At 40.3% G+C, this 60,948-nt stretch overlaps 1 pseudogene; it reads right to left on the bottom strand.

The window, feature by feature from the left end:
• Positions 1-20,639: 20,639 nt before the first annotated feature.
• Positions 20,640-21,359, bottom strand: LOC134737746 (max-like protein X; annotated as a pseudogene).
• Between the last annotated feature and the right edge of the window lie 39,589 nt (positions 21,360-60,948).

Here is a 60,948-nt window from a genome sequence, read left to right as displayed (position 1 = left end):
CAGGAAGGAAGGCTTCTGTTTCTAGTTTTTTAGTTAACTTGACAGTGAAGTTCAAGTTTGACAGTTTAAACTTTCTTTGGTTTGAAATCATCATTGCCAGGTGGGGGAAGAGGAAGCAGGACCCACACAGGACTCAGGAGGGCATTTAGGTCATTCTACCCAGGCCATTGCCATTCTCTTCCTACTCCTCTGAAAGAAAGGGAGGCTTTGACGTCAGGCGTGGGTGAGTCATCTTTCCTCCCAGGGCCTCCGGCTGGAATTTGCAGGCTGTCTTTGCAGCAGCTATTCTGTTAGTCATTCACAAAAAAGCATCCTGGAAAAGCTGAAGGGAAATGCTTGGATGGACAAGTGATTAAATTTCTATTTTCATGGCAGAGAACCTGCTGGCTTGCTCACAAAAGCAGCTGCATCCAGTACCAGGCACCCCAAGGGCACCCGGTAAATACTTGTGGATTCATTGACAAAAAGATCTGCTGGGTTCTCTTAAATCTTGGTGTTGAAACTGAATTTTCAGATACGATTATGTGGCTGGTAGATAAGGTTTTGTGCCTATTTACTTCTCCGTGCTCAAATGTCAAATCAAATTTATTGGGTTTACATAAAGAGGTTAGTAACATCGCTGGCCCTACTATCATGAACATTGTGAAAGGAAAATGAATAAGTCCCTTTCTGAAGCTTTATCTGCAGGGGTACATGTGGGATTCAATGGAAGGAAAGTTGAACTGTGAGCTAAGAATGATTGTCTTTTTTGCTCCAGGAAGCCCTCAGCAATCATTTGATCTTTTTTGAGAATCTGTTAGGGAAAAGAATAAAAATATCTCCTTACCTGCCAGAAATGCAGGGAAACAAGAATGAAGCAAAAGGAAGAGTATGAGTCCTACATCCTTCCAGCCTGAGACAGGATGTATCCTTATTGCTTTGCCTGCAGTGAATTGACAGGGAATCTGAGACGCACAGAGGCATGGTGAATTAGCCAGAGAAGTCTATCAACTGCGGCCTGAGCCCTCTTCTCTTTTTGCTCTCTTAGGCGATCTCCACAGCTTTATATACCATCTATGTCCATGACTCTTAGATTTCTATCTCTAGTCCTTCTTCACATATATAACTTTGTGCTTTACACTTTTATGTGAAGGTCCGATAGGTATTTCAAACTTCACATTCGAACTCAAACTCATGACTTTCACATCAAACATGCTCCTCCCTTGTCTCCCTTAGGAGGGACTACCGTTTACAGTTATCTAAGCCAAAAAGTCTAGGAGTCATCCTTGAATCCTCTGTTCTTTTCATCCCCTGTGAGATACAATTTGGTATTAAGACAAATTCTTTCTCTGTTTCCTTCTCTCTATTTCCACTGCGAATACCCTAGAATAAACCATGCTCCTTTCTCACTGGGTGGACAGCAGTCACTCTAGTCTCTCTTATTTTACTCTTGACTCCTATTGACATAGGAGTTAAGAAGAAATTACTTAGGCAGATAGTGAGGGTACTGGAGTCCTCGGTAAGATTTTCCTTTTTAATGAAAAACAGCCCCAAATCATTTTCTAACAAACAACAGCCTATAAAATCAAGCTGCAGACATAGACAGGCAAGCTGGAAGCTTGCAGCGATGAATCCCAGTAGGAAAGAACTATCTGGGACTAGGCATGTTCAAAATGGCAGCTTCATCTTCCCTTCCCTTTGCCAGCCACGTGTACAGTAAGGAGCAGACAAGATGGCACCAGCCAAGTTGGAAGCTAATTTGCATAATAAGATAGGCAGGATGGGGGGGGTGACCAGCCTTCTCCGCATGCCATGTAAACATCACACCTGATCGAACTAATCAGTGAACCCTATGTAAATCAGACACTGCCTTCTCAAGCCTGCCTATAAAATCCAGTGAACTCTGCTGCCGACCAGTCTTTCCTCTCGGCAGCACTTCTCTCACTAGAGAGAGAACTGTTCTTTCTCTTTCTTCTGCCTATTAAGCCTCTGCTCCTGAACTCCTCATGTGTGTCTGTGTCCTAAATTTTCCTGGCACGGCAGGACAAACCCCAGGTATTTACCGCAGACAACGAAACCGCTTCACTATGATGTATGCATGCTGCAAAGGAAAGTTCGTATAACGTTCTTCTTACAAAATTATTCAGGTGGCCGGGCGCGGTGGCTCACGCCTGTAATCCCAGCACTTTGGGAGGCCGAGGTGGGCGGATCACGAGGTCAGGAGATCGAGACCATCCTGGCTAACATGGTGAAACCCCGTCTCTACTAAAAATACAAAAAAATTAGCCGGGCGTGGTGGCGGGCGCCTGTAGTCCCAGCTACTGGGGAGGCTGAGGCAGGAGAATGGCGGGAACCCGGGAGGCGGAGCTTGCAGTGAGCCGAGATGGCGCCACTGCACTCCAGGCTGGGTGACAGAGCGAGACTCCATCTCAAAAAGAAAAAAAATTATTCAAGCAATTTGTTAAATATTACCTATAAAATGTTATGTATCTGTATTTTACATAAGAAAACAATGATTTGTTGGTCTTCATAACAACTGGTCCATGCAATAATACTAGTAGTCAACGCTAAGCTCAACTCTATTTTCAGACCAACCGTGCAACTTTAGATTAGAGGACATGTGGGATCTTGCATCCTAATTTCTAAATTTACAGTCCAAATGTTTTCAGAGATAAGTATTATGAAATCTATAAGAAGCTAAAATAAATTATTTATTTATTTATTTTGAGATGGAGTCTTGCTCTTGTCACCCAGGCTGGCATGCAATGGCGCTATCTCAGCTCACTGCAACCTCTGCCTTCAGGGTTAAGCGATTCTCCTGCCTCAGCCTTCCAAGTAGCTGTGATTAAGGCGTGTGCCATCACACTGAGCTAATTTTTGTATTTTTAGTAAAGCCAAGGTTTCACCATGTTGACCAGGCTGGTCTCAAACTCCTGACCTCAGGTAATCCACCCACCTTGGCCTTGCAAAGTGCTGGGATTACAGGCGTGAGCCACCGCAGCTGGCTCTACCTCTTCTGAAGTTGTCTCTTTTCTGCCTCTTAGATCTCAGCCCTAAGGTCCCTTCGCTGAGAAGGCATTTCTGGGTACCCTTTCTAAAGCAGTGGTCTCTGTAGCTCCCTCAGTCCTTGTGCATCGTATCATTGTTTAATTCTTTTGTAAAATTAACCACATACTGAAATTATCCAGCTTATTTATTTACTTGTTTATTATATCTCCACTATCTCTTGCTTCTTTCCAAGTAAGTTGTGACCTCCATGTGAATGAGGGCTTTGTCCTTCTTAAAAGAGGCAATTATGGAGCAGTGATTAAGCTCTCACACTCTGGAAACAGATTTCTTGGATTCATAGCCCAATTTTGCCACTTGCTAGGTATTTGACCTAAAATAATTGTTTGACCTCTCTGTTCCTCTCTCTTCTCATTAGTAAAATGATAGCAGTAAAAAGACCTGCCTCATGAAGTTGTTGTAAAAAGCTCACTCCCTGCTAGATATCCCTGGCGCAAGGCACATACTCAGCAAATGTTGGCTGCCACTGTTGATGACTGTACACTACCTGCTTAACACGTATTAGCAGCATGAACAGGCCGGGCGTGGTGGCTCATGCCTGTAATCCTAGCACTTTGGGAGGCTGAGGTGGGTGGATCAACTGAGGTTAGGATTTCGAGCCCAGCTTGGCCAACGTGGTGAAACCCCGTCTCTACTAAAAATGCAAAAATTAGCTGGGCGTGGTGGCACCCCTGGGCGTGGTGGCGGGTGCCTGTAACCCCAGCTACCCAGGAGGCTGAGGCGGGAGAATTGCTTGAACCCGGGAGGCGGAGGTTGCAGTAAGCCGAGGTTGCACCATTGCACTCCAGCCTGGGTGACAGAGCGAGACTCTGTCTCAAAAAATAAAAATAAATAAATAAATAAAAAATAAATAAAGTAGAGTGAACAATAAATTAGTTTTTTTAATTCAAGGAACACTTCTGCTCTGTTATGGAACGTTTTTGGGAATATGCATAGGGGCTAAGAGAACAGGCGAGCTGTCCTCGGAAACCTCTTTGGATGATAGCTGGGCAGAACTGCAGCTCTGCAGAGAGAGATGCGAGCCAGTGTGTGGAAATGGAAAATGATCATAATAGAAGCCAGAGTTTGTATTTTGTACCGATTCTGTGCTAAGTGCTGTGACCCATTTTTCTATTTTGCCTTTCAAAAATTACTAATCCATTTGTGTGAAGTTTGTTTTGAAACACTTCTTAGGGCTCCTGGTTATAGCAACCTTCCTGATACTACAGAAATGGCACACGACCCATTCCCTGCTGGAACACGCCTTGGCTTCTACTTCATGCCTGGTTAGGAACTGCCCATCTTCAGCTCCCAGCTGAAATGGCATTGCCTTAGTGAAGCCTCAGTTGACCCTGGCAGTATGTTCCAGATCTCCTTGGAATATTAGTTCTTCATGCCTTCTACCTTGCCTTTCTGGCACATATGACACCTTACATTAATTCGAATGACTAATTAGTCTCTCTCTCTTTTTTTTTGAGACAGTCTCACTCGCTCTGTCGCCCAGGCTGGAGTGTAGTGGTGGGATCTCTGCTCACTGCAACCTCTGCCTCCTGGGTTCAAGTGATTCTCCTGCTTCAGTCTCCGGAGTAGCTGGGATTAAAGGTGCATGCCACCATGCCTGGCTAATTTCTTGTATTTTTAGTAGAGGTGGGATTTCACCATGTTGGCCAGGCTGGTCTCGAGCTCCTGACCTCAAATGATCTGCCTGCCTCGGCCTCCCAAAGTGCTGGGATTACAGGCATGAGCCAGGGCGCCCATCCCATTGGCTTTATTTCTTCAGAGTCTGGTTCAACAACAACAACAAAAGCCAGGAAATTCGAGATAAAAGAAACATTAAGCAGAAGTATTTTAATGACCACTTGATGAAAAAAGTCATTCAACACTTCGTTATTCTCATTAAAATGAGAATGACTTTTTCATTTTATTTAATTTTTTAGAGACAGAATCTTGCTCTATCACCCAGCTGGAGTGCAGTGGCACCGTCACAGCTTACTGCAGCCTCAAACTCCTGGCTCAAGGGATCCTTCAGCTTCAGCCTCCTGGTTAGCTAGAACTATAGGTGAGCACCATCATGCCCTGCTAATTTCTAAATTGTTTGTAGAGATGGAGTTTTGGTATGTTGCCCAGGCTAAGAATAACTTTAATCCATCATGAGCTATACTACTGGTTTACAATTTTTGATTATTTATGCCAGTGTTTTCCAGTAGGCCTTCGTAGAAAATTAACTGGAAGTCTGATGAAATTCAGAGAGTAAAAAAAAGAAAAGAAAAAAATCACACTGATGATATCTTGGCAAAAGTAGGGAAATGACCAAAAGAAGCTATTGTTTTACCCACTCAATTTATGGTCTATGAAAAGCAGAACTGCTTCTGAAACCACCTTTGCAAAATTATGACTGAGACAGTGAAAGAGATCTAACTTAATTGACTCCATCTTTTTTCTAACCTCCAAGCTGTTCTTGTTCATTCTTGGGTGTAGGCTAAACTAACTTTGGGACAGACTCAGTTTATAGTTTAAAACAAAGATGACAACAGCCCTTTCCCAAAGCAGACCTCCTTCTTGCCTGGGGACTAGACTGCCTTTGTAGGACTAACAAATTAGCCACAAGATTAGAAATTAAGGTTTAGGAGTCATGCAACTGGAGGCTACAAGATTCTGACCCCCCACTAAACTGCTCCTAAGCTCAGTGCTTGAGATATTTTGCAGACCCTGCACTTGATGGATCAGCTGGCACCACCCAGATTGATTAACTGGCTCATCTGATCTTGTGGCCCCCACCCAGGAACTGACTCAGCACAGGAAGACAGCTTTGACTCCCTGTGATTTCATTGCTGACCTGACCAATCAGCACTCCTGGCTCACTGGGGTCCCCCACTCATCAAGTTGTCCTTAAATATCCTGCTTCCCAAATGTTAGGGAGACCGATTTGAGTAATAATAAAACTCCAAAGAAAAAAACAAAAACAAAAACAAAACGAAACAAACCACCACCAACAAAAAAACCCTCCAGTCTCCCGCACAGCTGGCTCTGCGTCAATTACTCTTTCTCTATCGCAATTCTCCTGTCTTGATAAATCGGCTCTGTGTAGGCAGCAGGCAAGGTGAATCCCTTGGGCAGTTACACTTCTGATGGGAGAGATCAGAATAATCAATGAGAAGTTTGAATTCAAGGACAAATTGTAAGACAATTATTAAGTCCGATTGTGAAGAGACCTATTTCAAATAGAATGTAAAGCCAAATCTCTTGTCTGGAATTTGATTTTTTCCTACCTTTAACAAATGAATATTTCAAGGAGGGATAAGATTTTTCATAAGTATGTATGAAAGGTATATTTACCATTTGAGATTAGATGTAAGAAGAATAAACTGAAATTACATTATTGATAAAGTTACTGCAAGATCTTTTAATATGAATCGAGTCATACAGAAAAGTTTGCAAAAGAAAAATCTTGTGAACCACTGTTCAGCTTGAAATATATGAGCTTATCTGAAGGGCTGAAAATGGAAGAACAGAGTAACAAACGAGAATAAAAATGAAACAAAAAAAGAACTCTAGAATAAAAGGGAATTGTATTTTAACATCTCCATCCTTTAAATTTTTTTTTTTTTTTTTGAGACTGAGTCTCACTCTGTCGCCCAGGCTGGAGTGCACTGGCATGATCTCAGCTCACTGCAACCTCCGCCTCCCAGGTTCAAGCAATTCTGGTGCCTCAGCCTCCCAAGTAGCTGGGATTACAGGCGCCCTCCCTTGCGCACGGCTAATTTTTGTATTTTTAGTAGAGATGGGGTTTCATCATATTGGCCAGGCTGGTCTCGAACTCCTGACCTCAGGTGATCCACCTGCCTCAGCCTCCCACAGTGTTGGGATTACAGGTATGAGACACCACATCTGGCCTCCATCCTTTAAATTTTTTTTAAAGTCTCCTCTTTTGTTCTTTTTATGTCTTTAACATTTTAATTTACATATGTAACTCAATAACTTTATTTCTTTTACAGAAAAGTATCTTTTTGAATTCTGTATCTAAAGCAGCCAGTTTTAGTAAACTATATTTTCCTAGAAAATTCTCCATTTCATCTAGTTTCTCAGATGTATTTGTACAGAGGTCTGAAAAGTAGTCTCATTAAAAATTTTTTCTATTTGAATTATTATTTCTGCTGTGTCATTAATTTTGTGTATTTGTACTTGGCTTTTTTTCCCTCTGTTAGATTAGCTAGTGCTGTAACCACCCAATGGATTCACCTTGCCTTCAGGTAGCCAATTTATCAAGACAGGGGAATTGCAATAGAGAAAAACTAATTCACGCAGAGCCGACTACATGGGAGACTGGAGTTTTATTATTACTCAAATCAATCTCCCTGAGCATTTGGGGATCAGAGCTTTTAAGGACATCTTGGTGGGTCAGGGGAAGCCAGTGAGCTGGGAATGCTGATTGGTCAGCTGAGTGATGAAATCATGGGAAGTTGAAGCTGTCCACTTGTGCTGAGTGAGTTCCTGTGTTAGGGCCTCAAGATCAGATGAGCCAGTTAATCAGTCTGGGTGGTGCCAGCTGATCCATCAAGTGCGGGGTCTGCAAAATACCTCAAGCACTGATCTTAGGAGCAGTTTGGGGGGCTCAGAATCTTGTAACCTCCAGCCGCGTGACTCCTAAACCATAATTTCTAATCTTGTGGCTAATTTGTTAGTCCTACAAAGGCAGTCTAGTCTCCAGGCAAGAAGGAGGTTTGTTTTGGGAAAGGGCTGTTATTGTCTTTGTTTTAAATTATAAGCTAAGTTCCTCCCGAAGTTTGTTCAGCCTACACCCAGGAAGGAACAAGGACAGCTTAAAAGTTAGAACCAAGATGGAGTTGGTGAGGTTAGATCTCTTTCACTGTCTCAGTCATAATTTTGCAAAGGTGGTTTCAGTGCTTTGTCTATTTTGTTGATACTTGAAACAATAAATATTTTGTTTTCCTAATTAGATCCACTGTTTTCTGTTGTCTCGCTCATTAATTTGTTTTCTTATTTATTATTTTTATGAAAGAAGTTAGAATTAAAATGAAGCCACTTATGTCAGACCCTGACAAAATGGAGCCAGGGAAGGCCACGAAGGGAGGGTTCTCATGCCTGATACGAAGACTATCACAAAAGACTGCAAAAACCACACTTTGCACAAAGGCCATTGAAACCTTACACAAAAAATATTTTTGTGAGAACATCTGCCCAGCAACTGCTTGTCCAACCTTGGACCGACACTTGGACCGATACTCTTCTTATCGATCCTTGTAGCCAAGGATAATTGTTTCAAAGACACAGATGTAAGTGTTTTTGATTTAAAAACCCTTCTCTTCCTTTACCTCTGTGAATACGTTCATAGTTTACTATGGCACAGTGTTCCACATTAAAATGCCTACTCCCAAATAAACTTACGCCTTTTTAAAAATAAAATAAAAAATAAATAAAATAAACACTAGGTCTCACTCTGTCACCCAGGCTGGAGTGCAGTGATGCGATCATGGCTCGCTGCAGCCTTGACCTCCCAGGCTCAGGTGATCCTCCCACCTCGGCCTCCCAAAGTGCTGGGATGACAGGCATGAGCCACTGTGTCCAGCCAAACTTATCTTTGGAGTATTGTAACTGAGCGAGTTATAGAGAAACACCACACTCTGAGACTAATTCAGGAGTCCTTTATTGCCGGCGACCGAGAGACAGCTAGAGCTCAAAATTCTTTTGGCCCCAAAGAAGGGGCTAGATTTTCTTTTATACCTTGGTCTAAAAAGGGAGGGGGGAGCCTAGCTGAAGCAATTTTTACCAAAGCAGAACAGGCAAAAAGTTAAAAAAAAAATTAATGGTTACAGAGATAGTTACAGAAAAATAAACAGTTCCAGGTGCAGGGGCTGTCACAAAGAGATAATGCAGGTGCTTTGGGTACCACTGAGCACATCCCCAGGAGCTGCTGGTACAGCTTGCCTCAATATCTTATCAGTAAGTGCATTCCTGGATGTGCTTGGAGTTAGCTTGCACTAGTTATGCCCTTAAGGGAGGGGGGTAGGGGGGGCTGCAAGGGACGAAACTAAAATGGAGTCTGTCCAGCTCTCTCAGCTAAGGGAGACAATCAGGTTAAAACAAGGTAGGGTATCACAGGAGAATCTCTGTAATTTAGGTTGATGTTTTTTATAAGTACTGTGTGCTAACCAATTGCACCCCTGGAGCCACAAGGTTGACATTTCTGACTTGTGCTATATTTTGGTTTACTTTGTTGTTGTTGCTGTTATTGTTTAGCTTTTATGAGTTGGGAATTTAGTTTTAAAACAAATTCTTTCCTTTATATTGATAAAGCATTTGAGGCTATGAATTTTCCTCTGATAACAGCTTTAAATATAGCCCATAGATTCTGAAATGCAGCATTTTCATTATTAATTTTCATTGTCATTAATTTCATTATCATAAATTATCATAAAATTTATAATTTTCATTATCAATAATAATGAAACATAATTATTTCAGTTGCAAATTTCCTTTTTAACTAATAGCTGTTTAGAAGTATTTTTCAGTTTAAAGCTTTTATTTTATTTTTTAAAAATTTTATTGTGATGTGACTTACAAATTAGAAATTGTATATATTTAAGTTATACAACATGGCATTTTCATATAAGTATACATTATGTAATGATTCCCACAATCAAGCTAATTAATATATTCGTCACCTCACATAGTTATTAATATTTGTGTGTATGTGTGGTAAGAACACTTAAAATCTACTCCCTTAATAAATTTCAAGTATTATATTTATTATTAACTATGTTTGCCATGTTATACTGTACTCTAGAACTTTTATTCATCTTATGACTGAAACTTGTATTCTTTGACCAACATATCTCCATTTATTTTGAAATTATTTTTATTTTTATAAAAAAGTTGCAATGACAGTACAGAGAGTTTTCATATACGCTTCAGCCAGTTTCTCCTATTGTTTATAGGAGACTATCTTATGTTATCATGGTACATCTGTCGAAACTAAGAATCAACATTGGTACATTACCGTGAACTATAATCAAGACTTTATTTGGATTTCTTTAATTTTCCCATTAATGTTCTCTTTCTGTTCTGGGATCTAATCCAGGGTGCCAAATCGCATTTAATTGTCAAGTATCTTTAGTCTCCTCTGGTCTGTGACAGTTAAATGGTTTTTTAATGTCCCCAAAGAAGAGCCTTTTAGCTTTTTTTTTTTTTTTTTGAGACAGAATTTTGCTCTTGTTGCTTAGGCTGGAGTGCAATGGCGCGATCTCGGCTCACTGCAGCTTCTGCCTCCCGGGTTCAAGTGATTCTCCTGCCTCAGCCTCCCGAGTAGCTGGGATTACAGGCTCCTGCCACCACGGCTGGCTAATTTTTGTATTTTTGTAGAGATGGGGTTTCACTATGTTGGCCAGACCGGTCTTGAACTCCTGAGCTCAAGCGATCCACCTGCCTCAGCCTCCCAAAGTGCTGGGATTACAAGTGTGAACCACCGTGCCTGGCTAACATTAAGTTGGAGCCATCAGTTTTACATAATTGTGGCTGGAGCTTGGAAATGCATTACTAACAACTTTTAGATTTTTCTGTACTTTCATCTTCTTCTAGTATCAATTTTCATGGAAATTCACCCATTCATACACCAATTAATTCTACCATTCATTTACCTACCCATACTATGATTATTAAATCTTATGCGGTACCTAAACACACCACACCCTTTTGTGTTATTTCTGTTCTTTTCTACACGCTCTTCCCACTGATTGGAGCACCCCTCTGCCTCACTGGCTAACTGCTACTTTTTGTTCAAAAATCAGCTGAGAGGGCAACTCATCTGTGAATTTTTTCTTGACTTCCCTCCTCCCAGGCTGGGTTAGGTGCCTCCCCATCTCTTTTTTTACTTAAAATTTATTTCTTTATTATTTCTTTATTTTTTTGAGATGGAGTTTCGCTTCTTGTCGCCCAGGCTGGAGTGCAATGGTGCGATCTAGGCTCACTGCAACCTCTGCCTCCTGGGTTTAAGCAATTCTCCTGTCTCAGCCTCCCATGTAGCTGGGATTACAGGAGTGCACCACGATGCCCAGCTAATTTTTTGTATTTTTAGTAGAGATGGGGGTTCACCATGTTGGCCAGGCTGGTCTCAATCTCCTGACCTCAGGTGATCCACCCACCTTGATCTTCCAAGGTGTTGGGATAACAGGCGTGAGCCACCAGGCATGGCCTTTTTTCTTATTTTCATTTTACATGCATAATCTTTTAAAGTGCCCTTCTTTATACCATCTCTTTGCATGACATTCAAAGCTTCCCAATAAATCTTATCACAAATTATTTTCCAGCGTAGTCTCTTAATATACTGGCATAGTAGTTGAGAATGGCATAGTAGTTGAGAGAGGGCTCTGATATCATACTGCTGGGACTAAAGTCTTGGTTCTACTATTCCTAGTTGTGTGACTGTGGGTGAACTACCTAACTCTGAGCCTACTTCCTGATCCACAGGCGATTATAATATCACCAACCTCTTGATAAAATCAGGCGCTATGATAAAACGAGGTAATCCACTTAGGAAGTTGTCCTACACATAGTAAATACTCTACAGATTAGCCATTGTTGTTGTTAGTAATAGTAATAGTGAATCTCTTGTTGGACTTTGCTTGTTTTTTCCTAAACTCTAATTGACAATTGGAAGCCCCAAATCTGAAGTACAAGAACTTACTACCATGTTAAAGTTCAACTTAGAGATGAGCACATTTGGCTCAGGATATCTGTGGATTCTGCATCTGTAGATTCAACTAATCATGGACTGAAAATATTAAGACTAAAAGAACAATACAACAATAAAAATAATATAAATTAAAAATTACAGTGTGATAATAGTATAAATTGAAAAATATAGTATGACAACTATAGGCATAGCATTTACATTGCATTACATATTATAAGTAATCTAGAGATGATTTAAAGTGTATGGGAGGATGTGTGTAAGTTATATGCAAATACTACATTTTTTATATAAGGTACTTGAGCATCCATGGATTTTAGTATCCTTGGGGGTCCTGGAACCAATCCCCTCCCATACTGAGGAAGGACTGTACACAGAAAAAGTCAAGATGTATATAGTGATATAGGGGAGGAGGCAGTGGACTCAAACCTGTAAAAAATGTCAAAAATGGGTTAGAGCTTAGAAAAACACTGAAGAATAAGAATAAGGTTTATTTTTATGTTTGCAGAGATCAATCAGGCCAGAAGAGACATTGGAATCAACATAGGATTAGTATAGATTAGAAAATTACATGAAGAACTATTTCAAGTCATCCTTAAACAAGGCACTAAATTAGATTATATTGAGATTTATTTTAAGGGACTAAAAGAAAGCATCAAAATGTATTGATTGCTTTATTTCATTTCATAAATCAAATTACGGATGTAGTATAGTACATATGTTTCAACTAAGGAAAAATCCTTAGGTAATTCACATATTCTGATATGAATTTTATTGCATTTTATTCACATGTTTTTTTCAGATGGAGTCTCGCTCTATTGCCCAGGCTGGAGAGCAGTGGCAGGATCTTGGCTCACTGCAACCTCTACCTCCCAGGTTCAAGCAATTCTCTAACCTCAGCCTCCCGAGTAGCTGGGATTACAGGCACATGACACCATGCCCAGCTAATTTTTGTATTTAGTAGAGGCGAGGATTCACCATGTTGGCCAGGCTGGTCTTGAACTCCTGTCCTCAAGTGATCCACCTGTCTTGGTCTTCTGAAGTGCTGGGATTACAGGTGTGAGCCATCACGCCCAGCCTATTCACATATTCTGATGTGAATTTTATTTCACAAATGCCAAGTATTTGTGAAATAAAATGATTGGATGGGCTGAGCTCCACAGCTGACTACGATCTTTGAGATTACCTCTACCTCTGATATTCTATGACATTAAAAAAAGCCTTCATTTCCCTAAGAAAATTTCTACGGTAGAGTAGGAATAGTAACACAGCAATATCCTTCTTAATGAGCTTTCCTCAGTGGAAAGTCACTTAGAGTTTAATGGGATTAATTTGGCTGACACGTTCAATTTTAAAAGGAATTTCTGTGCTTGTGCCAGCCAGCATGGATCTTGACAGGCAGAAGAGCTCAGATGCTGCCAATTTCACACAGGAGTACAGCTCCTTAAGTCATGACTCTGGCTGAGAAGTTGCCCACAAATGCCGGTTGCTGAGATGAAGAATCCACGGTGCATAGAGAGGTTCCTGAGCTCCCATGTTGAGCAAATCCTGCTTGTTCTTCAGGCTGTACCAGCCCTGACTCTGGGATCCTCTTCCCAATCTATAATGAAAGGGTAAACAGATTTAGGGGGCATCAGTGTCTCTCTACCTTGGAACTTATGCAGAGGTAAAAACAAATTTTGTTTTGTTCTGAGGCGGGGTTCACTCTGTCACCCAGACTTGAGTGCAGTGGTGTGATCTTGGCTCACCACAACCTCTGCCTCCCAGACTCAAGTGATTCTCCTGCCTCAGCCTCCTGTGTAGCTGGGACTACAGGCATATGCCACCACACCTGGCTAATTTTTGTATTTTTCATAGAGATGGGGTTTTGCCATGTTGGCCAGGCTGGTCTCGAACTCCTGGCCTCAGGTGATCTGCCCGCCTAGGCCTCCCCATGAGCCACTGTGGTGCCTGACCGGAAGACAGATTTTATACTAAATAGTTTCATTCCAAAAGGTAAAGCAAAATCTTTCTATCACAGATGCAGCCTTGGCAGCCCCATCATGTTCCCTCTCCTCTCTGACCCTTCCTGCATCTTCAGGATCAAGTGCGGATCAGCTTTCTGTTGGTGGTGCTTGTGTTCTCAGCAGCAACTGCTCTTTTATCTTCCCTCCTAAGAGGCAGGGCCATTCCTTTTTTAACTCCAGGAGCTTTTAAGTTTTTGCATTTTCTGCTCTTCCTACGAGCAAGAAATGGCCTTGAGGACTGAGGACAGGGAAACTACAAATAATTCGGGTCAACCCAGTAGAAGCAGATCCCACTGGGATTCCAAATAGCTTTTGCCCTTGCACTAGAAAATATCTCCAACTAGGTAGGTAGATTCCATTTTTATCTTTTCTCTAAAGCTGTGGGTGAAGGACAGCATACCAGAATAGACCAGGTATTGATTCACGGAACGCATTTCTGTAACTGCCATGTTTTTGAACATTGAACTTAATCGATTTGAAAAGGCCTTGGCAAGGAATAGAGGCATGGTGATGCCATCAAACTATCTACTGGCCTGGAAGTAGGTAGTACCTGGTTCTGGAAGGTAACATTGAACTGGTTAAGACTTAAGCTGTAGACTCAGACTCTGTTTTTATCGAGACCCCACTTATCATACATATATGTGTTACCTAGGACGGGTACTTAATTTCTCTATACCTTAGTCTTCCCACTGTATGTTCTCACTTGTAAGTGGGAGCTAAAAAATGTGTACACATGAACACAGACAGTGGAAAAATAGATATTGGAGACTTGGAAAAGTGGGAGGCGGGGTGAGGGATAAGAAATTCTCTAATGGGTACAGTGTACACTAGGCAGGTAATGTTTATGCTAAAAGCCCACACTTTATGACCATGCAATATATCCATGTAACCAAACTGCACTTGTACCCCTTAAATCTGTATTTTAAAAAACACCAAAAATCCCATCCCCAATAGTATCTACCTCACAGAGTTATGATAAGGATTATTTATTTATTTATTTTGAGACAGGGCCTCAGTCAGACGCCCAGGCTAGAGTGCAGTGGCACAATCTCAGCTCACTGCAACCTCTGCTTCCTGGGTTCAAGCGATTCTCCTGCCTCAGCCTCCCCAGTAGCTGGGATTACAGGTGCCCGCCACTACCTCTGGCTAATTTTTGTATTTTTAGTAGAGACAGGGATGTCATCATATTGGCCAGGCTGGTCTCGAACTGCTGACCTCAAGCGATCCCCCTGCTTTGGCCTCCCAAAGTGTTGGGATTACAGGCGTGAGCCACCGCAACTGGCAGATGAAGTAATTTAAATGTTCAGTACACATCAGTTATTATTAAGGCACAGACAAATCTTCTTTACCTCTGTACTCCTTATCCTTAAATCTAAGCTTCTTGGGGCTCCAAGTTAAATATTTTATAGCTTAAATTAGATTGGAGGAAGGGGTGAGGGAAAGAAAGAGCAAGCTCACAGAGACTTTGCAAAGAAAGAAACAGTCAGGGCAAGGTAAATCCTTTGATAAGGGGTGAGGGTGGAATCAAAGATAATTTTTAGGTTTGGAACTTCAGAGACAAAGAAGATGGTCATACTATAGAGTGCACAGTGCAGAGAGAAAAATGTTTTGAGATAAACGTACGGAGTTTAATTGCTGATATGTTGACATTGGTGCATTGATGGAGCATCTAGCTCAAAATAACAAGCAGGCAAATGCAGAAATTGGGAAAATACATTTTTTTGTTTACTTCTAGATAGAAATTACTAAAAGAACCTTAATATAATATAACTTCAGTGACTTTATTTTTAGATACTTTTCTCTGGATTTGGAATAGTATATAATTTCTTTAATTTTGTCCACCAGCATTTGAAGGCATTTTAAACTAAACTTTTAAATTATGATTTGGAGGAACTTTACATTATAATTTTGGCAGGGGACACATTTTGTTGTGTTCCCCTAAGAATTCTACCCTTATCTAAATATGTTTTGATCTTTATTTTAACTTAAATAGCAGAGTTTACATTTTCTTGGCACCTGGGCATTCTGACTACGAAGCAGTGTGTTCATTTGTTATTGCTTCATTGATTTGCAACTCAGAGATCTCCCAAAATGGAAGTCCATTAGGAAAATCTCTCCCTTTTAAAAAGGATGTTCTGAGAATAATCCTATTAGGCTAGAAGCCTGCTAAACTTATCAACTGTAAACACATTTTTCTACAAAGGAAAAAAATCCAAATAGAGTGAATGACAAGTAAATGTTGGTAGAAAATGTATATTTAACTTCAGGAAATAATAATCACATTCTATTCAAAAGTCAGTTTTATGCCAGCAAATATTTGATGACCTTTTAAGATCTAATCTTGACACATTTAGATAAAAAGTAAAAAAAAATCAGTCAACTTTAAATATTAGGATCAATGTGTTCTTTAAAATAGTCATATACTTTTTTAAAAAAGAGGAAAAATCATCTTTTATGTATTTGCATATATTTAGTAACTCTGATGCTCTTCATTATTTCCTAAATATTTAGATTTTCATCTGGTTTCATTTTCCTTCCAGCTAAAGAAATCCTTTTAGCATTTTTGACAGTGCAGGTCTGTAGGTTATGAAATCTTTTCTCTTATCTGAAAGACAATAGTTTCATCCAAAAGAGATATTTTTTCCCCTTATCTGAAAATGTCTTTATTTGACCTTGATTTTTTGAGGATATTTTTGCTGAAGATAAAATTTCACATTGAATTACAAAAATTGTTTCAGTATTTTAAACATACATTGTCCTCTGGCCTCCAGTGTTTCTGATGAGAAGTCAGTGGTTTCATTGTCGTTCCTTTGTATGCAGAGTGTGCTATTTTCTTCGTCTGCTGTTAAGATTTTCTCTTTTTGGCCGGGTGTGGTGGCTCACGCCTGTAATCTCAGCACTTTGGTAGGCGGAGGTCAGCGGATCACTTGAGATCGCTGAGTCAAAATGCCGTTCCACTTCATTTTTTTCCCCTGCTTTTCTCCCCCTCCAGTGCTCTCCGTTGTTTTTTTGTACCGTGTCCAGAGTTTATAGTTGTTAATTACTGGAGGGTTGGTCTCATAGGAGCTAGTCAATGATACTGAAAGATGAACTGTACTGCCCCTTTCCTCACTCCCCAGATAAAGTAATGGTTGTTCGCACTAAATCCATCGTCTTGAGCACTCTCACTCTTCTTTTATCTAATGTTCTCCCTTTTTTTCCGCTGTTGCTTTCCTGAAGTAGAGAGTGATTTTGTGTAAGTGTAGGATAAAATGTTTGAGCAGATGACAAGAAAGTCTCCATTCTGAGTCTCTGTTCTTTCCAAATTATTAAACTGTGGGGAATTTGCCCCTATCCCTGGGCAGGTAACACTACACAAGAGGGAGTGGGTTGAGCATATTATGTATATAGATGTGAAATACAGCTGGAGTTTGAATTGCAGAGATTCTTTGAAATCTGCTGCTTCCCCTTATGCCAGGAAGGCTAACATTAACTCTTTTATTGGACAACCAAAGGTGATGAGTATAAGAAAATAAATTTATAAAAAATATTAAATTAAATTGGTATATGTAGAGCATTTTCATTTTTTAAAATTTCTGCTTTTATTATAGATTAAAAGGTAAATGTGCAAGTTTGTTACATGGATAAATTGTGTGACGCTGAGGCTTGGGGTTCCAACGCTCTTGTTACCCAGGCAGTGAGCATAGTTAAATTGTGTTTAGATGAACATGTACTCTAAGAAATTTCTTAGAAAAAGGGACATGTGGCTGGGCATGGTTGTTCATGCCTGTAATCTCAGCACTTTGGGAGGCTGAGGCAGGAGGATCACTTGAGGCCAGGAGTTCGAGACCAGCCTGGCCAACATGGTGAAACCTCATCTCTACTAAAAGTACAAAAATTAGTTGAGCATGGAGGTGTGCACCTGTAATCCCAGCTATTTGGGAGGCTGAGGCATGAGAATCGCCTGAACCTGAGAGGTGGAGGCTGCAGTGAGCTGGGATGATGCCACTGCACTCCAGCCTGGGTGAGAGAGTGAGACTCTGTTTCCCCCCTAAAAAAAAAAAAAAGAAAAGAAAAGTAAAGAAAAAGTGCCATGTGGTTTAATAAATTTGAAAAGACGATTTGGGGAATAGAAATATAGATCATTGCTGCACACAAATTATAGATTTACCAAGATAAGAAAAACAATACAGTCCTGTTAGCACTGGTAAATTATGCTGAACATGCTTATTCTTTCTTGGATGATTCAGAAGTCACGTTGAGATCCTTTTGTGTCTTGGTTTCTCTTTCTACATTCTGTGGTTAGATATTTTCATCTATTTCCATGCTTTAAATGGCATCTATAAGCTGATGTCTCCCAAATTTATCTCTTTGGTGTAAACCTCTTCTCTGAGTGCAACAGTCTATAAGGCAGTTCTACTTTTTTTTTTTTTTGAGATGGAGTCTCACTCTGTTGCCCAGGCTGGGGTGCAGTGGTACGATCTTGGCTCACTGCAACCTCCGCCTCCTGGGTTCAAACAATTCTCCTCCCTCGTCCTCCCGAGTAGCTGGGATTATAGGCATGCACCATCATGCCCAGCTAATTTTTATATTTTCAGTAGAGACAGTGTTTCGCTATATTGGCCAGGCTGGTCTCAAACTCCTGACCTCAGGTGATCCACCTGCCTTGGCCTCCCAAAATGCTGGGATTACAGGCATGAGTCACCATGTCTGGCCAGGCAGTTCTACTTTTATGTTTCATAGACATTTCAAAAGTAACATTTCAATCCAGAATTTTTAATTCTATCTTTCATCAAATACATTCTTACCCAGTCTTTCTCATTGCAATAAGTGGCATCAGCATTTTCTCATGCTGGAAAACATGGAGTCAACACTGATTCTCCACTTACGTCTAATATATTAGTGAGTCCTGTTTGCTGTTACTTCTCTTTCAAGACATATCTTGAACTCATCTATCAGTCCAAGATATTAATATCAATTATAAAGATGGAGGGAAAATGTTCATCATGTGGTTTTCTGAGAAATTAGAGTCTTACAAATTATTCTCATGCCTTAAGTTTGCTGTTTTATATTGTTCACTCCTTCATTATTACCTGCATTAATGAAGTATAGGAACTGTAAGATGCCTTGTGATAATTTAGATCAGAGTCTGGTCAGAAAGCTATGGCCGTAGTAAACAAAATTTTATTAGAGCACAGGCAAGCCTATTCTTTTACATGTGGTAACAGGTTGTTTTCCTGTTACAACAGCAGAGTTGGTGAGTTGTGACAGAGGCTATATCATCCACCCTGCCTGAAATACGTACTATTTGATTTTTCATAGAAAAGACCAATTTGCCAATTCCTGATTTGAATAAATGTGATAATGCTTTAAAAATATGAAGCTGTAGTGTAAAAATTAAATTAGTGAATGTTTGGGTCATTATCGTTTCTTTTTTCCACGCCAGATCAGGTTATATTTCTCAGGGGATATCAAGGCATGAGAATGATGAATGGAAAATAAGAGATGAACATCTATTTTCTCTTTTTTTGTTGGTGTCTCGCTCTGTCGCCCAGGCTGGAGTGCAGAGGCATGATCTCGGCTCACTGCAACCTCTGCCTCAAGCGATTCCCCTACCTCAGCCTCCCAAGTAGCTGGGACTACAGGTGTGCACTGTAAAAACAGCAAGCTAATTTTTGTATTTTTAGTAGAGAGGAAGTTTCACCATGCTGGCCAGGTTGGTCTTGAACTCCTGACCTCAGGTGATCTGCCCACCTCAGCCTCCCAAAGTGCTAGGATTACAGGAGTGAGCTACCATGCCCAGCTGTCTTTTCTTTTTTTAAAGGAAAGCATTTGACAATATTATTATAATTTTATTGGATATAAAATATTTAATTTCCTCTGGATGGCCAAACTTCCCAGATATGAAACCTGCGGAAGGCAGAAGTGAGCTTGGAGGACTAGGATGGAGAGAGGTTACTATCCACCAGCATCTGGGGAGCCCAAGGCTTCCCCCAGGACTTTCCTGAGCCTGTGTATCCCTGGAGACCTTTTGAGTATCTTCTGCACCCTTTAACCCCACCCCTAAGTCCTGGGAGAAATACAGGCCACATGGAGACATGGGACAGGACCAGATATGCTTGACAGAAAGGCTTTGAGGCCCGGTTAATATTCCAAAGTGATAACTTCAGCAAAATTGTATTGGTGTTGACAAAAATAAAACATTTCAAATATGTGGTGCTGTGGCACACCTGCCTCTGCCATGCAGCACCACAGCCTGTGGGAACTGAGAAGGCAGGAATTGAGAGGGAGGCTGCTTTCCCAACACCAACAGAGCAGAGGAGGAAGGAGGTGATGGAATATGAGGCTAGGAAAAGAACTTGGTAGCCTTGCCCTGAGATGGCCAGAAAACCCTTGGCCTCACCTTGGACTGACCAGGCAGCCCTAGTTTAAGCACAAGGTAGTCAGTCTTTCACTCTTCATGGCTGTGGCAATATTTCTTCTTACTCTTTTTCTCCAGCTACTGCCAAAATGGCCAAACTTAGGCCAAATGTTGCCCAAGAGACCAAAACAGAGGCAAACAGTCTCCAAATGTATATATGTAGACATGAGCAGAAATCTGAGGCTTGGAGAAAGGGCTGAGAAGCCATGAGCTCTTTGGGGTGTCAAGGGCAGACTCCCGTCCCAAGGACTTCCATGGGTGGGGGGAAGGACTGGGTAAGTTCGAGTTTTATGGTCAATATAGTAAATTAATCAAAAGCTTTCACAAAACAAACACCCCAGCCCTGCTGAAGATACAAGGGGCTGAAAAAACACAAACACCAAGTGAAACAATCTGACCAAGGTGAGCTGTTGCAGTTCAGTCTCATGAGTCCAGCTGCTCAGTGGCCAAATATAGACTCAAGTGCCTCTTGTTTGCTGTTCTGCAGGTTTACAAGAACTGGTCAGTAAAGCTGGTTTTTCAGTTGGTGCTGGATACCAATCACGATCTCCCATGGCTTGTGGCTTGCAGTGCTCCTCAATCTAGCTGAAGACACAGGCTGACAGCTCCTGGAAGTTGGTCACAGAGATGAAGGCATTGAAGGACTGGAACAGCGAGTCCATGATACCTCGAAACACACTGACCTTGACTTGGTCAGAGGCCTGGTCCTCCCCTCATGGGGGTTTTCCTGGTGTGCCTTCACAGTCTGCTCATAGTTCCCTCTCATGATCTTTAGGGCTGTGAGGTCCTTCCATAGTGTGGACACCTCCTCCTCCTGCATTTTCTTCTCCTTGTGCAAAAACTGAGTGTAGTCAATGATCTTTTGTAGAATGATGGCTTTGCTGAGCTTTCAGGAGCCAATACAGGAGTCCTGCTGCTGGCATGTGGGGATGATGGTCTGAAGGTCATCACAGCCTCTCTTGATGACATCCTTCCTCTTCTGCTCAGCCTCAGTGTGTGCTCACCGCTACTGGTCCTTGTAGGACTCTTGGTGGTAATCACTGTCCTTCTCATCTGTGTTGGGGATGGAAGAGGCACTGGTGGAACCGATGCTATTAGCTCTAGACACTACCGTCCCATTGTGGGTGCTTTCTATAAAATACTTGAGGTCTGAGCTTTTGTAGCTATAGACGTACTCCACTTTTACCCAGGGGTCTTTGGGACAGGCACCTAGCTCCATCATCTTGGACCTACTGGACCAGAAACAAGCCCTATTTTATTTTCTACTTGCTGAAAAGAACTATACATTTTGCTAACACCTCCAGGTGATGATGGTTGATCAAATATTGTAAATAAACATAAATATATTCAATGTTTGATCTTGCATATTGAAACTAATTCTTCTCTCTTTTTCTAATTATACTTTGGACCACATAAGACAATAGTTGATGGTAGAAAGTATGAGTGACATGGGTCAAAAGATCTATGTACCAGGTTCAAATATATCTCTCATTAAATTTATGACCTGAATCAAGTTGCTTAAACTCTCTGATCCTCAATTTCTCCATCAGTGAGATTGAGATTAAAAGACATTGAATCGTAGTTTGTACAAAGAAGTGCTGGGTAAGATGGTATGTTTGTGGAATCTTTTTTATTTTATTTATTTATTTATTTAGTTTTTCTTTTAGAGACGGTCTTGCTCTAGCCCCCTGGAGTGCAGTGGCACGATCTCAGTTCACTGCAACCTCCGCCTCCCGAGTTCAAGTGATTTTCATGCCTCGGCCTCCCCAGTAGCTGGGACTGCAGGCGCCTGTCACCATGCATAGCTAATTTTTGTATTTTTAGTAGAGACAGGATTTCGCCATGTTGGCCAGGCTGGTCTCGAACTCCTGACCTCAAGTGATCTGCCTGCTTTGGCCTCCCAAAGTGTTGGGATTACAGGCATGAGCCACTGCACCCAGCCTGTTTGTAGAATCTTATACAGATTTTGGCTCCTAGTATTATTTCTGGGATTACATATAACATTTTTTATTGTAATAAAAAGAAGAACTCTAAAATTTGACCAGTGTTAATAGGTACGAATGGAGAGCCACAAAATTAAAAACGCAGAGCTTTATCTCACAGGCACATACACATCCACTCCAGATATATTAAACAATTGTATTAATATGCTAAAATAATAAAACAGTAGGGAAATATCTTTATAAATATTGAAATGGGGAAGACCTTCCCAGGAAAAGCCTCAAACACAGAAACCATAAAGGGAAATATTGATGTATTTGAATACATACAATTTTTAAATTTTAGAATCATAAAATATACCATGAACATAGTTAAAAGACTTTGAGAAAACTGGAGAAACTATTTGCAGATGGAGACAGAGAATGAACACCCATGAAATAGAAGGTGCTATTAAAAATCAGTGAGATAAGAAAAATAACCCAATATAAAAAATGAAGAAAGGATCTGAACAGAATCCCACTGCATCAAATGTCTAATAATAATGATCATAAAAAGATGCTTAATTCACTCACAAATAGAAATGTAAATTAAACTGAATTATCATGTTTCACCCAAACTAGTGAAAACATAAGCATTGATAGTATTTAGTATTTAGATGTGGGGAAAGATCTTTTACTGTGTGGGAATGTAAATTGGTATGGGAAATTGATAAATTTCCCAAATGGTAAATTGAGGGAACTTTGTCAGTTACTGGTAAAATTTAAAATGTGCATGCTCTCTAAGGAACAATTTTCTATTTCTTTGAGACGGAGTCTTGCTCTGTCGTCCAGGGTGGAGTGCAGTGGTGCCATCTCGGCTCACTGCAAGCTCGGCCTCCTGGGTTCACGCCATTCTCCTGCCTCAGCCTCCTGAGTAGCTGGGACTACAGGTGCCTGCCACCACGCCCGGCTAATTATTTTGTGTTTTTTAGTAGAGACAGGGTTTCACTGTTAACCAGGATGGTCTGAATCTCCTGACCTCATGATCTGCCTGCCTCGGCCTCCCAAAGTGCTGAGATTACAGGCGTGAGCCACTGTGCCCCGCCTAAGGAACAATTTTGCTTTTAGAAATCTTCCCTTCAGAAATACTCACATAAAATAAAAATAGTAGTCACTACCTTAATAATAGCTTCCGTTTGTTGAACACTTGATGCGAGTCCCTGTACTGCGTACTTTGCATGCTATCTCATTCAAATCTCATGACAATCTTGAGAGACACTGAGAGGGAGATAGAAGACAAACCAAAGCATAAGTATTGTGATAAAATGATTTTTGTGTGTGCATACTTTATTTCTTAAATTGCTATCAAGAATGCATATTGTTATTAGCCGGGTGTGGTGGCAGGCACTTGTAATCCCAGTTACTTGGGAGGCTGAGGCAGGAGAATAGCTTGAACCTAGGAGGCGGAGGTTGCACTGAGCCAAGGTCACGCCCCTGTACTCTAGCCTGGGTGACAGAGCGAGCCTCTGTCTCAAAAAAATAAAAAAAATGCATCTTGCTTTTGTGATTATGTATATTAATTGTTATATAATAAAAGAATATTATGGAAAACGAAATTCATAAACAACAAATGTGTTAAATACCATTTTGATTTTAACAATGGATAGAATATGTTGGGAGATACCCAAGGACAATACAAGTTCAAACTTTGGATAAGTTACTATGTTACTGGGAAGAGAAGATGAAATATTTTGAACAACCTGAGACAATTTATACCAATTGCTAAATCATCTGGTGTAGATAGCTTGTTGCCATAGCAATCCAGAGTAGGGAGCCTAGTACATAGTTATTTCTGTGACAGGCAGTCTCTAATTCTTGCTGCCCTGAATTTCTCTGGTTGATATATCTGATGCTGCCCATATAGTCTCATTCCATTTGTCTGCTTGAGCAGCTGACTCGTCAGTTTCTTCTGGTTTAAATTTAAGTCTGTATTGTTCCTTTCTAATTAAGATCACCACCTAGAGTAACTGCTGACTACAGGGAAATTATAGAAAAAGGTGGTGCTTCTAACTGCAAGGTTTTCTGACCCCGTTTCTAGAAATACACTTCATCAATAAGTTGAACTTTCCTTTATAGTCTATAAATGGCAGTACAACATACTGGCTAAGAGCACAGACTCTGAACTAGACTTGAAATACTGGCAGTGCCACTTTCCAGCTGTGTGACATTGGCAATTTACTTAACCTCTGAGTTTTAATCTCTTCATTCTTAATATGGAGATAATAATAATGGTATCCTCCGGCCGGGGGCAGTGGCTCATGCCTATAATCCCAGCACTTTGGGAGGTGGAGTGGGGAGGATCACCTGAGGTCAGGAGTTTGAGACCAGCCTGGCCAACATGGTGAAACCCCATCTCCACTAATAATACAAAAATTAGCTGGGCATGGTGGTGCACACCTGTAACCCTAGTTACTTGGGAGGCTGAGGCAGGAGAATTGCTTGGTGCCACTGCACTCCAGCCTGGGCGATAGAGTGAGACCCTGTCTCAGAATAAATAAATAAATAAATAAATAAATAAATAAATAAAATAGATATATAAATAAAATAATGGTACTCTTATGTGGTTGAAGATTGAGTCAATATATTAAGGTACCTTAAATGACAATGTATCTGGCACATGGTAAATGTTCCATAAGTACTTGCTACTAGAAATAGGCAATAGGCACCTTTATTAAATATTTCTACCTCTTTCTTTTTTTTTTTTTTTTGAGACAGAGTCTTGCTATGTTGCCCAGGCTGGAGTGCAGTGGCGTGATCTCAGCTCACTGCAACCTCCGCCTCCTAGGTTCAAACAATTCTCCTGCCTCAGCCTCCTGAGTAGCTGGGACTACAGGCGCCCACCATCACATCCGGCTAATTTCTGTATTTTTAGTAGAGATGAGGTTTTGCCACGTTGGCCAGGCTGGTCTTGAACTCCTGATTTCAGGTGATCCGCCCACCTCAGCCCCCCAAAGCGCTGGAATTACAGGTGTAAGCCACTGCGCCCGGCCAATATTTCTACCTTTTGGGGTTGCTTCCTCATCATGGAATGAATACTTGCTCATGGAGGCTGTTTCCTCTTTATAAACAGTACCCCTCACTTGTAGCTCCATTCTGAAAAATTCTGACAGATAATTCAGCAGACTAAACGATCAAATCATCCTGGCACATTCCCCTCAGCTGGGCTCTGCAGGGCAGCTGAGATTGGGCACTGATGTTCCTGGCTTCAGTCCTACCTGGGCTACGCAGCTACAGCTTCGTACATATACCAGTTGCACTAACTTGGGATGAAAATTGAGTTAAACCCAGTAGAAAATTTCATCCTATGTTTTGGTGGTAAAAGAAGCAAATGAACAAATGAACAGAGGCTGCTAAACAGTTGTCTCACCAACTGTTCCGACTAGCTAACAAGATTAGCTAGTTCATACCTAGTCGTAAAAGAATACCATAAGAACTCAGAAATTCGACATATTTCTATTACTTGCTTGTCATGTGGATAAACATGGAAAGAGCCATAAAAAAACAAAGAGAAAATAATAGTAGGATTAGAGAACATGTTATCATCTCATGGGCTCACGTGGCCTTAGAAAGAGGTGTTTATCCATCATGGATATGAATCCAAGGGTCTGAATGGATATAAGAGAACCAAATGTAACAGAAATTTAATATCGTTTTTTCCTCTGAGATGAAACATTTTACATTTTCCATTTTATTAGATAAAATTATTAAACATGTTCTAGACCCTGGAGTTGTAGATTTTATGATGTTGGCTGCTGTGGAGTGGCCATGATTGGTTTTTCAAATTGTTAATTTGATTTCTTTTTAATACATATGGATTTACATGACCCACGGCAAGAGACTATAGATTATTTCATTGTATTTATGAGTTTCCTGTAATTTTAACAAGTTCCATTGTCAATGCAGATGTTTACTCAAAAGAAGAAGAAGAAGAAGATAATCTAAAACCAAGAAAATCTCTTTGCTTTTGAGAATGAATTTCACTATAAGTTTGAATTCAAAGTCATGGAGTTGAGAAATGTATTTTATGTTGGAAAATAAAGATCTTAATAATAGAAATAGCATTCACTAACTTCACTTCTCGATTTTCAATAAACAATGTCAGATTGGCTGAGTGTGATGCTGAAGCTCAAACAGCTAAATACACCATCTTATGACTCATTTCCTTTAGTGAGTCACTGAGTCATAACACGTCTTTGTTCATCCAGTTCTACGCAAAAGGTCTCAATAAACTCCAAAGTACCTTATGTTCTTTGCGACTAGGTAGGGAGGTATATAATGACATTTCCATTTTCTTTATTCTTTTTTCTTTGTTTGTTTGTTTTGAGTTGGAGTGTCACTCTGTCTCCAGGTTGGAGTGCAGTGGCCTGATCTCGGCTCACTGCAACCTCCGCCTCACGGGTTCAAGTGATTCTCCTGCCTCAGTCTCCCGAGTAGCTGGGATTACAGGCATGTGCCACCATGCCCAGCTAATTTTTGTATTTTTAGTAGAGATGGGGTTTCACCATGCTGGCCAGGATGGTCTCGATCTCTTGAGCTCGCGATTCGCCCGCCTTGGCCTCCCAAAGTGTTGGGATTACAGGCGTGAGCCACAATGCCCAGCCCCCATTTTCTTTTAAATATATATTAAGTAACTTTGATGGGCAGCCCATAAAATACCATTAAATGTTGACTAGATAGTTTGGGTGGTACAACTTCTCTTTCTTCTCACTTTCCTTTCTTATAAACTCTTTCTCCTTCAAACTCTTTCTAGCCTTCACATTAACCTTTCTGCCTCCAGTATAACCCAAGTAAACAAATCTTGGTTGGAACCAGTTTTGCCTATGCCTGAGATCAAGTTTTAAAACGGGGTCAAAAATATACTGCCTCTCAATGGTTACTTTCCTTTAGCTACCTGACAATTACTTCACCTGCTTCCCGAATTCAGTTTCCAAATCAAAATAATAATTTTCTCCTCTGTGCTTGTGCTTGTTTGTCATGAGCAAAAACTGCCCCTTCATCAGAACGAATCCATTTGGAGGTAAGAAATAACCTCTGGGAAAGGATAAGCTCTGGGCCAAAATAGCTTCAGCCTTGGCTTGTTCCAAGAGTCTATACAAAGTCATTTTGGAGAATACATCCCAGAGTTTCTCCTTCTTTAGGACAGGGATGACATTATTTTGTGAACCTGTAAAATCCTTGAATGACAATCAGAAGCGTAGCCGGGGAAGATGAGGGAGGATACGCAGTTGTTTTCCTTAGCACATTGTGCAAATGTGGATTCATTTTCAACAACACATTTCTGAAGAGTAACGTGAATAGGTAAGGCCATGCTGAGAACATGTTAGAAAAAACAAGACTGTGGGATGGAGAGAAGGTAGTTATGGGGGTGAGGGGATATACTTATGTTGCCCTACCTACCAAGGACACAGATCCCTTGCCCTCAGCCCAGCCTGGCCCCAAGAATGGCTCCCCCTGAAGTTAGAATCTAGTTGTGCTTTAAATGACAACATGGTTGCACATGGTCATAGATGATCTACTGCTCGTATCAGACCAGTGGAAATCTCTGCTCCCAAGTGCAGGTGGTGAATCACCCCTGGAAGCTGCTATGTCAGAAAGAAAGACCCTCCAGGCCCCAGACCCAGGTGGGTGCTCTGCCTTGTTCTTTGTCGGACAGCTCCCATCGTCCTCCTGTGACTATTTTCTCTGCTTTTGTAAAACGCATTTTTGTGTGTGTGCTGGATAAAACCAGTCCCCCAGCTCCTCCTGAATGATTCCAATATTGATGAGAAAGTGGTTTATTTCTAAACCCCAGAGGTCAGATCATAGTGTTCTCAAGACTGAGTCATAAAATCAAAGTTAAATGCGTTACCTGTTCCTTAATGAAAAGCATGGGTATGAGACCTCCCAGTAGTTCACATGATTCATGAGAAATAAATGAAAAGGACAGCCTTATGGAATAGTACCAATTCAAATGATCTTCCCTTCTCCTGGTAATTACAAGGCCTCAGTCTCATTAAGGCCAACATATTCAATGAAGGAAGATCAGTTTCTATGGAGAGTCATTTCCTTTAAGTAGATGAGCTAATAACCGGTACTAATGATAAACATCTTTTAGCTATGGAAATTAGACTTCTCATTTAGTAGTTTTTTTCCAATGTGCTACACTCTCTAATGTATCCAGTGTCTCAAAGTGCTCGTGAGGTTAGCAGCCATGTGGATAGTCACCCTTGTTCTAGAGAGCAGAAGCCTGAGAAAAGGAAAAGTTGGAAAATATTATCTAGGGATGACATACATGGGATGGAAAGTGATAAAATATTAGGGTCTGTGACTTTATAATTAAAATTCACCAAATTGTTTCAGAGCCTTTAAAAATAACACATTCTCTCCATTTGACACGTTGCCATTACCTCATGATGGCATTCACCAATAATTTCATCTTGCATCTGGAGATCCTAAGAATAGTTCTAAAAGGTAAAGGAGTTTCGTTAATAATTAAATTTCATAATAAGAAACAGACTAAGGTATTTCTTTCTTTCTGTCTTGGAAACAGATCAGCTTACAATGCTAAGTAAAATGTGGTCCAAAGATACAATCAGAACTACTATGCATAATTATAGTGTCTATATGTTTGTCAAGTTCTGAAAATGTTTGAATGAGTCTGAAGAGTTTCAGTCTCTTTAAGAAGTATTTGTTCACTATATAAATTCAGTTTGACTGCTAGCCAGGGTCATTTATCAGAAGTAATTTGTGAATAAAGTAATATGATTTGATAGAGAAACACTAGAAGACTAGGCCATGCTTGCCTGGAGCTAAACTATTTATGTGAGAAAAATTCTAGGGGAACCAAGGATGGGATCCACATTTTCTGTCAAGTTGAAAGTTCTTTCTGATTAGGTAAACCAAAATCTCAGTGAACACAGGGATGAGTACTACCTTAGTCATGGTTTGAATGACTTTAAGTGGAGAGGAGAGGAAAGGACAAGATTTCCTTGTTTAATTGAGAGTTGCTGTTGACAATGGAGAGTTGTTTTTCCAGCTGTCGTCTACTGCCTGGGGTTATTGGCCTTGGCTGCTCATCAGTCATCTGGGAAGCTTTTAAAAACAGATGTCTGAGCCTCACCTAGATCTATTGAATCAGAATTTCTGGATGCTAGATCTATTGAATCAGAGTTTGATCTGTAATTTGGAAAGCTCCAGTGGTTATTAGGAAGGGTAGCCTGACTTGAGAACGGATGTGCTAAAGTTCTGTGGATGAGCGTGGGCAGCGGCCTACTGCTCTCTCCCCTTAGCCTTCAGTCCTAGGACATCTGAAACACTGGGTTTTCTCTGTGAACAGTTAAAAATCCTTTATGTTAAGGGTCCACAGCTTTCCCACTCCCCTGTTCTCTGCTTAGCTTCTTCCTGCTTCGTTCTCTGTCTTAGAAGAGAAGAGGGAGGGTGCATTCTCTCTGGAGGGAAGGGAGAGCACTGGGGAGAGGAAAGAAGGACTCGAGGAACCTAGATGGTGGAGCAGGAGGACCTGGGTGAGACAATTCTTTCTGGGATGGGGGTCCGGGGGCTGCAGAATGTGGGGTGTGGAATGAAAGGCTTCCACGATTAGACAGAGTGAAGTGGAGGTGGAGGTAGAGACTTGGGTACAACAGTTCATGCATTAGGCTTTGTAGACTAATCCTTGGACAATATTAAATGTTTGAAAAGGAAGAAAAATGGAGACTTCAGAGTCACGCTTCTTTAAATGTGATTTCTCTCTGGAATGGGTAATAAGGTAGGTGGGATGCTTTATCAGTTAGAAATGCTGAAAGCATGTGTGGGCTTATAACAACATCAAAGATCCCGGTTTTTCCATTCTTTTACTCCATCAGCCTTAGAGTGTTGGCCTTTTGTCTCTATGCTTGTCCTTACATGGTCAGAAGAAGACATCACAGCCAGTTTCAAGGCAGGAAGAGGAGGAAAAGGGTAGCCAGGAACATGGAGCTTGCAAAGTCCTTTTATGAAGAAACATGAGATTCTCAATCCCATTAGCAGACTATCCCTTTGAAGACCGGCCAAATTGGGTCCTGTTGCCCTTACCAGCTGTGAAGGAGCCTACAAAAGGGAGGGTTGAGCTTTTCCAGAAGCTATAGTGGAAGGAAGGAAGGAAGGAAGGAAGGGGAGAAGGGCTAGAATTGCCTGTTGGGTAAGCTAACCAACAGTGCGTGCTATCAAGGGCTGGGCTGGGATGTCACAGTTTCACGGCCTTGCCCTGGAGTGACAGAAAGTGAGCCCCATCGAAAGAAACGTGGAAACTGCTATTTTAGAACAGTGATTTTTGGGCCAGGCATGGTGGCTTATGCCTATAATCTCAGCACTTTGGGAAGCTGAGGCGGGAGGATCAGTTGAGGCCAGGAGTTTGAGACCAGCCTGGCCAACATGGCAAAAACCTGTCTCTACTAAAAATACAAAAATTAGCCCGACTTGTGGCACACACCTGTAATCCCAGCTACTTGGAAGGCTGAGGCACAAGAATTGCTTGAACCTGGGAGGTAGAGGTTGCAGCAAGCTGTGATCATGCCACTGCACTCCAGTCTGGGTGACAGAGTGAGAGCCTCCCCCTCCAAAAACAAAAACAAAAAAACAAACAGAACAGTGATTTTTAATTTTCAGAATCACTTGGAATGTATAGAAAGATGTCCGGGCCTCCATCACAGAGAGTTTGATTTAGTAGGTTTGGAATAACACCTGGAGGTTTACATTGATTGATTGAGCATTAGAGACAGGGTCTTGCTCTGTTGCCCGGGCTGGAGTGCAGTGGAGTGATCACAGCTCACTGCAGCCTCAAACTCCTGGGCTCAGGTAATCCTCCCAACTCAGTCTTCCAAGTAGCTGAAACTATGGGCACGTGCCACCATACTTGGCTAATTTTTTGTAGGGATGGGGTTCTCACTATGTTGCCCGGGCTGGTCGTGAACTCCTGGGCTCAAGTGATCCTCCCATTTCTGCCTCTGCCTCCCAAAGTGTTGGGATTACAGGTGTGAGCCACCATGGCCAGGCATTTTACCTTTTTAGTAGTCCTCTTAGATGATTCTGATGCAGCAGGTCTGTGGCCCACTCATTCATAAAACTAGGAACACATTAGTTCAGTGGTTCTCAAACTTGCTGAATATTAGAATCACCAGGAGGTTTTTAAAATATCAATGGGCCCTTTTCCCAACTAATTAAATGAGAAAATCCGAGGTTGAGAGGTTAGCATAATTTAAGGCCTCCCAAGGTGATTCTAATGTGCTGTCAGGGATGAGAATCATTGACGGACAGATTCTATTGACTAACAAGCTTCTTGCACAAACAGAGCAGCCAGGGACAGCTGGGGTAGCAGGAAGAAGGCACCAAATTCTCCATGCTGGCTCTTGGACATCTTTGAGAAGAGTGGATAGAGAGGAGAGAGTCGAACACGCTTGGAAGCTTGGATAAGGTACGTAGCAACTGATGTGCAAGAAACAAATGGCGAAAGGTGAGGCATCTCAAAGTGGCTCAGTCTTTCATATGTTTAAATATTAATTTTTTGCTGGGCGCAGTGGCTCACGCCTGTAATCCTAGCACTTTGGGAGGCCGAGGAGGGTGGATCACCTGAGGTCAGGAGTTTGAGACCAGCCTGGCCAACATGGTGAAACCCTGTCTCTACTAAAATTACAAAAAATTAACCAGGCGTGGTGATGGGCACATGTAATCCCCGCTACTCGGGAGGCTGAGACAGGAGAATAGCTTGAACCTGGGGGGTGGAGGTTGCAGTGAGATGAGATTGTGCCACTTCACTCCAGCCTGGGCAAAAAAGCAAAATTCCGTCTCAAAAAAAAAAAAAAAAACAAAACAAAAAACCACCCAAACCTAATTTTTTTATTTATTAAAATATTTTTTCTTTTCATTCCAAAGTAATTTCAAACTTACAGAAAAGTTGCAAGAATAGTACAAAGAACCCATGTACCCTTTACCTAGATCGTCAGTACTAAATATTTTACATCAACTTTATCCTGTGTCTCATCCCCTTCTATGTATATTTTCCATGTACATATTTTTTTCTGAACCATTTGAGAGTAGACGGTATATATCAGACCCCCTTTTCCCCTATGTCTTCAGTTTGTATTTATCTGAACTACAGTTCAGCTTCCAGTTTTGCTGTCTCAATACCCTTGGTACGAATGTGCTTTTCCTAGCACAGCTTCAGTCCAGGACCGTGTATTACATTTAGTCATCTTGTGTTTGTAGTTACTTCCCTTTAATATGGAACAGTGCCTAAGCCTTTCTTTATCTATCAAGACATTTACATTTTTTAAGAAAGAATAAGGGCCAATTTATTTTATAGATTGTCAGTTTCTTTAGATGCATGTGATGTTTCCTTCTAATTTGCTTTACGTTATGCATTTTGGGCAGGAATGCTATGTGAGAGCTGTTATATTATTTTTGAGTAATACAATAGGAGATGTACCATGTCTATCTGCCCCTCAGGGGAAACACAAAGGATACCTTTCCTTGAGAACTATTCTGCCTGCTCTTAGGTCAATGTTTTCTTGCATTTTGATGACTTGGTTAAGGTGTTGTCCAGCTTCTTTCCTGTATAGATTTTTCATTGTAAAATATGTTTTATTTTGTTTTTAGTTGACACACAGGAATTGTGACTGGGGTACAGTGTGATGTTTCGATACATATATAGATTGTGTTGATAGACATGCTAATTATTCTCATTTCAATAATAATTTTGAAGCCTGGTGTGGTGGCTCACACCTGTAATCCCAGCACTTTGGGAGGCCGAGGTGGGTAGATCATTTGAGGTTAGGAGTTTGAAATCAGCCTGGCTAACATGGTGAAACCCTGTCTTTACTAAAAATACAAAAAAATGAGCTGAGTGTGATGGTGTGTGCCTGTAATCCCAAGCTACTCGGGACAGTGAGGCACGAGAATTGCTTGAATCCAGGGGGCGGAGGTTGCAGTGAGCCAAGATCGCGCCACTACACTCCAGCCTGGGTGACAGAACGAGACTCTGTCTCAAAATAATAATAATAATAATAATAATTTAAAAAATCACTTATCATTTGAAAAATGCTAGTTTTAGCAGGCATTTAAATATCGCTTTCAAGGTATTATGCCATGTGCTGTAATTTGTTCATAGAGCACACATTTGTTAATATTTATGTGTATGTTCTGATTAAGTGCTTACTTTGCGCAGGAATACTGAAACATCTTTAAAAGTGAGAATCTCTGGAACCCTCTGCGGTTTCCATCTCTAGAGAGAAACTTCCCAGTTAGCTGCGATGCCACCTGGTGTAGACTGGATTATGCTGCACAACACTGGCTTGTAGGGATGCGAAGAGCCTCTCGCCTTCAGGGGCAGGTTTAGCAGATTAAAGAGGACAATGTCAAATTCTCAACAGTAAATCTAGTGTTCTTCTGCTGGCAGATCGAGAATTTAAAAATATATGTGTAACTATCTATATAAGACACCTGCCTGGTATTCGGGAACAAGTGGCTTTTTGTGTGTGTGAGATAAATGTTGTCTGCACTGATATGCTGAAGCTTCCAAAATGTCAGCCAAAGTGTTGAGAAATGAATTAGCTCATGCCTGCTAAGTTTTAGTATTCAGGAAGGCATTCGTTTATGCCTGCTACTGGCCCCGCTCTGTGGGGGTGCACATTACTAGGGCATGAACACACTTTGGGGTGTTGCAGGTTGCAGCTTATTGGCAAGAAAACAAAGCATGAAAAAGTGACTATGCAGGAAGAAATTAAAAGAAGTGATTATAATTCTATTCCACAAACACAGTGAAGGCACCAACTCTGTGCAAGGTAACGATCCTTGAGGAGAATGTGAAGATGAATAAGAAATAAATCCCACCTTCAGTAGAAAAACACACATGGTGAATAATTAGGGAAAACAGAAGAGTTTTAGATATCATAAGGCATTTGAAAGTCATTCTAGGTAAATGACTTGCAAATTCAGAGGAGAAAAATTCATATTTCATCTTGGAATTTGGAGATAATTTTATTTATTTATTCATTTTTGAGACAGAGTCTTACTCTGTCACCCAGGTTGGAGGGTAGTGGCAGGATCTCAGCTCACTGCAACCTCCATCTCCATGAGAATCAAGTGATTCTCATGCCTCAGCCTCCTGAGTAGCTGGCATTACAGGTGCGTGCCACCACACCTGACTAATTTTTGTATTTTTAGTAGAGACAGGGTTTCACCACATTGGTCAGGCTGGTCTTGAACTGCTGACCTCAAGTGATCTGCCCGCCTCGGCCTCCCAAAGTGCTGGGATTACAGGCATGAGCCACTGCACCTGGCCAAGAATTTGGAGGTCATTTTAAATAAAGTAGTAGTCTTGGATGTGAGAACTGAGGCATGAAGTTATGTGCTGAATTGTGTCCCAGCTCCCAACTCATATGCTGAAACCGTGACCCTCAGTACCTCAAAATGTGAACCTATTTGGAAACAGGGTGGTGGCAGATGTAATTGGTCAAGAAGTTGTACTGTAGTAGAGTGGGCTCCTAATCCAATAGCACTGGTGTTTTATGAAAAAGGAAAATTTGGGCCAGGTGCGGTGGCTCATGCCTGTAATCCCAGCATTTTGGGAGGCCGAGGCGGGTAGATCACTTGAGGTCAGGAGTTTGAGACTGGCCTGACCAACATGGTGAAACCCTGTCTCTCTGAAAGTATATAAAAAAAATTCGCTGGGCATGGTGGCAGGTGCCTGTAATCTCAGTTACTCAGGAGGCTGGGGCAGGAGAATCGCTTGAACCTGGGAGGCGGAGGTTGCAGTGAACCGAGATTGCACCACTGCATTCTAGCCTGGGCGACAAGAGTGAAACTCCGTCTCAAAAAAAAAAGAAAAAGGAAATTTTGGAGACACAAACACAGGGAGAATTTCATGTGAACACGAAGGCAGGAATCAGGGATACATCTACAAGCCGACGAATGCCAAAGTTTACCAGCAAACCACCAGAAGCTGGGTGAGAGGCAGGGAACAGGTCTTTCCCTCAAGCCCCCAGAAGGAATCAATCCTGCTGATGTCTTGATCTCAGATGTCCAGCCTCCAGAACTGTGGGACAATGCGTTTCTGTTGTTTATGCCATCCGGTGTGTGGCACTGTGTTACGGCAGCCACAGGGAATCAATACACATGGGTATTGTTTGGACAGACAACAATTAGCAGAAAAGGTATACCTGATGGAGAGAACAGCATGAACAAAGACATGGAGGTAAAAGTATGGTCTGGTAACAGGTGTGAGGTAGGATGACAGAGGGTTATCATATGTTCAAGGGGGAACGTTAAGAGTGGCCAGAAAAGTAGGTTTGGGGAAGATTGTGAAGAGCCTTCGATTTTTTGTTAAAGGTTATGGATCATTTTTCTTTGGGTATTGAGTAATTGTTGAAGGATTCCAGTAGCAGGTGGGGTGGGATATTTAGACTCATCTAAGTTGCTTTTTTTTTTTGAGATGGAGTCTTGCTCTCTTACCCAGTCTGGAGTGCAGTGGTGTAATCTCGGCTCACTGCAACCTCTGCCTCCCAGGTTCAAGCAGTTCTTCTACATTAGCCTCCTGAGTAGCTGGGATTACAGAGGCCCACCACCACGCCCAGCTAATTTTTTTTTTTTTTTTGTATTTTTAATGGAGACAAGGTTTCATCACGTTGGCCAGTCTGGTCTCAAACTCCTGACCTCAAGTGATCCACCCGCCTTGGCCTCCCAAAGTGCTGGGATTACAGGTGTGAACCACCATTCCCGGTCACATCTAAGTTATTTTTATCTACACAAAACACTTTTGGAGGAAAATATCTGAGAAAATGTTCATGTAACCCAGTGAGGAAACTGACAAATTCGCTTTGGCCTGTAAATGAGGGAGCCTTCTTTCTGTCCAATCCTGTGCGATTATATGGAAAACTGTTGTCTTACATCTCACCTTTAGCAGATGTCACTGTGCTGCTTTGTAGGTGTTTTCTAGCAGACCCACTGTCCCTTGATTGTACCATGAATTCATCACTCAAACATTTCAGACTCCTAGCTTCCTGCATATAGTTTGCAGATGTTTAGAAGGGTTGGCTATCATAAGAGTTTAAAAGGAGAGTAATCATTTGAAGGATTGAAAGAAACATTTTTGCCTGTGGTACATCGCATTGTTCTTCAGTTCTCCTAATCTATAAAACCAGGGTAATGGTACAGCAGGACATAGATGTGTTAGTCAGTGTTCTCCAGAGGAACAGAGCAAATATATATACTCATATACATAGATGAAGAAATTTCTTATGAGGAATTGGCTCATGTGATTATGGAGGCTAAGAAGTCCCACAATCTGCCAGCTGGAGACCCAGGAAAGCCAGTGGTAGAAATCCCAGTCTAAACCCAAAGGTCCAAGGACCAAGGGGCCCAACGGTAGGAATCTAGTCTAAGGGCAGGAGAAGACCAATGTTCCAACTCAGGCAGGCCAGTGGGACAAAAAAGAGGCACACTCCTTTTTCCTCTTTGTGTTCTATTCAGGACCTCAACAGGTTGGATGATGCCCCCCTATGTTGGAGAGGGCCATTTACTTTACCTAGTCCACTGATTCGAATGCTCATCTCATCTGGAAGCACCGTCCCAGACACACCGAGTAACACTGTTTAATCTGGGCACCCCTGGGCCCAGTCAAGTTGACACATCAAGTTAACCGTCACACTATCTCATGTTTGCTGTATCTCATATCTCATATTGAGCACTTAGAGCGTGCTCAATAAATATCAGGTATTATTATCACTGGTAAAACAAGTGGAGCTGGGATCCAAATCCCTATTTCTTATGCTCCAAATTTTGTGTTTTTTCTACCCCTCCACCCTGCCTCTATAAGTGGTGCTGATCTGTAACAATTATGGGCTTTTTGCTTCTCATTATCATTGCTTTTCTCTCCTGACATGTTCAGCAGCAGCTTTCCACGCAAACCCCTCATTTGTGACAGACATTGACAACACTCAAGGGATCCTCTGGGCCTCAGAGAGGAGCAGTTGAGAACTTCCAGTGCAGTAAACAAGCGGGAGGTGGGCTGACGGGGCGGGCAGCTGGTATCTCACACAATCGCAACAGCGATGGGTCTGAGCTGAGCAGACTGCTCTCTAGAGAGGCTGGAATCCCTGGGAAGTGGCAAATGCTTGCATGCAGTCAGGGTATTGCACATCGCTGCAGACAGCCTATCTGTGCAAGTGGATGAAAGAGGCTTTCTCTTAGGTGTCTCAAGAAGATCTCATCCTCAACACAAATTATGGCTGGAAAATAATAGCAACAGAACAACTGGTTAAAAATGATACTTAACACCTGGCAAGAGGTGTATTCCTGCCAGAGGCTCTTTATTTTGGCCTCTGCAAGTGACATTTCTAAGTAGGAGGATCTGTGCTTGGCATCCTTGCAGACTGCTTAAAGAGTTTCATATCCACTGTGACCAAAGTTCATAGAGAAAGCTGTACCTGGTAGTTCCATTATTTAAAAACAAAACACTCTACCATCAATTGAAATCTTTATCAGTCAGGAAAAGCTAGGTTATACAGCAATAGCAAGCATTCCCATATTAGTGGCTCTTACAACATTTTTGTTTTTGTTTTTGTTTTTCGTTTGTTTTTTGAGACAGAGTTTTGCCCTTTTGCCCAGGTTGGAGTGAAGTGGTGTGATCTCGGCTCACTGCAACCTCTGCCCCCGAGCCGCTGCCACCTGGTTCTAGCGATTCTCTTGCCTCAGCCTCCTGAGTAGCTAGGATTATAGGCGCCTGCCACCATGCCCAGCTAATTTTTTGTATCTTTAGTAGAGATGGGGTTTTGCCATGCTGGCCAGGCTGTTCTCAAACTCCTGGCCTCAGGTGATCCACCCGCCTCAGCCTCCTAAAGTGCCAGGATTACAAGCGTGAGCCACGGCACCTGACCACATGGTTTTGTTTATCACTTTCAGTTGACATAAATCCAGTAAATTTATAGCTCCCCTCATTCTTAGTAATATCTACTTTTTATTGAATATCTACAGTGTGGTAATCATAAGACACATTTTATACACATACTATCTCCTTTAACCTAACTCTGGGAAGTAGGTATTAATCTCTTTTTTGAAGATGTGAAAATCGAGACTCAAGTTCAGTGAGTAGGTGGCAGACTGGGTTCTAGAGCCAGGTTTTTCTAATGCTAACCTGTTATTTTACTACCACGTTACGCTGTTCTCTTAAACTCTGAGATTTTTACTTTTAAATATATATTCACTAATGTTGTCTCTTTAGTATTCTTTCGAGAAAAGGAGATACAAATATCATTATTCCACCATACAGACTTACAAATCAAGGTGTAAGAGATTACATACTTTATCTTGGCTGACCCAGGATAAAGAAGATAAAATCTTGATCAGTGCTTTTACATCAGAATCACCTTGTGGAAATGCAGATTCCAAGGCGCCCCGAATTGGGCCTGGGGGATTCTCATTCTGCTGTTAAAAGAAGGACACTTTGGGACTCACTGACCTGGGCCTTCAACTCCTGTCTCAGGATTGTTGCCACTAGGCCCTGCTATCAGCTGAAAACCCCTTGGGGAGGGCAAGGTTGAAACTCGGTAACATTGCTGATGCTTTTGCCCAGAAAGAATGCCTGAACTTGAAGGTTGAATGTGAAAGCATCATGGAATTGCTGATTAAACTCCAATTGCAGCATCAGCTATGTGGGAATAAACTGTCAACAACTACAGCATATTCAAATCTATATTTCTGAGAAGGCAATTAGCCTAATTAGTTTAGTAATGAATAATATTAACCTTTAAAATATCATGGAGTCCGCAATGCCAGTTTACTTCTGTTTCCTAACTAAATATGTCATTTGATATTGAGAAGAAAGTAGTGTCTTTAGAGAATAACTCAGAACAACAGCTCAGTTAGGTGGGATAGGGGACTGAAATAATGTTGAACTAGTTATTTGAGATTTTTCCTCCACCACTGGGATACGTCTTAGGTCTAAAACAATATTGATCTAATCCCTGAAGATAGGGGCTCATTAAAAAAAAATTATCCATGTACTAAAAAATATCTATGTCCAGGGCCTTCTTTGTACAGTGATCCAATGGTATGTGCCAGGGATTAGTTCTAGGACCTCCACAGATACTAAAATCACAGATGCTCAAGCCCTTTATATAATATAGCCACAGTTATTTGCAAGTAACCTATTCACTTCTTCTGTGTGTTTTAAATCATTTCTAGATTACTTATAATACCTAATAAAATATAAATGCTATATACATATATAAAAGAAAAATCCTATGGGTTATTTAAATCATTTTTATTTCAAATATGCTGTTTCAGCACCGTGGCAAGGGCAAGGGTGCTTTAAAGCAAAGGTTATATATTTTGATTTTTTCTGCAATATCATTGGATGGTTGTGGATTCATTTACCAAAAGATCATTGGATTGTGTCATTTTTACTTCCTAAGTCAGTTTCCAAATCGGCTTTTAAAAGCAGGGAACTTTTAAAACATGCAGATTCTTTGGCCCACCCTAGGAATCTGCATTTCTGCATTTTAATCTACTCCCTGGTTCTTTTTTTTTTTTTTTTTGAGGCGGAGTCCCGCTCTGTTTTCTAGTCTGGAGTGCAGTGGTGCAATCTTAGCTCACTGAAACCTCTGCTTCTCGGGTTCAAGTGATTTGCCTCAGCCCCCTGAGTAGCTGGAATTACAGGCACGTGCCACCATGCCCTGCTAATTTTTGTATTTTTAGTGGAGATGTGGTTTCACCATGTTGGCCAGGCAGGTCTCGAACTCCTGACCTCAGGTGATCTGCCTGCCTCGGCCTCCCAAAGTGCTGGGATTACAAGTGTGAGCCACCGCGCCTGGCCCCTGGTTTATTTTTTATGGAAGCAATTTAGTGTCCTCTCACAGCCCACCACTTCCCTCTGAGTTAATGACTCCCAAACAGTTGCCAATAACATCCTTTAGGTCATGCAGTGTTTACCTGGAAGCTTTGTGTTAGCCAGATTCTGTCCAGCCTTAAACTGACTCTTCATCATAACAAAGTTTACAGCTTTCAATTAGTTAATTTATTTGGTATCCCAAAAACTCTAATTTTGCTTTTCCAGTAGCAGTGATCCATTGTGACCTAATAGGTACAACTCAGTCACTTTTCTGGGTTTAAAAGAGTGAATATATTTCTATGTACAGCATACCAAGGAGATTAATGATGGAAAATGAGAAATGAGACTTTCATCCAGAAGATACAAACGTTACTTGGTGTCTACAATGAGTGGACTGGGACTTGAGAAAAGAGGACATAACCTGCCCAGAAATTCAGCTTTGCCCTTTTTATCTCAGACTAGTTAGCAAAATCACTGGTTTCTACCTTTTTAGTATTTTCCCACATTTGAGAGATGAGACATACATAATCCCGTGTGTGGGAAATCAGAAGCAGTGCATACTCATAACTTCCCTAGCCCTTTGAGGGCCATCAGAGGAGGCTATTTTACTACTAATTTAATATTTCAGAAGCACATTAAGTCACTTCCTCTAAGATGTGGCCAGATGTACGTGTTTTAATATTCTTTGAAAGTTTGCAACAGAGAAATAATTAAATGAGTGTTAGAATGCCTAACAACAGGTTATATTGCTAGAACCTAGAAATTCTACATGTAATATAGATAGTATGATATATAATGAAATATAAAATGTTAACATAAAATACAGCACAATTTTTATATAATATGACACTGTCCTGCCCCCAGATTAGAAATCTGTTAGAGTTTGCAGATTGATTTGAAATCCAGTTACTTGGAACTTGGAAAAACGCCTTATTTCTTATATTATTATATTTATTATTGTATTATAATATATATACTTTATATTATAGGAATACTATCCTATGATATTGTATTTTGTTATATTAGAAATATTTAACTTGTCATAACATATTATTATATCATTGTCTCCTGATATTACAAAAGATAGTTAACTCCATGGTTAGCCCACATAACTATCAGTTTTTCATTTATGTTTCTGAAATAGTTTATATTTGGCAACAGCATTTTCTATCATTCTTCATTTCTTCTACCTGGTAGCACAGTTAAGCTACAAGCTAAATATGCTTTGATGTTATCATTGAGATACATAACTAATAGTTATTATGTGGTTATAATGAAAAATGTCCTGTAGTGACAAGAGAATGTAGTTGCTTGAGAAAAATTTCTTCCTCTCGAGGGGAGTGGGCAGATGTTTAGCTTTTTGGACTAAGAGATCCCCCATGTGGCATGGTCCTGCCATGTGTATGTGTAGATAATTAAAAGTTCTGTATTTATAAACAATGGAGAATCTTCCTTAATATTAATAACGATCATAATAATTATAAAAATAAGAATAACAGCCACTAAGTGCTTATTATACATAGGCACTGTATTAAGACCTTAAAATACTTTGTCTCGCTAATGACAACTTTATGAGATGGCTACTGAGATAATTAAGCCTTGGGGAGGTTAGTGACTTGTCCAGAGTCATTGAGCAAAGGGTCTTCATACAGCCTGACTCTGTCAAAAGCCTAAGTGCTTCTCCAAAGGGCTCTAAAATCTGCTTACGTTTCTATTAAAAATATAAAATATTCAAATTGTCTATTCTGTGCAAAAATGGTAAGTGAAATAAGAATTTAGGAAAAAAAAATTCCAGATCTTTCTGTTGTTGTTGTTTTTTCAAGACAGAGTCTTGCTCTGTTGCCCAGGCTGGAGAGCAGTGGCGCAATCATAGCTCATTATAGCCTTGACCTCCCAGGCTCAAGTGATCCTCCTACCTCAGCCTCCCATGTAGCTGGGACTGCAGGTGTGTGCCACCATGCCACCTATTTTTTATTTTTTTATTTTTTAGTAGAGTCAAGGCCTCACTATGCTGCCCCGGCTGGTCCTGAACTCCCGGGTTCAAGAGATCCTCTTACCTTGGCATCCAAAAGTGCTGGAATTACAGACGTGAGCCACCGTGCCTGGCCTCACCCCAAATCTTATCATTCAAAGACAACTGCTGTTAATATTTTTATGTAAATCCTTTAAGACTTTTCTCCACATACATATAAATATATAACATATAACTATAAATAATAATATAAATGTTAGAATATAAATATAGTTGTAAGAATATAATGAATATATAATTTACAGTAATATATAAATACACAATTATACTATATATACATATCTAATATCAATAAAAATATATATTACAAAACTAATATCAGATTGTATATAATTTTGTACCTACTTTTCTTGGCTAACAGTATACTATGACCAAACCTCTATATCAATAAATATCAGTAAATACATCTTTATTCTAACTGGATGCTAAGAATTTCACTGTACAGGTAAAACTATATATCTCTATTCCAATTATTTAACATGTAGGATTTTTCTAGTATTTTTCTATCATTTACTTTGACAAATATTTTTACACATTTACCTTTGCTAATAACACCCAAGTATTTCCTTAGCATGAAATTATAGAATTAGAACTATAAGATCAAAATATGTGAGTGTTTTTAAGGATTGTAATATGTATGGCTAAATTGGCCTTCAGACAACTATATCAGTGTAAACTCTCAATTGCGTTGCATGAGAATACATCCAGTCCCATGTACCAGCCTACAGGGTCACTAGTATTTGTAATCTTGGTCAATCTGGTAAGCAAAAAAATGTCACTTTAATTTGTCCTTTTATTATAAGTCAAGATGAGCATTTTAATGTATTTATATCATTCATATTTCCTCTTTTATGAACTTTATATTCATATCTTCAGCCCATTTTCATTTCAGATGTTATCTTTTTCTCTTTGATTTGATTTGGTCTGACTGTGTCCCCACCCAAATCTCACCTTCAACTGTAATAATCCCCATGTGTCAATCGTGGGGCCGGGTGGAGATGGAGATAATTGAATCATGGGGGTGGTTTCCCCCATACTGTTCTCATGGTAGTGAATAACTCTTATAAGATCTGATGATTTTATAAATGGGAGTCTCCCCATACAAGGTCTCTTGCCTGCTGCCATGTAAGCCATGACTTTGCTTCTCCTTTGCCTTCCACCATGATTGTGAGGCCTCCCCAGCCATGTGGAACTGTGAGCCTATTAAACCTCTTTCTTTCATAAATTACCCAGGCTCAGGTATGTCTTTATTCACGCATGAGAACTGACTAATACATTCTTATTGGCTTATAAATGTGCTTTATATATTGAAGACATTAACACTACATTAAGGTCAATTACACAATTTGTTTCTCCACCATTTAAAAAATATTTTACTTTTAAAATGACTTTGGCCTTTCTGAAGTTATATTTTTCCAGGGGAAAACTCCAGTACATTTTTTACAGCAGCTTTATTGGGTTATAATTTACATTCCATTTCAGTGGTTTTTGGTATATTCACAGAGTTGTGCAGCCATTACTACTATCTAATTTTAGAACTTTTTCATCACACCGAATGAAACTCCTTTGCTTAGCAGAGGAGAGAAACTCTGTTTCTCCTTCCATGTATCCTCTGGAAGCATTAATCTACTTTCTGTCTTTATGGATTTGCCTATTCTGGACGTTTTATATAAAAGGAATCCTATAATATGTGGCCTTTTGTGACTGGCATCTTTCACTTAGCATGATGTTTTCAAGTTTCACCCATGTTGCAACATGTATAAGTACTTTAGTCTTTTTTATTGTCAAATAATATTCTACAGTATAGATGTATATTTTGTTTATGCATTCATCAGTAAATGGATGTGTGGGCTTTTCTACCTTATGGCTATTGTGATTAATGCTGTTGTGAATGTTTTCTTTTCTTTTTTTTTTTTTTTGAGACGAAGTCTTGCTCTGTTGCCTAGGCTGGAGTACCAGTGGCACAATCTTGGCTCACTGCAGCCTCCAGCTCCCCGGTTCAAGCAATTCTCCTGCCTTAGCCTCCCAAGTAGCTGGGATTACAGGTGCATACCACCACGCCTGGCTAATTTTTTGTACTTTTAGTAGAGATGGGGTTTTGCCATGTTGGCCAGGCTGGTCTCGAACTCCTGACCTCAGGTGATTCACCTGCCTCGGCCTCCCAAAGTGATGGGATTACAGGCATGATCCACCATGCCTGGCCTACTATGAATGTTTTAATAAAAGTTTTTGTTTGAACATACGATTTCAGTTCTCTTGGGTATATATCTAGGAGTAGAATTGCTGGGTCATGTGGTAACTTTGTTTTAACATTTTGAGAATGTTCAAACTGTTTTCCAAAGTGGCTGCTCTATTTTACAATTCCGCCAGCATTGATAAGGGTTCCAATTTCTCCACATTTTTGCCAACACCTGTTATTAATTGGCTTTTTAATTTTAGCTATGCTAGTGGGTGTGAATTGGTACTTCACTGTGGTTTTTATTTGCATTTCCCTGATGACTAACAAGGCTGAACATATTTTTGGGAGCACATATTGACCATTGATACACCTTATTTGGATTAATGTCTATTCAAGCCCTTTGCCCATTTTTAAGTGGGTCATTTGTCTTTTTATTGTCAAGTTGTAAAAGTTCTTTATATATTCTGGACACCAGACTCTTATCAAACTTATTGCAAATTTTTCTTCCATTGTTTTAGTTGTCTTTTTCACTTTCTTCATGGTACCATTTGAAGCACAAAGTTTGTAATTTTGATAAGGTCCAATTTTTCTTTTTTCCACCTGTGCTTTTGGCTTTTGGTGTCATATCTAAGAGACCATTGTATAACTCAAGTTCACAAAGATTCACTGCAATTTTCTCCTCCACCACCCCCACCATTTTTTTTTTTCTTTTTGAGATAGGGTCTTGCCCTGCTTCTCAGGTTGGAGTGCAATGATACAAACACAGCTCACTGCAGCCTAGAACTCCTGGGCTTGAGCGATCCTCCCACCTCAGCCTCCCAAGTAGCTGGGATCACACGCACCCACCACCATGCCCAGAGCTAATTTTTGTATTTGTTTGGAGAGACAGAATCTTGCCATGTTGCCCAGGCTGATCTTGAATTCCTGGGCTCAAGTCATCCTCTTGCCTTGCCCTCCCAAGGTGCTGAGATTAAAGGCATGAGCCACCATGCTCAGTCTATTTTCTCTTTTTTGGAGGTAACTTTAGTACTTTTATAAAATGTTTTCTTTTTGTCATCACATTGAGAAAATTTCTCCTCATCCCAAAATTGTATAAATTTTCTCATATTAAAAAAAAAAATATATATTTTTGACAGAATCTCACTCTTGTCGCCCAGGCTGGAGTGCAGTGGCATGATCTTGGCTCACTGCAACCTCCGACTTCCCGCTTCAAGCAATTCTCCTGCCTCAGCCTCCCGAGTAGCTGGGACTACAGGTGCCTGCCACCACGCCTGGCTAATTTTTGTATTTTTAGTAGAGGCAGAATTTCACCATGTTGGCCAGGATGGTCTCGATCTCCTGACCTCGTGATCTGCACTCCTTGGCCTCCCAAAGTGCTGGGATTACAGGCGTGAGCCACCGCGCCCGGCCTATATATCTTCCTAGTAATTTTTGCTTGTGTTTTTTACAGTAACATTTTAATCCCTCTGGGATTTATTTGGGTATGAGAATTGGAGTAGAACACGCTTTCCCCATTTTATACTTCAGAGCACTTTCACATAAGTTATTTCATACTTGTAATGTAGATGAGAGAGATACATAATTTTTTGCATTTTATACATATGAACACAATAATTCAGAGATTTCAAATGATTTTCCTGTGGTAACACATTTAGGTACTGTAAGTATCACACCTGGAATCCAGGTCTTTGTTCATCTGTGTAGAGTCTCTACGACCCATCATCTTTCTCCTCAATGGCATTAGTTATGGACGCTCTCTTCTTTGTGGTACTTACGTTACTCACTGGAAGGGAATTTGATCATCTGGTTTGTTATATCATTACTAAATGCAGCTTATTATATTATTGCGGAGAATTTCAACTATTTTATGTTCCTAGTTTGTCACTAACAGTGTGGCCTCAGGCAGGTTATTTCATCTCTAATAACTATGACAATAATAGCTAACGTATGTTGACACTGTCCATGTGCCAGGGGCCATGTCAGCTTTTCACATGGGTTATCTCATTTAATCTTTACACACAAAAAACCCTATGACCAGATGCTATCATGGAAAGGCGTAGTATATAAGCCTAGCAGCCATTTGAACACTTTTGGGTTTCTGACCAATCTTTACACTTTAAAACTTATTGAAAACCCAAAGAGTTTTTTGTTTGTTTTGTTTTTTGTTTTGTTTTGTTTTTGAGATGGAGTCTCACTCTGTCACCCAGGCTGGAGTGCAGTGGTGCGATCTGGGCTCACTGCAACCTCTGCCTCCCAGGTTCAAGCAATTCTCCTGCCTCAGCCTCCCTAGTAGCTGGGATTACAGGTGCACACCAGCATGCCCAGATAATTTTTGTATTTTTAGTAGGGATGAGGTTTTACCATGTTGGCTAGGATGGTCTCGAACTCCTTACCTCAGGTGATCCACCCACTTCGGCCTCTCAAAGTGTTGGGATTACAGGCGTGAACCACCACGCCTGGCCTCATTTAATCTTTACATACAAAAAAACCCTATGACTAGATGCTATCATGGAAAGACATAGTATATAAGCCTAGAAGCCATTAGAAAACTTTTGCGTTTCTGACCAATCTTTACACTTTAAAACTTATTGAAAAATCAAAGAGTTTTTTCTTTATGATTTATATCTATCGCTACCATACTGAAAATGAAAATTAAGAACACTTTATTTGTTGTTTCCTTTAGAACAATAATGAACCCATTATTTGTCAACATAAAAACATTTTTAAAGTGAAAAATAGCTGCATTTTCCCAAAGAGTAGTTTTCTCTTTTTTCACTTTTGCAATGTCTCTTTAATAATTAGCTTAACAGATGACTGCAGGATTCTCATGTTTTCTTCTCCATTTGTGGCAATATCTCACATCATATAACCTCTGGAAAACCCAAAATATAGTGCTCGTGACAGAGACAGTAAGAAAGGCAAATAGTCCCTTAGTATTGTTATTAAAATAGTTTGACCTTCCAGAATCTCTAAAAGGTTCTTGGGTTTCTCTAAAGAACTGTGAAGTATAGTACAGTGGAGAAGAGGACAGAGGCTGACACTGGAGCAGGATGCTTCGGTCTGCTTTTTTGTTTGTTTGTTTGTTTTTTGAGACAGAGTCTTCCTCTGTTGCCCAGGCTAGAGTATAGTGGCACAACCTTGGCTCACTGCAACCTCCGCCTCCCCAGTTCAAGTGATTTTCCTGCCTCAGCCTCCCAAGTACCTGGGATTATAGGCACCTGCCACAATGCCTGGATAATTTTTTTTTTTTTTTTTTTTTTTGTACTTTTAGTAGAGACGGGGTTTCACCATGTTGGCCAGGCTGGTCTCGAACTTGTGACCTCAGGTGATCCGCCTGCCTTGGCTTCCCAAAGTGCTGGGATTACAGGCCTGAGCCACCGCGCCCTGCCAAAATGCTTAGGTTTGAATTCCATCTTTACCATTTGCTTGCAGTGTAATCTTAGGCAAGTTCTTTTATACTTTTTACCATACATTCCTTTATCTGTAAAGTGGGGGTTATAGTAGTGAGGATTAAATCCGTTAAAATATCCAAAACATATCAAACGGGGCCTGGAAAGGTGTAAACATTTTTATCTGCAATAACCATTATTATTATTATTATTAATGAACCTCTTCCTACATTGAGGAATTGAGGTTTAGTGAATGAATTCCTAGGCTGAGATTTGGGTCCTATTTCTGTCAGTTTTTAACTATAAAACATTGGATAAATTTCTTAACCTTGGCAGCCTTAGCGTCCTCATTTGGGACACGAGAAGAAGAAAAGGAGTTGTAATAACTGTTAAATGAGACAAGTCACGTGTAATACTTAGCACAGTGACTGCCATTTAATGGAAACTCACAATGTGTGTGTGGTTACTAAGGACGTAATTATTACTACTATTAAAGATGGCATTTATAAGTATGTATCTATGTACTTGTCCACATACACTCAATGTTATGGACTGAAGGTTTGTGCTCCCCCAAAGTTCATAGTTGACATGTAATCCCCGATGTGATGGTATGTGGAGGTGAGGCCTTTGGGAGGTAACTAGGTCATCAGTATAGAGCCCTTGTGAATGGGATTCGTGCCCTTATAAAAAGGACCCTAGAGAGATCTCTCCCTATCTTTCTGCCACATGAAGATGCAACAAGAAGTTGGCCATCTGCAAACTGGAAGAGGGTCGTCAGCAGAACCCACCATGCTGGCCCCCAATCTAGGATTTCCAGCCTCCAAAACTGTGAGAAATACATTTCTGTTGTTGATAAGCCACTCAGTACTTTGTTAGGGCAGCCCAAACTGACAAAGACACTCAGAATATCATGTACCGGCCTACTGGGGACAAGCAGATAAACCATGGCATGATCAAGTCAGTCAGGATGGTCTGTTAATTAGATATGTGGCCTACCAGGTTGTCAGTAGCTGGGATGCTGTGAAGTCAATAGAGAACCTTTCCTTTTATTAATATTCAGAGGAACCTATGGATACTTACCGAAGATCAATCTCCTGGCCGGGCACGGTGGCTCACGCCTGTAATCCCAGCACTTTGGGAGGCCGAGGCGGGTGGATCACCTGAGGTCAGGAGTTTGAGACTAGCCTGGCCAACATGGTAAAACCCCATCTATACTAATAATACAAAAAGATTAGCTGGGCGTGGTGGTGCACGTCTTTAATCCCAGCTACTCAGGAGGCTGAGGCAGGAGAATCGCTTGAACCTGGGGGGCGGAGGTTGCTGTGAGCCGAGATGATGCCATTGCACTCCAGCCTGGACGACAAGAGTGAAACTCCATCTCAAAAAAAAAAGACGAAAAAAAAAAAACCTGTCTCTTAACCATCACAGTTGTTTAAATTCCGGTAGATCTCCATAGAAAGCTTTTCTTCTTCCACTTCTTATTAGGAAGCTCTGAACTATTGACTACTGACAATTAAATCTGAAACATCCAACTTTAACATGGCTGAATGGTTGACTGGTCTTTTGAAGTGATAATTTTTGGATTAATTAGAAATTAAAGCAGCCCATCATTTCATTAAAGCTAAACTTCCTCCTCTATTAATGAAGATGTGCTGTGTAATAATCTCAGTTGATTGAGTTTGATTTGTTTGTTTTGTCATAGAGTTACCTCAGGAAAGTTTTCTTTCGTGCAAGTTTTTATTTATTTATTTATTTTTTGAGATAGTCTCTCCTTTGTCACACAAGCTGGAATGTGGTGGCGCCATCACCACTCATGCAGCCTTGACCTCCTGGGTGCAGGTGATCCTCACACCTCAGCCTCTGAGTAGTGGGTACTATAGGTGTGCACCACCATGCCTGGCTATTTTTGTATTTTTTGTAGAGACTGTTTTGCTATGTTGCCCAGGCTGGTCTCAAACTCCTAAGCTCAAATGATCCTAAGCTCAAATGATTGAAATGTTCATCTTATCCAAAAAAATACCTTCGCAGCAACATCTAGACTAGTATTTGACCAAATATCTGGGTACCATAGTCTAGCCAAATTGGCATGTAACTTTAACCATCACAATGGCTAATTTCACAAGAAAAAAAAAGAAAATGTATGTGCATCTCAGTCTCGCAAAGTGCTAAGATTACAAGCAAGAACCACTGTGCCTGGCCTAATGTTAATTATTATTTATACATTTTAACCTTTATGTAATAGCTTTTTAACAAGGAAATAAACCATAATACCTTTGTTTTATGGATAAAACACAATCTTTTTAAAAATATTAAGAATTGTATGGGTGGTTCCTTGATTTAAGAAAAACATCAGGTTAATAGAGAAACCCTTCTGTAAAAATCTAAAGTTTTTGGACAAAATAAAAATAAGTAACTTAAAAAAAACCCCACATGGCTGTATTAGGATTGTCCAAAGACACAAACAAATAAGGTATAGTGTGTGTATGTGTCTGTGTGTGTGTGTATAAAAATACATACCTATATGTGTGTGTGTATGTATGTATATATATGTGTGTGTGTAATACACACATATACACACACACACGAATACTTTTTTTGAAAAAGATATTGGCTCAGGAGATTGTGGAAGCTGGCAAGTCCAAAATTGTCAAGGTGTGCTGGCAGTCTGATGACCCAGGGAAGAGCTGATGTTAGTTTACAAGCAGAATTCCCTCTGCCATAGGGATGGTGCACCTTTTTCTGTTAAGGTCTTCAGCTGATTGCATGAGGCCCACTCACATGTAGAGGTTAATCTGCTTTACTCAACTGATTGAAATGTTCATCTTATCTAAAAAATACCTTCGCAGCAACATCTAGACTAGTATTTGACCAAATATCTGGGTACCATAGTCTAGCCAAATTGGCACGTAACTTTAACCATCACAATGGCTAATTTCACGAGAAAAAAAAAAAAAAAGAAAATGTACATGCACTAGAATTGTAGAAAATGCTGATAACCACATCCCAGGAGCCACCTACTACTGGACGTTACTGGACCTGGTTATGGCATAGGCTGTGCAGTGACAAAGCAATAATATCGTTATTGGATATGGATTGAGTGTTGAAACTGGGGCTCCTGCAGAAAGCAATTTTAGGGAAAGAGAAATTTGAAAAAGAAAAGCCATATATTGACTCAGGAGGGCAACAAGGAAGTTATTCTCAACCTCAGGTCAGGGTGGAAAAAAAATAAGTCTCCCTCAAGAAATAACAGCCATGAAGTCATAAATCTGAAGTCTGAATTTTAGCTGTCCTTGTGTTGAGGAAATCCCAGGACAAAAATTAACATAAAAATTAGACACATAGCAGAAATTCTACTGAAGCAAGTGGTAGAAAGAAAATCAAAACTTCTCCAGAGATACATTTCAATAACCCTGACACTACAGAGAAAAACTTCTGTCACCTAAAATGAGACCACAATAAAATATTAGAAACTATGCAAAAACAGTTTATTTATTTTTTAAACAGGAAACAAAAATGGAAAAATTCTCCCTTCCAGGAACCGGAAAGACTATGAAATGAGAGGGGCCATAAAGTATATATAAAATGCGGTAGAGAAAAAAATTATAAAATATATGTGGAAATATAAAGCAATATACTATAAAAATAGGTTAGAAAAACAAAGACAAATTATGAAGGAAAAAGTACAGATGTTAAAATAAAAAACTCAACGGGCAGATTAAAAGGCAGAACAGGCGTGGCTAAAGGGAATGTCCATGAATTGGAATCAGAACTGAGAAAATTACCAATAAAAAATAATAATCATGGCCAGGCATGGAGGCTCACTTCTGTAATCCCAGCACTTTGAGAGGCCAAGGCTGGAGAATCGCTTGAGCCCAGGAGTTCAAGACCAGCCTGGGAAACACAGGGAGATGCAATTTCAACAACAACAAAAAACCCACAAAAAATTAGCCAGGTGTGGTGGTGCATGCCTGTGGTCCCAGCTACTCTGGGGGCCAAGACAGGAGGATCACTTGAGCCCAGGAGACAGAGGCTGCAGTGAGCTGAGATCACACCCTTGCACTCCAGCCTGGGTGACAGAGAGAGACCCCGTCTCAAAAAAAAAAAAAAAAAAAAAAAGAAAAAGAAAAATAATAATCGTATTCATATCAATTGCCTGTATACTTTGTACCAGTTATTATAACTGTTTGTATTTGTGAACCTATCTAATCCTCACAAAAACTGTGATAGTAGATACAATAGTTCTAGGTTTTTTTTTTTTTTTTTTTTTTTTTTTTTTTTTTTTTTTTTTTTTGACAGAGTTTCACTCTTTTCGCCCAGGCAGGAGTGCAGTGGCGTGATCTCGGCTCATTGCAGCCTCTGCCTCCCGGGTTCCAGCAATTCTTCTGTCTCAGCCTCCCTAGTAGCTGGGATTATAGGCGCCCACCACCACGCCCAGCTAATTTTTTGTATTTTTAGTAGAGACGGTGTTTCACCATGTTGGCCAGGCTGGTCTCGAATTCCTGACCTCAGGTGATCTGCCCACCTTGGCCTGCTAAAGTGCTGGGATTACAGGCATGAGTCACTGCACCCAGCCAGTAGTTCTAGTTTAATCTAGGAACATACCAGTATAAATTTGGGATGGATTATGATCCTAAAGGTACAATTAAAGACAACAAGTAATAACAATTTTGTCTCAGGAAGCCTCTATATTTAAATAACCTGATCCATGAGCCTGATGTTAAAGCCATTTAATCTTTAATATCAAAAGAGAAAAGAAGGAATAAAAAAGAAATTCTGAATAGTTTAAGGATAAGACTAAAAGTTAGAACTCTGAAGTCAAATGACGTATATTCCAATTTAGGTTCTATTCCTTTTATTCCCTTTATAATCTTAGGTGGTTTGTATAATCGGTTTTTCCCCTGAATTCTCATCTATGAAATGGGGATATTAATAGGAACCTATATGTTTAGCTTCTAGGACAGTTCAGTTAGGGTATGCTGTCCCTTGGTCAACTTTTAAAAATGAGCTTTTTATTTTGGAATAATTTAGACTTACCAAAAAGTTGCAAAAATAATACAGGAATTTCCTATGTATTATTCACCCAGTTTCTTCTAATAGTGACATCTCATATAACCATATGATATGGTTTGAATATTTGTCCCCTCCAAATCTCATGTTGAAATGTGATCACCAATGCTGGAGGTGGGGCCTAGTGGGAAGTGTTTGGGTCATGGAGGCAGATCCCTCATGGATGGCTTGGTGCCCTCCCCATGGTAATGAGTTCATGAGAGAACTGGTTATTTAAAAAGAGCCTGGTCAGCCAGGCATGGTGGCTTATACATGTAATCCCAGCATCTTAGGAGGCTGAGGCAGGAGGCTCGCTTGAGCCCAGGAGTTTGAGACCAGCCTGGGCAACAAAGGGAGGCCCCATATCTACAAAAAACACACACAAAATTAGCTGCACCTGTAGTGCACCTGTAGTGCACCTGTAGTCCCAGCTTCTTGGAAGGCTGAGGCAGGGGGATTGATTGAGCCTGGGAGGTTAACTTCAGTGAGCCATGATTGTGCCACCCAGCCTGAGTGACACAGTGGGACCCTGTCTCAAAACAAACAAATAAACAAACACAAACAAACAAACTAGCTTCTCTCTTGCCATATGATACACTTGCCCCCACTCTTGCCATGTGATATCCCTGTTTCCCCTTCACTTTCCACATGATTGTTAGCTCCTGAGGCCCTCAACCAGAAGCAGATGCTGGCATCATGCTTCCTGTATAGCTCGTGGAACCATGAGCCAAGATAAACTTATTTTCTTTATAAATTACCCACTCTCAGGTATTCCTTTATAGCAATGCAAATGGACTAACACACGATAATACCTTGTCAAAATGGAGAAGTTAAAATTGGTACAACACTATTCACTAAATTCTTGACTTTATTTGAATTTCGCAGTTTTTTCACTAACACCCTTTTTCTGTTTCAGAAACCAATCCAGGTTACCATATTACATTTGGACATCATGTCTTCTTAATCCCCTTCAATCTGTGACAGTTTTTCAATCTTTCCTTGCTTGTAATGACCTCAATAGTTTTGAGGAGTACTGGTCATATAGTTTGTAGAACGTCTGTCATTTGGATTTATCTGCTGTTTTTCTCATGATCAACTTGGGGTTATAGGTTTCGGGGAAGGGTATCACAGAAATGAATTATCATCACATTAGATCAGAATATTCTTTAGAGGAGAATCACTAAGTCCAGACCATACTCACAGGAGAGAAATTAAGAGAGGGGAGAGTATGCTCATATATATTTGGAATTCTTCTGTAAGGAGGGTGTATTAGTCCATTTTCATGCTGCTGATAAAGACATACCCAAGACTGGGAAGAAAAAGAGGTTTAATTGGACTTACAGTCCAATGGACAGGACTTACAGTTCCACATGGCTGGGGAGGCCCCAGAATCATGGTGGGAGGCGAAAGGCACTTCTTACATGGTGGCGGCAAGAGAAAATGAGAAAGAAGCAAAAGTGGAAACCCCTTATAAAACCATCAGATTTCATGAGACTTATCCACTATCACGGGAATAGCACAGGAAAGACTGGTCCCCATGATTCAATTACCTCCCCCTGGGTCCCTCCCACAACATGTGAAGATTCTGGGAGATACAATTCAAGTTGAGATTTGGGTGGGGACACAGGCAAACCATATCAGACGGTTTATTTTTTGTCCACTTATTTATTATTCAGTAATTTATTTATATCATTATGGACTATGCGTAGTTAATTTTATGGTAATTTTTAAATATAGAGTAACACTCTGGAGCTTAAGATCTGGGTTTCCGGCCTTGCTTATATAAGAATTATCTCATGATATTCACCAAAATTTTTTGACCTTTAGTGGCTCCAAAGAACATTTAATACATTCTACCTCTTAATATGGATTTGGGAAGCTCCAAACACTATAGTTTAAGAGGAAACTAACCTTTAGGACATTATATGCATCTGAATTTCCTGAACTTTGCTATCTTGACATTTGAAGAGTTGACTTTTAAAATGAATTTTAAAAATTTCCCCATATATATGTATATATTTTAAGATGTATCTATTGACTATAGATTCAAATACCCCATTATCTGCCTTATTTCAAATTGAACAGCATCTGGACAGAAGAGATGAATGTGTTGCTACAAATACAGGCTTGGTTTAATGGATCTGCAAACTTGATTACTTCCTGAAAAGTAGACTTTTTGAGAGATTCTGTATTTTTTTGTTTGTTTTGTTTTGGATGGATGAGCAATTTGTAATGTTTTCAAAAAGGGAAGAATGAGGCCCTACAAAATTTTCAAATGGTCATTCAATTATTCACCAAACATTTATGGAGTGCCTACGCCCCAGGCCCTGTGCTAGGATCTGATAATATAATTGTGTACTAGAAGGTCATACCCTCATGAAACTTAGAGATCTATGAGGAGCCAGAAAATATGCAGACAAATGAACAAAATTACTGATTGTGGAAAGAGCTAGAAACCAATTGCTATGTAGATTAAAAGTTTGCTGGCTGGGTGCAGTGGCTCATGCCTGGAATCCCAGTACTCTGGGGAGGCTGAGGCTGGAGGATTGCTTCAGCCCAGGAGTTGGAGGTGCAGTGAGCTATGATTGTGCCACTGCACTCCAGCCTGGGCAACAGGGCAAGACCTTGTCTCCAAAAAAAAAAAAAAAAATAGATATTTTTCTTGAAGGCGAGGAAGTACTTTAGAGGTGGGGTGGTATGTAGGGATGGCCCCTCTGAAAAGGAACTCTTATGCTGAAAGTTCTTCAAAGGGCATTCTTATCATATAGAGAAGGAAGTGCCAAGCCCCTAATGTAAGAAGGGAGTCTACTGGGTTCTAGAAGCCTCGTAAGTGAGTGAGGTTGAGTGTAGTGAACCAGGGAAGAGATGGAGGGAGGTGTGAACAGATTAAACAGAGGCTTTGGGGTAATGGTAAGGAGTTTGCAATTTATTCCAGGTGTGATTGACACCTACCAAAGGATTTTAAGTGCTAGTGGTGGTGGCAGCAGTGGTGGTGGTCCCATGACTGAATAATTGTGATTTTTAAAGATCACTCTGACTGTGGTTTGGTGAATGGGTTGGAGGGGGCAAGAAGGTGAGTAAAAGACTAGCTAGAAGGTTATTGCAAGTTGATAAAAAAATGTCTTAGGCCAGGCGCGATGGCTCAAGCCTGTAATCTCAGCACCGTGGGAAGCAGAGGTATGCGAATCATGAGGTCAGGAGTTCGGACCAGCCTGGCCAACATGGTGAAACCCCGTCTCTACTAAAAATACAAAAATTAGCTGGGCGTGGTGATGTGCATCTATAATCCCAGCTACTCAGGAGGCTGAGGCAGGAAAATTGCTTGAACCTGGGAAACAGAGGTTGCAGTGAGCCGAGATTGTGCCACTGTACTCTAGCCTGGGCAACAGAGCAAGACTCTGTTTTGGAAAAAAAAAAAAAAAGAAAAAAAAATTAAAAATATCTTAAAGTGAGATAAAAGCTGTTTAGTGCTATTTAACCTGGTGTTTTGCCATACTTATTTGGCCACAGAAATATTTCGTGTGTGTGTGTGTGCATGGGTGTGTACGTGTGTGTGTGTATACATACTTTAGTCAGACTGTGGAATTAGTCTTCTCAAGAACCTACTTGAGAAAATGCTTAAGATATTTCTCCAAATTAATTTTTCTGCTTACTGTTTCTAAACATAGGCTCCTGTGAGAAGCATTCAAAAGTATATTCATAGTCTAAAGTGTGAGGATTGCCATTCTGAGTACACTTTTTAATGCATTAAAATAAGAAATACAGTATCTTTCTGATCATGATAATCTTCCTTGGTCTTGACAAATATATTCTTATCACATTCCTTGAAGCTGATGCTAATATGGAGGTAAACAATGCCATCCTGGTCAAGGGGAAATTTGGATCTATAAAAATAGTCATCATTCACACTAGGTACCAGGTGTTATTCTAAGAAGTATAATACCTTTCCATATATTAAATTATTCAATACTCTTAACAGCTCCATAACTTAGATACTACTATTTCTTTCATTTTTGAGATTGGGAAATCAAAGCCAAGAGAAACTACATAATTTGTCCACAATTACAAAGCTGGTAAGCGGCAGAGTTTCTGGGTGTGTGTTGCAAATACTGAAAATTCCCATAAGTCAAACAGAAGTGAGGAAAAGCTGGAAGAGGGTCAGAAGTGTAGGGAAGGTGGTGGAAATCAGAAGCATGGGGAAGAGCAGCTCCCTCTTAACCTCCTCCAAAATTCTCAGTCCTGACAGCTTGTGATTTCTGTGTCTTGTTTTTGTAGTGGGCTCATTGAGAAACTCTGAGGACATCAGTTTTGAAAGCAAGTGAAAGTCTAAGGAAACTTTTCCTTTTTGGTGAACAAGGTAAGCCTGATGGGGTCATGTGATGCTCTGCAACCTCTTTCAACATATCGTATCAGTTAGTATGTCTCTAGCTGCTAGTAACAGAGGACTTCAGCTCCAGATGCCTTAAACACTAAAGGAATTTATCATCCCACGGAGTTCAAGTTAGGTTGACTCCAAGGTTTGTTAACTGAAGAGCTCCATAATATCTTCGAGAATCCAGGTCCCTTTCATGTGTCTATCCTGTCATCTACAGAGTGGAAGTCCGTCCACCTCAGGGTAGCAAGATGGCTGTCACAGTTCCGTGCACAGATCCTGACACAACTGTGAGAAAAGAGGGACTGGGTTTCCTTGATCATGTGATGAATATATATCTAGCCTTAAAAGAATCACTAGCAAAGTGATATGGTTTGGCTGTGTCCCCACTGAAATCTCATCTTGAATTGCAGCTCCCATAATTCTCACATGCCGTGAGAGGGACCTGGTGGGAGGTAATTGAATCATGGGGGTGGGTCTTTCCTGTGCTTCTTCTTGTGATAGTGAGTAAGTCTCCTGAGATCTGATGGTTTTTTTAAAGGGGAGGTCCCCTGCACACACTCTTGCCTGCCACCATGTAAGCCAATCTTTTTGCTTTTCCTTCGTCTTCCATCATGATTGTGAGGTCTCCCCAGCCATGTGGAACTGTGAGTCTATTAAACCTCTTTCCTTTATAAATTAACCCAGCCTCAGGTATGTCTTTATTAGCAGCAAGAGAACAGACTAATACACAAGGAAAACAGGATTGCTGCAAAAGTCAAAAGTCAATCCAAATATACCCTTGGATTGGGGATTGGGCCACCTTCCCTGAGCGTATTGCATAGAAGAAGGTGGACACCCACCAAGAAAGAATGGGAGGACGGATGTTACAGGGGCAACCATGTCTACTACAAGAGCCTTAATATTATATTGTTATTTGTTGGGATTGCATGATATTATTGTATGTTTGTACAGAACAGTGGGGTCCTTTTACATAAAAAAAGTTACGGCGTTTTAGTTCTCACTGCTAACAGACACAACTCTGCTGTTTTCATCCTTATTTTTCTTAAAGCTCTTCTGACTTCGATACAATCTAATACACTGTCTTAGTATGCCATTTTCCTTCATTTTTATTTATTTATTTTTCTGATGCATTAATCTGCTAGTTCGAATATATTTTAAAAATATTTTCCTGACCTTAAATGATGAATTGTGGTAAAAGTAATTAACAGTTTTTGATGAAACTCACACCATTTTTATTTTGGAAAAATTTCAGAAAATCCTGGTGTAGTCTTTGTGGTTTTTAAACGACCTGAATGAGCATATCTAAGTTAATAAAAAGTGAAATACTTTTGATGTTTGAGTGAGTAAAAAACGTAATCTTTTAATCTCTATAAAATTAAAGTTTACAGAGATTTAAAGGATGGTTTTATAAATTAAAAATTAAAGTTCACAGAGGTTTAAAAGATGAGCACAACTCCATGAAATAGAGGAAAAAAAAATCCCCAAAGAGGAATTATGTAGGAAGAGGGCAAAAAACATTGAAAAAATTATTCTTCGAAACCACTCAACTTGGTGTTTTTTTAAAAAATGACTCCTTTTGGCTGGGTGTGGTGGCTCATGCCTGTAATCCCAGCACTTTGGGAGGCCGAGGTAGGTGGATCACGAGATCAGGAGATAGAGACCATCCTGGCTAACACAGTGAAACCCTGTCTTTACTAAAAATACAAAAAATTAGCTGGGTGTGGTGGCGGGCGCCTGTAGTCCCAGCTACTCAGGAGGCTGAGGCAGGAGGCCTGGGTGACGGAGCGAGACTCTGTCAAAAAAAGAAAAAAAAGAAAAAAAAAGAAAAAAAAATGACTCCTTTCTCACAAAATTAAAACTAAAATTAAAGTGAGTGATGATATCCACATGCCAGACTGAGAGCCCTCATAACTCTAGGAGTCACAGGTGGAAGAGACAAGTACATCTTCACATTCATTGTCAACTAAAGTGTCTGAGAACTTTGCAGTTTTTCATTTTGGGTTATACTTGAAAAACTTTAACATATATGACTTGAATGTATATTGAATGAATTTGACGTCAATGATTTTTTTTTCCTTTGCCTTGATCAAAGACGAAAGAACAATTAAGAGCTGTTTCAACCCCTTGGAAACAAATTAGGAGTATTTGAGCAATTAACATTATAAAATCTCTTGCTTTTGGGACCCCCTGCAGCAAAGAGTTAATGCTTGAGCCATTTAAAATTCAGTGGTGGTTAAGAAGGCAATTACAGGGCTCTTTCTCATTACAGGACCATATCAAATTTTCCTTAAGCAGATTTTCATTATTCCAGCCTGTTTTTTAAAAACAGGATTTCTAATTTCATTGCAATTTCAGGTGCCTTGTTTAGCACTTTTACCCATTTTTTTGCAATTATACTGTGGGCCACCTTGGATACTGTCATATTTCTGAACTAAAATGTTAGATGCAGAAACTCTCATTTTTCCTCCATTTCTTATAAAAACAATTCCCCCTGTCTCCTATGTGATCCTACTCTCAACAGTGAGGAAAATAGGACTCTAATTTTATTCATTTCTTGTAATAAATGTGTTTTTGATGGAAATTACCACCATAATCCACAAATGGTGGTAGAGCTCAAACTGTGTGAAAAACAATATGATATATATGTACCAAGAATGCAAAATTTGCCAACTGGGGCAGACAGCCCCAAACAAACATCAACAAAACAACTCTATAAGGAGGTTAATAGAGGAAGCACAGATAACTGGATGCCCTTAGACTGCTAGGAGAGTTTGCTAACTGAAAGTTTGCTAGGGAAATAAGATCAGAGTTGAGTCTTGAAGAAAGGGAGGGAGGTTTCCAAGCAAAAGAAGGGACAAAAGGCATATAGAGCAAAGAGTGTGTGCTATGAAATCAACTATTTATTTAGGATATCTTTTCTAATACTGAGAGGCATTTCATGAGCTAGAAAATCCCCATGGTACATCTCTCACGATCACTTGTCTTTGTTTTATCAGCCCATTTCCCCCTCCACATCACTCTGCTCTTTTGCTTCCCATAGCAGCAAGTACTTTACATAAAAACTCTTCAAAATACATTTCCCTTGTACATTTCATTTTGTTGTTATTGTGTGACTATTTGCAGATAATATGTCTCCTGATGTCTTCCGTACATTGGAAAAGGAAAGGCTCAGTGGTACTTTTTTTTTTTTGCCACCCCCAGGATTGGCATTATCTTTTTCATCTCTTGTCATTGTCTCAGGCTCCATTTCTTGAAAAAGTGTGATGTTCTTATGTTGGTTGTTTGACCACTTCCGGTGCCTACTTCTTCGCATCTATAGTTTGTGATCCTGGGTCTCAAGAACTTGTTAGCGCCTACCATAGCCATGCACTGGACTTCAGTGATTTTTCAAAAGATGATTTTTGCCCTCTTCCTGCATAATTCCTCTTTGGAAATTTTTTGCTTCCCACTTGGTAGAGTTGTGTTCATCCCATCAATATTCAAATTTATTCTGTTTGTTCTTCCAATGCCTGGAAATGTAGTCAAGTCTTCCTTTGCTAATTAGAAGTTGGATTGCATCTCTCTTTCAAAGCCACTCAACTTTCTGTTTAAGAAAATACAACTCCATTCCCACAAGAGATATAGCCAAGAACTCTGAGTCAATCTTGACCAGTTGTAGAGTAACCGGCATGAAAGGCTGTTGATGTTATTCAAAGGCTATAGAAAAATTAGTTAGATGTTTTTTCCAAGTTGTGCTCTTTTCTCCCATGGATCTCTGAATCATCTGCATGTACTTGAATGAGAGGGAGAAGAGGTGTTCACTTTTCTTTGAAGACTTTTACTTTCTTGGTTCCATATACAATTAAGGCTGTCACATTTTTAACAGATGATGCACCAACAGATGAGGTGGGCTTCTCGAGTTGCTCAAGGGGCCATATCTTGTGTAACATAAGCAAGTTGTGACCTCAGGAAAAATATTTAATCTTCTTTGTCTCA

This window comes from Pongo pygmaeus, chromosome 11, assembly GCF_028885625.2.
Source record: "Pongo pygmaeus isolate AG05252 chromosome 11, NHGRI_mPonPyg2-v2.0_pri, whole genome shotgun sequence".
Taxonomy (NCBI): Eukaryota; Metazoa; Chordata; class Mammalia; order Primates; family Hominidae; genus Pongo; species Pongo pygmaeus.
This window is presented reverse-complemented; position numbering and strand designations above follow the sequence as displayed.